Source organism: Argopecten irradians, chromosome 12, assembly GCF_041381155.1.
Source record: "Argopecten irradians isolate NY chromosome 12, Ai_NY, whole genome shotgun sequence".
Classification (NCBI taxonomy): Eukaryota; Metazoa; Mollusca; class Bivalvia; order Pectinida; family Pectinidae; genus Argopecten; species Argopecten irradians.
Window position 1 is genome coordinate 3783409 of NC_091145.1, and position 68136 is coordinate 3851544.

General features: G+C 36.9%; 1 protein-coding gene across 2 annotated transcripts; it reads right to left on the reverse strand.

Moving 5' to 3' along the window:
- Positions 1-10617: 10617 nt before the first annotated feature.
- On the reverse strand, positions 10618-54166 carry LOC138336284 (microphthalmia-associated transcription factor-like). 2 transcript variants are annotated; one of them, XM_069285713.1, is made up of 8 exons: positions 53948-54166; positions 23496-23706; positions 21106-21342; positions 20273-20377; positions 19706-19874; positions 18794-18869; positions 17436-17583; positions 10618-16061 (listed from the first exon to the last, which is right to left on the reverse strand). In XM_069285713.1, the coding sequence occupies exons 1-8, from the start codon at positions 54052-54054 to the stop codon at positions 15759-15761; spliced, it is 1356 nt and encodes a 451-aa protein (XP_069141814.1). In that variant the 5' UTR covers positions 54055-54166; the 3' UTR covers positions 10618-15758. The 2 variants fall into 2 exon arrangements, with proteins under 2 accessions (XP_069141814.1, XP_069141815.1); XM_069285714.1 differs by lacking the exon at positions 53948-54166 and adding an exon at positions 24530-24710.
- Positions 54167-68136: the final 13970 nt, after the last annotated feature.

Here is a 68136-nt window from a genome sequence, read left to right on the forward strand (position 1 = left end):
GGGGGGGGTGTTAAAATAACGTGACCCCCCATGGTAAAGTGACCCCCTCCCTCTTCTAAAAGTTATTACAACACTTAAACATGTTTGTTTTTCCTTTTATTTATTTTTGGTTGGGGGAGTGGTAAAATACCATGGCCATGATATACAAAATTTCTATTTCAGATAATATGGTATACAGTTAAGTGAAGATGGAAGACCAAAATCATTTTGAAATATCCTTAGACGAAAAAAAATTGTTTTGGGATAGGGTCTATTTTATCATGGCCATGGTATTTTGATTCCCCCTTCTCCACATCTAAACTAAATTACTCTTATAGTATTCTCTATCAATGAAACAAAAAATTATATTGTGCCATTATATATTTTGAATATTTAGGTGAACAACCATTCGATTTGATGTCTACATGCCAGATCAGCAAATTATCTTGGAAAAAACAGTAACGTAGAGTTGAATCCAAGTAATTATCTGTTTTGACGATTTTCAAATCCCGTAACAAATACAGATTGATTTTGACCAGTATCAAACCCATCTGAGATCTCATTTATATAAAGCCTAATACATATTTTGGTTGCAATCGGATAATAAATACTAAAGTTATTGAGTAGAAACCAAGTAATTATCTGTTTTGACGATTTTAAAGTTGCGTAACTCGTGTAAATATTGCCTGATTCTGATCTGTATCACATACATCATAGATTTCATTGATATAAAGCAATACAAAAAAGGTGGGTTTGCAATGAATTTTTCATATATTTTGCCTTTTTTAAAAATACATGAAGGGCCTGAAATGATGTTTTCTAAATACTCATGTAATGTGTCAGGGGACCCCTTGTGGCCACCTTTTGAACATATTTTTTATTTTATTTTTTTTTTATTTTATTTTTGTTAATGAAAGATACTTCACTCTGAATTGTATACCCATTTATAATGATATTTACTTTTTTTGACTACAAATTGAGTATTTCAGCAAAAAATGACATTTTTTTAAAATAAAAAAGGCATTGGGTTTGCACCAAATATTTTGCATGTTATCGATTTTGTCCACACTTTTAAGTCATTTTATAAAAATGCCATATTTAAAATCTTATAGCAGAAATTTTCAAAAAATTCTATTAAATCTATAGGAATTTTCCCTAACAGTTAAAAAAAAACCCTAACAACTAGATATGCTCTTGGGTGAAACAAATGATTTTTTCTTTAATATCAGAAATAAAATAATAATTGGAAAGAAAATTATTTTCGTCAGTAAATCAAAATCAAAAGCTACAAATTAAGACTATCCTTTCCTCTGAGGTAGGTAAAACAATTTGAAATTGAATTTATGGAGATTAAAAACACCACAAAGGCTACAATCTTAATTTTGACCAATCAGGGCCCTTTATTTTATTACCACGACAACAAAGTATTTCAAAACTGTTTCTATTGCATTTGTCAAACGATCTCGGGAAACAGTTCATCGTGTTGGTCCCAACGCCTCGGGAAAAGAGTTTTGACTGTTGACTGAAAAGGCATGAAACAACAGTATAATATTAACTTAAATAATGATACATATGATTTTATTGTATCTTAAGGCAGTTAAGTATCAGTTGAAAGGAGAAAAAAAAAGGCCCGGAGTATTATTGTGCAGTTCATAGTACTATTGTACCGTTACTAGTACTATTATACCGGTACTAGTAGTATTATACCGGTACTAGTACTATTATACCGGTACTAGTACTATTATCCGGTACTAGTACTATTATACCGGTACTAGTACTATTGTACTGTTACTAGTACCATTATGCCGGCACTAGTACTATTGTACCGGTACTAGTCTGGTACTAGTACTATAATACCGGTAGTAGTACTATTATACCGGTACTAGTACTATTATATCGGTACTACTACTATTGTACTGTTACTAGTACAATTATACCGGCACTAGTACTATTGTACCGGTACTAGTCTGGTACTAGTACTATTATATCGGTACTAGTACTATTGTACTGTTACTAGTACAATTATACCGGTACTTGTACTGTTATACTGGTACTTGTACTATTATACCGATACAAGTACTATTATATCGGTACTAGTACTATTGTACTGTTACAAGTACTATTATACCGATACTAGTACTATTTTACCAGTACTAGTACTATTATACCGGTACTAGTACTATTTTACCGGTACTAGTACTATTATACCGGTACTAGTACTATTATACCGGTACTAGTACTATTATACCGGTACTAGTACTATTATACCGGTACTAGTACTATTATACCGGTACTAGTACTATTATACCGGTACTAGTACTATTATACCGGTACTAGTACTATTATACCGGTACTAGTATTAATATACCGGTACTAGTACTATTATGCCGGTACTAGTATTAATATACCGGTACTAGTACTATTATACCGGCACTAGTACTATTGTACCGTTTCTAGTACTATTATTGTACTGGTTAGTACAAGTGTACAACTGTTTTGTGTAAATTTTGGATATTGATATCATGGTCACATTACACTGTTCCCTTTTGATAGCTATTGTACCTACTTAAGAAAAAGCTTCGCAGTCACCACCGCAGTAAAACGGTCAGAGTGACAAAATCCAAATCATCATATGTTTCCGTAGAATGATTTTATTTTGTTATTCCTAACCGGTGATGTGTATAATTCATGAGTATTGTGACAACTTGGTGATCTACACAAACTTTTGACTTACTTTTAATACCCTCCGTAAACTCATAAATTGCTGTGCTTTCGTAACGTACCTTTTTGCTTTTGATAGAATTTCCAATTCAAATATCTCTCTATTGCTTTTATAATTACCATAATGTGACTTCACAAGATATTTTTTTTTACTTATGACATTAAATGTTTGAAACTTTATCTAGAGATATTCATAATCTATCTAACAATACATCTGTGAAATCGCGTGTATATCATTTAAACTTTTAAATATATATCTGAGAGTTTCCAACCCATTAGCAACAAAGACATATTTGCAATTGTAATTCCTTATGATTACATAACCATTGTCATTTACCGAGCTCTTCAGCCGATTGATTTACGACGTCATTAAGATCCTATCAAATGCAGTTCACTATTAAATAAGGTTCTTCCCAGATTGAAAATGAAGATTGGATATGAAACCCTAGATTACTTTTTCCGCTGTTGACAAACTCCCCTCAATTTGTGCATATGGTCAAAGCATTTATAAAATGCTAATCTTGTTCATGGACCAAAATCTGGAGCACACGGATAATGCTTTGTAGCCATTGTCAGTATATATGACCGGGTGTGTGTGTGATTGTTGCATTGCGTCTCGGCGGCATGATTCAGTGATATAACACTATAAAAAGGATTAAAGTTCCACTATACAAGAAGACATAACATGAATATACCGCAGTCTCCCAAAATACGCATCACACTTCATACACAAGGGAGGACCACGGACGAAAGGCGATTTGAAAAACCCACCATCTGATGATGGTGGGCTAAAAACAAAACCAACAATCCTATATTAATGTTGAAATCATTATCAGTTGTTACGGATAACAGTTTTTCAACACTTGCACCAAAACCTTAAATTGGTGATTTTGGCCCATTGCATCGATTGAAATTCTTCAATTCCAGCATTTTCTTCCTTTAAATGACAGTTCCTACCCATCACAATAATTATAATCCTAATTTATGATGAAATCAATGTCAATTGTTATAGATAACAGTTTTTTAACACTTGCACCAAAATTTTAACATGATAATTTTGGCCGAATTGGTCTGTTGAAATTCTTAAAATCCAGCATTTTCTTCTTTAAAATGATAGATCATACCCATAACAACACTTGCACCAAAGCCTTAACTTAGGATTTCCAATGCTGACACCAGAGTGATTCCACAAGTCGCCCTCTCTTCGAGAGACTAGCTAAACAAGAGGCCTAGAGGGCCTGCTCACTTTTTTTTTTTTTTTTTAGAAATTATCACAAAGATTCTCACAATTAGAAAAATTATCAAAACTGACTCCAAAATTTGTTGAATTTTGAATCACAACCATATAATGATGCTATTGATACCATACAAAGATGCTATCCAATACATAGGTTCAGAGAGTAAGTAATTTATATGAAAAAAGTAGCCTAATTGACCTTTTTGGCCCTGGGGGCCAGCCCTATCATTTGTACAATTTCAAATCCCCACCCTATAAGGATGCTACCATTGCATTATGAGTGCTCTTCCATGCTTAGTTGCAGAGAAGAAGTCGTTTATATGATAACAGTCAAATTGATCGCTAAGGATTCCGATTGAAATTGCGGACGCTTTCGGAAAGTACTTCCAAAATGTATATTCGGCGAATGCCTCTCGAGTGTTCCCAATGAACATAGGGTTAACGGATGGTCCAAGCGATATTCTTGACGCTAATTGGATGAATAAAAAGCCGGCGTTTTCAGAAATAGAACATGCCATTCGGAGTCTTAAGGTAGGGAAAGCTCCAGGGATTGACGGAATCCAGAACGAACATTTAAGATATGGTGGTAGGACCCTGATATTGTGCCTACAAAAACTGTTTACTAAGTGCATAGAACTTGAACATGTTCCGTCTATATGGAAGAAAGGCATTATACTTAATATCTTCAAAGGTGGGAATAAGTCCCGCGGAGATCCTTCAAGTTACAGACCTATCACACTTTTATGTTGTATGTATAAACTTTTTGAAAAAATCATCAGTGTCCGAATACAAGACTCGTTAGACACTTCAGTTGTTACATTTCCTAGCGATCAGCAGAGCGGTTTCCAAAAATTCCTAGGATGTACGACACCCACGTTTTCCTTACAAGAGACTATCTTCCCCAATCTTGAACTAAACAGCAAGGTCTTCGTAGCATTTCGTGATATAAAAAAGGCTTTTGACACTGTCTGGCACGCTGGCCTCATGCGTAAAATTTTTGATCTCGGTATCACTGGAAATCTTTTTAACACGATTTGCGATTCCTACACGAATATGCTGAGCTCTGTGACTTGGCACGGAATGACGTCAAAGTGGTTCGCCGTTGAATCGGGAGTAAGGCAAGGTGGAGTATTGTCCACATTTTTATACCAAACATTTATCAACAATCTACATTTACGTTTAGGAAAAAGTAACCATGGTGCGAAAGTGGAAACACTAAATATTGGAAATCCAACGCTTGCAGATGACATAACGCTGATAAGCACGTCGCCTCGTTCCCTCCAAAGTCTGCTGAATATTTGCCATGATTACAGTGAAAAGTGGAAATTCTAATTCAATAGCACGAAATGCAAAATTATTGTTACCGGGAATAATACCGAACGTCAGCTCGACTTCAATCGGATGCTCGGTCCTGACGATATAGGTATAACTTGTTCTCAAGTTCATCTTGGAACTTTAGTATCAGCCGGAATATCCAACGTCGAATGTGTTCGCGAAGCGTGTGATAAAGGAAGAAGAACCACCCACTCGATCATTGGCATTGGCCCATCCAATTTCATTAATCCGCTCGTCAAGACCAATTTGTACAAAAAAGTGGTTTTGCCATCTGTTCTCTATGGATGCGAACATTAGGTGCAGTTGAGTGTGAACGATTACGCAGCTAAACTTATTCTTGGTGTACACCGGCGATCAAGATCGGACATGATCAAGCCCATACTTGGGTTATTTTGTATATCTGCAGAAGAAAGTTGCGTTTCCTTCAGAAACTGATATCCTTAGAACAGTCGTTTTTAGTCAAGCGAATCTTCACCGCACGATTGTATTCATATTTGAATGTACAAGTAGTAAAACCAGGATCTTCTTGTGGCAAAGGATACTTTCCAGATATCGTTGGAGTCATTCAAAGATACGAGCTACTCTCATACTTTGACACGTACTTCAGGACATATACATTCCCCTCTAAATGTAAATGGAAGTCAATAGTGAATACCGCAATATCATCTACTGAAAACACGGTCTTGAAAGTCCGTATGACAAATGATGTTTCGGCTGTGTCATTCATCCTACAAACTGTACGTCTTGTTGCAAGCAGCAACATCCTTATTGGATGTTCAGGTCATTTACTCCTTGTGTTCCATGATGACATTATCAGTCACCCATGATACTACAGTGTGTGTTTTGTGCCTTCAGCCCTGTCACGACGCCATAGTTCATTTCTGCGCTAGCTGTGATCATTTCAAAGCTCTCCGTGACAGGTTTCTGCAAGAAATCATGACTGAATTTGGGTCCTGTGTCTTCACCACTATCATAAGCAAAGATAACATTCCATTTGCCGGGACCCTTTTAGGCGAAACGGCAGGAGTCCCTTTCAAGGATGCTGCTGCTAGAAAGACATACCCGATGAAATCGACTCCCTTCATCTTGGACGCTATGCGTTTACTCCTTTCGTGAAAGTGACTTTGATAAAAATTCGCGCAAAAGAGTATCGGCTTGCCTATTACTTTTTGATTTATACTAATTGAACTTCTCTTTTTGTTCTCTTTTTATGTCGATTCATATTGTATCTCCACCTGGAGGAAATACAGTTTGATTATGATGATGATGTAACGTTACTAGTACTATTGTACCGTTACTAGTACTATTTTACTGGTACTAGTACTATTGTACCGTTACTAGTACTATTTTACCGGTACTAGTACTATTGTACCGTTACTAGTACTATTGTACCGTTACTAGTACTATTGTACCGTTACTAGTACTATTTTACCGGTACTAGTACTATTTTACCGGTACTAGTACTATTATACTGGTACTAGTATTATTGTACTGGTTAGTACAAGTGTACAACTGTTTTGTGTAAATTTTGGATATTGATATCATGATCACATTACACTGTTCCCTTTTGATAGCTATTGTACCTACTTAAGAAAAAGCTTCGCAGTCACCACCGCAGTAAAACGGTCAGAGTGACAAAATCCACATCATCATGTGTTTCCGTAGAATGATTTTATTTTGTTTTTCCTAACCGGTGATGTGTATAATTCATGAGTATTGTGACAACTTGGTGATCTACACAAACTTTTGACTTACTTTTAATACCCTCCGTAAACTCATAAATTGTTGTGCTTTCGTAACGTACCTTTTTGCTTTTGATAGAATTTCCAATTCAAATATCTCTCTATTGCTATTATAATTACCATAATGTGACTTCACAAGATATTTTTTTTACTTATGACATTAAATGTTTGAAACTTTATCTAGAGATATTCATAATCTATCTAACAATACATCTGTGAAATCGCGTGTATATCATTTAAACTTTTTAATATATATCTGAGAGCTTCCAACCCATTAGCAACAAAGACATATTTGCAATTGTAATTCCTTATGATGACATAACCATTGTCATTTACCGAGCTCTTCAGCCGATTGATTTACGACGTCATTAAGATCCTATCAAATGCAGTTCACTATTAAATAAGGTTCTTCCCAGATTGAAAATGAAGATTGGATATGAAACCCTAGATTACTTTTTCCGCTGTTGACAAACTCCCCTCAATTTGTGCATATGGTCAAAGCATTTATAAAATGCTAATCTTGTTCATGGACCAAAATCTGGAGCACACGGATAATGTTTTGTAGCCATTGTCAGTATATATGACCGGGTGTGTGTGTGATTGTTGCATTGCGTCTCGGCGGCATGATTCAGTGATATAACACTATAAAAAGGATTAGAGTTCCACTATACAAGAAGACATAACATGAATATACCGCAGTCTCCCAAAATACGCATCACACTTCAAAATGCTAAAATCTAAAATTCCAGAAGCAAGCTTTGCTTTCTCTCAAACAGCTCTTGTTATGTATTGTGTTGTTTCTGAACATAAAAATACCCCCCAAAAAGCAGAAGTAATCCTTAACATATTTGCCCTTACCAACAAGAGATCCCAGAGGAATCTTGGCGCCCACCAAAATATCAATGTCTGACAAATGACAGAGGATCTCCTCTCTGCTTTTCAAACTTTAACTATCAAAATCCAAGAAGGCAGCCGGTCGGCCATCTTGTTGACGGATCGGTCCCAAAATGCAATTTGCACATCTAAAGTCCTATGGGAACCTACAGATGAAATTTGGGACAGATCCCTTCAGTACTTCCTGAGAAATACCGGTAACCAACTTTAACTATCAAAATCAAAAACGGCGGCTGGTCGGCCATCTTGTTTACTGATCGGTCCCAAACTGCATTATGCAGAACTAGGGTCCTAGGGGAACCTACATATAAAATTTGAAAAAGATCCCTTTTCACTTTATGTGAAATAACGGTAACAAATCAATTTTAACCATCAAAATCCAAGATCGCGGCCAGTCGGCCATCTTGTTGATTGATCAGTCCCAAAATTCAATATACACATCTATGGTCATTGGGGAATCTACATCTGAAATTTTGGAAAGATCCTTTCTGCACTTTCTGAGAAATAGCAATAACAAACTTTAACTATCAAAATCCAAAACGGCGGCCAATCGGCCATCTTGTTGACGGATCGGTCCAAAAATGCAATATGCATAACTAAGGCCCTAGGGGAACCTACATATAAAATTTGAAAAAGATCCCTTCAGTACTTTCTGAGAAATAGCGGTTACAAGAATTTTTTAACACTTGCACCAAATCTTTAACAGGGTTAATTTTGGCCGAATTGGTCTGTTGAAATTCTTAAAATCCAGCATTTTCTTCTTAAAACGATAGATCATACCCATTACAACACTTGCACCAAAGCCTTAACCTAGGATTTCCAATGCTGACACTAGAGTGATTCCACAAGTCGCACTCTCTTTGAGAGCTTAGCTAAACAAGAGGCCTAGAGGGCCAGTATCGCTCACCCACCTGTTTTTTTTTTTAGAAATTATCACAAAGAGTCTTACAATTAGAAAAATTAGCAAAACTGACTCCAAAATTTGTTGAATTTTGAATCACAACCATATAATGATGCTATTGATACCATACAAATATGCTATCCAATACATAGGTTCAGAGAGTAAGCCCTGGAGGGCCAGCCGTTCATATGATAACAGCCAAATTGATCACTTTTGACCCCGCCCCTCAGCCCCGGGGGGTCAGCCCCATCATTTGCGCAATTGTTTAAGGATACTACCACTGCATTATAAGCATAATCTCATGTTTAATTGCAGAGAAGACGTCATTTATATGGTAATAGCCAAATTGACCCCACCCCTCAGGCCCATGATGGGTCAGCCCCATCATTTGTAGTTTTGAATCCCTAACCTATAAGGATGCTACCATTGCATTATGATTGCTATCCCATGCTTAGTTTCAGAGAAGTCGTTTACATGGAAATAACCAAATTGACCCCTTTTGACCCCGCCCCTCAGGCCCCCGGGGGGTCAGCCCAATCAATTGCACAATTTTGAATCCTCACCTTATAAGGATGCTACCATTGCATTATGAGCGTAATCTCATGTTTAGTTGCAGAGAAGAAGTCATTTATATGGAAATAGCCAAATTGACCCTGACCCTCAGGCCCATGGTGGGTCAGCCCCATCATTTGTACAGTTTTGAATCCCCAACCTATAAGGATGCTACCATTGCATTATGATTGCTATCCCATGCTTAGTTTCAGAGATGTCGTTTATATGGAAATAGCCAAATTGACCCCGACCCTCAGGCCCCCGGAGGGTCAGCCCAATCATTTGCATAATTTTGAATCCTCACACTATAAGGATGCTTGCTACCATTGCATTATGGGGGCTATCCGATTCCGATGCTTAGTTTCAGAGAAGAAGTCGTTTGTATAAAAATAGCCAAATTGACCCCTTTTGACCCAGCCCCTCAGGCCACCAGGGGGTCAGCCCCATCATTTGTACAATTTCAAATCCCCACCCTATAAGGATGCTACCATTGCATTATGAGCGTAATCTCATGTTTAGTTGCAAAGAAGAAAACATTTATATGGAAATAGCCAAATTGACCCCGCCCCTCAGGCCCATGGTGGGTCAGCCCCATCATTTGTACAGTTTTGAATCCCCAACCTATAAGGATGCTACCATTGCATTATGATTGCTATCCCATGCTTAGTTTCAGAGAAGTTGTTTATATGGAAATAGCCAAATTGGTCCCTTTTGACCCCGCCCCTCAGGCCCCCGGAGGGTCAGCCCAATCATTTGCACAATTTTGAATCCTCACCCTATAAGAATGCTTGCTACCATTGCATGATGGGTGATATTCAATGCTTAGTTTCAGAGAAGAAGTCGTTTATATGAAAATAGCCAAATTGACCCCTTTTGACCCAGCCCCTCAGGTCCCCTGGGGTGTCAGCCCCATCATTTGTACAATTTCAAATCCCCAACCTATAAGGATGCTTTCAATGCATTATGGGTGCTATCCCATGCTAAGTTTCAAAGAAGTCGTTTATATGGAAATAGCCAAATTGACTCCTTTTGGCCCCGCCCCTCAGGCCCCTGGGGGGTCAGCCCCATCATTTGTACAATTTTCTGTTAGTAGCCCATGAGGATGCTACCAGTCAAATTTTGTTGAAATTCGACCAGTGGTTATGGAGAAGAAGTTGATTATTGTTGGACGGACGGACGTTGGACGGACGGACGATGGACGCCAGGGTATGGCATAAGCTCACCTAGGTGAGTTAAAAAAGAACACATTTCATGGAGATTTTTCGTATTTTTTGTAATTTATTCAGCGATGGTTTAACATGGTATAATACAATGCGGTTCTGGCTATGAACTCTACAAAATGTACATGACAAATGTGATTAATTCCATGTAAAAATGTCTATACATGATGAATCTTAATTTTCGCTTTATTATAAAGGGAATCTTGATGCAAACAATGAAAACTTCTGAAGATGTTAGGGTTGCAAAATGTCATCATTTTACCTCAAAGTAAAACAATGTTATTCATAACAATATTGTTTGATTTGCACTACATATACAAAAACGTAATACAGATTTTCCAAACTAAAAACAATTTTGCGAGACATGTGTGTTGAATTCTTACATTGTACACACGCAAAGCGCTCACATTTAATACATACACTTTCATACATACACCTCTTAAGACCTTTGAAGACAAATATGTGAATTCTACATTAACACACTCACACCAGTGTAGGTTATCTCGGGCAATTGTAGTTTTTCAGTTCCAATTTTCTTTGAACACTTCAAGTTCCAATTTTCTTTGAACACTTCCTTTTTCCCAGAAATTTTTAAAATGGTGGGATATCTGTGATAATAAAATAAATCTGCGAGAGAAAATATTCTTTAAGCTGCACATATAAAGCCTACAGATAGTATCTTAACCTGGACATGTTCTATCCAGTAAAACCCTCGGCAAGCCTTGGACATAGAACTTCATTTTGTGACCCTTACACAGTACAAAATGTATCTCTATTCTTCAGATAGTCTTAAATCATGATCCATAATCAAACTCTTTCTCTCAAACTCAACCAAAGCATAAACTTTAATCAAATAAAACACCAGCATAAAAATTCAACCTATTTAAAACTTGAAACTTATAAAAAAAAAACTTGCCCCAATCAAATTTGATTTTTTCAAAACATTGTCTGTTTAAAAGACACTTTTCTTTATACATGTGTAACATTTTAATAAACCACTTATGCTTATAGCCAATAGCAGAGAAAAATGTATTATATGTCCTGTTTTACTATTTATTAAAATAACTTAAAAGTAATATTCAAAGTGTTCAATACATTGACACAGCATTCAAAAAATTGCACTTTCCCACTCTTAATCATTTTTTTCTCTTTCTCTATTGATTTAAAATCAATAAAACAAAAGCAAAGTCATAATTTAACAAAAAGAAATGTACTCTTATAGCAGAAGAACAAAAACTGGAATCCAATTGCAATCTGCAAAAACAGAATTCCTTCAAAAACAACCCCGTTTTTTTGGGATCTTATAGTATACACCCTTTAGGGTAGCTCAAGGATCAGATTACAAACAGTTGATGGAAATAATTGAGATTTTTAACAAATTAGCAGTTTCATAGGAAATGTATCAAATCTAGATAACAATTTGTTTGTTTGCCTATTTGCCTCCTTAGACTTTCAGTGAAGGTCAAAATCACCTTACAGTCAGGGTTATGTAAGGATGTGCAAGATTCCGAAAGTGGAGGAAGGGCAGAGTACTAGGAGAAAAACCAGCAAGCTATAGTTAGTACCTGGCAACTGTCCCTACATGGAGGACAAGTGTGGTTATATATTGGAATAGTATATATAACGAGTTGGCCACTGCAGCTTGTTTCTAGACAACAAAAAATAAGAGAAGTCCAGCTTCTTTAGAAATACACTAGCATTTTACTCTCAAACATATTTAATTATTTAAGTTAATCTTTTAAAAAAACATTAAAAGACTGGTTAAAAAAGAGTCTTAATTCTTAAAGAGTATTAAATTTGGGAGTGTTTTTATGTACTTTTTTGGTTAAAAAAATTGAAAAAAGTAAACAATAAAGATAGTGATCTTTTAATTTTAAGCTCATTTTAAGATTGAAGATTTTTTCCAAAAATGCTAAGTTTCTAGAATATAAAGCCAAATGTAATCATGGGATTACAATTCAGACCAAATCAAACAATTCCAAAATATTGGGTATCATTTCTTTTCTCTAATAAGACTAATTAATCAATATGGTTTCTTTATTTAAAGATTATAGCCTTTTTTGTCATAATGTTATAAAATTATTATAATTTACATACCAGTATACCTGATACAGGTGTTGAAAAATTAATTCATTAGAGTTAAAGATCCTCAAATGTAATCAACACACACACACAATCAACACACACACACACACACACACACACACACACACACACACACACACACATATATATATATATATATAAAGGACCTTAAATGAGTATTAATTTCATAGGAGATTTTATGAAACAGGACTGCAAAGTTTTTAATTTTTGTGAACCTTAGCAAGCAAAAATAAAAACTTCTGAGACAAATTTTATCAAATCTCACACGAAACGAATACAAATTTAAGATGTTTTTTATCACATTACTACAACAAATCACATGTGAAAGAATTTCACATCAAAATGTGTTTGCTAAAATCCAACAGAGGTTACTATTTTGTCACGATGTCCTAAAATCCTGATTTCACGTCATTGTTTGCTGACGTGAAGTCCTAATAATATATATTACAATAGATTCCCAGCAAATGAAAAGCGTTCCAGGTCATATTACGCTAGTGACGTATGAAAAAATATTACATGGGCGAAATCACTGGATATTAGGCAGATTATGTGATAAAATGGTAATTTCTTTGGTGACGGATGACTGTAATCAAGCCGATTGGCACCTATGCCAGCAAAAGAGACAGAGAACAGGGTGGTCAATTAGTGGTCTGTTAGTGGAATACTTGCTAATGGACGAAAATGTTTAAAATCCAGACATGTAGCAATCATAAAATGTGCTGTTCATGGCAGGAAATTAATATAAGCTACAATTAACTATGAACTAAAAGATAACTTATAATGCTACAGCTACAAGTATTCATAACAATTTTTTAATCATTAAAATTGTGTGAAGGTAATCATTGAATATATTGATATTTATTTTTAATCATCAAAAAAGTATGAAAATCAGTATCTTTCATTGGGTTTTTCAAGAAGAAAAAATACACTGAAAGGTAATGATTTTAAAACATCTTTTAATGATAACTTCTTTTATCAATTATTTTTTTTATATTTTTTTTTTCTTTTTTTTTATTATTTCTTTTTTAAAATATTTAAAGGGAATGGGGTAGGAAGGAGGGGCAGATTGGTCAGCACGCAAATTAGGGAGGGTCGGATTAGGGAGGGGTTGGAATGGGGAGAGGTGGTCAATGTCAGACACTGGTGCTTATTGATTTACAAGTCACTTTGTACATCCCCAGGGGTACGTCATCCCCTGGGCTAAGGGGAAGTCTTACACATGTCCACAAAATCACGATAAATAACTGGTAGTCGGATACAGAAGGTGCTTATCAACTTGGAAGCTGAATACATAAACCAACTTAATTATGTACAATTTAAATTTCACGTATTTCACAAGCAATAAGAAATCTCAAAATTAAAATTGCAGTGACAATGCTTCGAATACAACTACTTAAGTAGAACCTTAGAAGGCTAGATAATAAAAACAAATCACCTTGAAAAAGTCCTTAGGCATGAAAGTGCAAAATGAATTTGAAGTTGATGTAAAAATAAGTTGGCTTACATAGTGCTTACACAAAATCAACACTCATATTGATAAATATTTACAAGAAAATATCATACACTCATAATGATCACAGCACATATTTACAAGACATTTTAACAACAAACAGTAATATCATTGAAAGTGTTGGGTGAAAGAATATAAAAATAGAAATTTGTAATGAATATTTGACATAACAACATGGAGGAATTACACTATGTACAAGTCAAACAATGCAAAAACTTAACCTGATTCACCCCTGAAGATATAATTAAACTCTTCCAAAACTAAAGCTGGAACAGTTCATTATAGAATTTCAGGGGTGAATAGTTTAACATATCGTCAGTATCAGGTGTGTTCATCAAATACTTTATATGTGTATCAGACTTGCTAAAGCTATTTATTTGGATAAGCGATGTGCCTTAATCCAAGTTTACATATGTATGGTACTTATTTTCAGACATAGTCAGATAAATTGCCGTCAAATGAACTGACTATGAGAAATTAAAATTCTGTAAACCAATATCAGGGAAAAAACTCTGGAGGAAAAACAGAAGAATATCACTCAAAAGTTTGGAAATATATAAAATACATTTCAAAGCTATAAGCTATATGTTAAAAGAGTCCAATTACTGTAACTCAAAGTTAACAGTTCATTTACCTTTTTTGGAAAAAATTCAATTATTGTCAGAGAAATCAAGCTGCAGTTCATTAACCCACCTATTTTTAAGTGGATCTTATTTCATGGTCAGAGCATAATTATAAATTAATATCTGCTAATCTGAACACAAATGAAAGCAAGTAATTCTCGATACCTTTGAACAAAAGTGAAATGAAGCAGGAATATGTTGGACATATCAAAACCACAAAATTATGTTCCCGCTTAAATAAGTTTACAGTAAGCTAATAGTATGATACATTTTACCCCGTAACCTGCTTGTTATAAAATACATTATACAAGATGTTCAAATACATTTGCAGTTCAAAATTGGTAGATATGTTACTATAATCTTTTCTCTGAAAAATCCTTTAGAGATTAACTTTTTTCCTATCAACAAGTACTTACTAAAAAATTTTTTATAACTTTTCTTTATAGGCCCACTACCTTTCCCAAAAGGCTTTAATTTTCAAAGTGGAAATGTGAAATGAGATCGATAATTTTGTTGAGTTGCAAAAGTTATTAAAACACAGTTAATACTGTACTTATCATTGCCTAAGAACATTTTAATTTAAAAAAAAAAAAAAGTTAACTTTCAGAACGCGGGTCGTCTTACGTTTCCCGTCGTTTTCCTAATTACTGTGCATTAGTTGACTAACAGCGAAATGAATCTTCATTGTTAACACAGATTATGGAGGGAATTTTGGATTTATGTGGTGTTGTAACCTCATCTTAGTCCATCAATGTATATTTCCGTCTCTTATTGTTGTTTTTAAGAAACTAAAATTTTGGTTTCGGAAAGGTAGTTGGCCTTTAAAACAAACAAAAAATTGACTGCATTTTTTACTTTCTACACTCTTTTTCAGTTTGCTGCAGTGATTGAGAACTAATAACAAGAGAAGAATACAAAAATTCATTATGAACATTTTATCACAGTTCTTCTGAATCTTCCATGTGACTGGGACTGACAGGTTCTGAAGAAAGCATGGGGTCGATTCCCAATGGGGACGTGTCGTCCATAAGATCGTCCAATAGTTGATGATGTGTGTGACTAAGACTTTCAATTGGTTGCACCATTACCGCTGGCGACAAGTTCTGTGTGTTTGTCATAGTCATTGAAATGTTCTGTTGCTGTTGAACCTGATTGGCTGTGTTACTTTGCATGATGAAGTTTTCGATGTCGTCCTGCATGCCGCTGCTTAGACCATTTGCCTGCATGAGTAGCTCCAATTGCTGAAACACAATTAGATCATGATTGTTTTGGTTAAACTTAGCTTAATGTGGACAAAAAGATTGATCCTTCCAAATTTAAGCTCTCCAAAAAATATAAGATATATCACAAACTAATGAGATGCAAGAGATCCCAGTACTTTCTGAGAAATGGTAGTAACAAACTTCAATTATCAAAATCCAAGATGGTGGCCGGTCAGCCATCTTGTTGACTGATTAACCCCAAAATGCACTATGCACAACTAGGGCCCTAGGAAAACCTACATATGAAATTTGAGACAGATCCAATCAGAACTTTCTGAAAAATCCCGGTAACAAACTTTAACTCTCAAAATCCAAAATGGCGACCTGGTGGCCATCTTGTTGACCGATTGTTCTGAATATGCAATATGCACAATAAGGGCCCTAAGGGAACCTACATATGAAATTTGAGAAAGATCTCTTCTTCACTTTCTGAGAAATAGCGTAACAAGAAATGTTAATGAACGGAAGGACGGACGGAAGGACTGACCACGGACCTAGGACAAAAAGCGATTTGAATAGCCCAATATCTGATGATGTTGACCCAAAAAACATGAAAATGAGCCTTTAATTGTTAAGATTCAATTTATCTTGCATAAATATATCATTTCACTTTTGTTCATTATTAATCTTATTTCTCTAAAGTATCTCTTGTGAAAGGCCACTTCTAATCAAATTTAGGGCCTCGAATTTGTGATCCCTTAGTAATATTTGTTTGATGTTTAACATCCAATGGGACTCATTCACGTACCATGTGATACTCGATAACGTTTGTGCGGGACTATTGTTTCTATTGGTGATGGAATGACCTAAAAAGATGATATCCCACGCTAACATCATTTTTGCGTGAAGATTACAAAGAGTTATGTTACATCACCATTGGAGATACTAGTCCAACACCAATGTTATTGGGTATCACATGCTAGGTGAACTAGTCCCATTAACATCCAGAGTCATTTAAGGAGTGCCATGTTCAGGAGTTGAAGGAAAGCCAGAGTTACTGGCGGAAAACCACCAACCAGTACCTGGCAACTGTCCAAAATGGAATTCAAACTCATGACTCAGAGATGAATCAAGGGCTGGTGGTAACATGCCGAAACATCTTAACCACTTGGCCCTTGGCTTGTGGTAATAAGTCAAGACATCTTAACCACTTGGCCCCCAGCTTGTGCTAACATGCCTGAACATCTTAACAAATCTGCCCCGGCTTGTGGTAACAGGTTGGAACATCTTAACCACTCGGCCCCCAGCTTATGGTAAGGTATTGGAAAACTTTAACGACTCAGCAACCATGACCCTAATTGGAAGTGATTTGTTGCAGTGATTCTTTGACTGCTCAGGCTATGTATTTCATACCTGGATACGGAGAAGCATTTTCCTGTTGGTTTGTTCTAGTCCACGCTGTCTTTCCTCCAGTTGTCTGTTCCGTTCCTGGTCCTTCTTCAGTTTCCTTATGTAATCCACTGAGGCCTTCAGAATGGTGCCCTTGTTTTGTCGCAAGTCCCTATAGAGAAAAATTCAATTTTACTATAAACAGTATAATCTATTTATGTAATGTAAACCCACTTATTCTTGCAGCAACTTTATTTTATTGTTTTTCTGACAATTTTTACATGGCAATGCCAAGAAAGCCATGAAAGTTCTCACTGTATATATTCAACTGTAAGTTTGCTGTGAAAATAAGTTGTCTTACAATATCTTCTTTTAAGAATCTCGCAATAACGCCACATATCATAGTGGACATAATTAAAGATCATTATTTATAAAATACAGAATTGTCCCTGCCATCAATTATGACCAGCTGTATCACTGAATTCACTACTTAGCTAAGGTTACTGGTCTCTAAATCACATAATCATGGGATCGCCCAGAGAAAAATGGCAGACCAGCTGTTGTTGAGCTCCAGGTTAATTATTCGTCAGCTCAGGACAGCTAAGGTCATCCAAGGTCACTAAACTAGTAATTATTAATACAGGGTTATTGTAGCAGCTGAATTTGTGACCAAATGATTTTATTGCAGAACCCTCACATCAATTCGGATTTGAAATCTGGTCCAGTTTGAAAAAACGTTCCTTAACTTAAGAAAATTCCTTAACTTGAGGAAATTTCTTACCTCTGAATTTTCCAAAGGAAATCATTACGCAAGTTGAGGGACAAATCCTAATGTTAGGAGCTTTACTTCTGTAATTTTTTCCTATAGGGAATTTCAAGTAAAGGAATTTCCTCAAATTGAGGAATGTTTGGAAAACTAGGCTCAGCCATGTTTGTAAAACTAGGCTCAGCCATGTTTGTCTAGTAAATAGATGCCCCTGTCTGTAAATATCAATCTGAGATAGACAGACCATAGACAGGATGGATTTGGGTAATACCATAAACCCTATACTATAAATCATTTTAATGCAAGGACATGAAAAACTATGTCATCATAATGTTGTAATGCATATCAATACAGGGGATTAAGTTACCAAAACAATGTGGTTGGAGTACAATCACTTAGTCCCACTTTCCGTTTCTGTGACATCATATGTTGACATGAATTTTGTAATGTCACAACCATCAAATGGTGGGACTAATCAACAGTGAATTGTACTGTACCCACATCATTTTTGTAACTCAAAACCCTCGTATTGATTGGCATTGCGCATAAACCAAGAAGAGTTAAAAGTAAGCCGAGCAGCAGTTATTAGGTACATGTAAGGAAGAAGAAAACTCACGGATCTAAAGTCTTCGGCAGCAATGTTCCAAGTTCTTTGATTCTGTCATTTATGTTAAAGCGTCTCCTTCTTTCAACTGTCGAATAGAAATGATTTGATAACCTGATATAAATTGGGATCTTTTGAATCTTCAGGATGTTCAAGATGTAATTAATATATAATGTTTACAATTTAAATTGTATAGAAAGCTGATGATGTTCTGTGAAAAGATTGATTATGGGGTTAACAAAATTTGTCGTTTGTGTTACAAAGGGAACTAACTCATGTAACGATTACCAGAATTGTGTTTGATATTAACAAGGGAAATAACTCATGTAATGATTACCAGAATTGTCTTTGATGTTACCATTTGAACTAACTTATTACGATTATAAGAATTTGTCTTTGATGTTAACAAGGGAAATAACTCATTTACCAGTATCATAATTTACCGTTGATGTTATCAAACAAACTAATTCCTGTCACAATTTTAGATTTCGTCTTTGATGTTACCATTTGAACTAACTTATTACGATTATAAGAATTTGTCTTTGATGTTAACAAGGGAAATAACTCATTTACCAGTATCATAATCTATCGTTGATGTTATCAAACAAACTAATTCCTGTCACACTTTTATATTTTGTCTTTGATGCTACCATTTGAACTAACTCATGTTAAGATCATAAGAATTTGTCTTTGATGTTAGCAAGGGAAATAACTCATGTTTGTCTTTGATGTTAGCAAGGGAAATAACTCATGTAGCGATTTTTGATATTACATTTCCCGAGAGTACTAACTCAAGTTATAAGTATCAGAATTTGTCTTTTATGTTATCGATGATATTAACTCATGTTACAATTATAAGAATTTATCGTTTGATGTTACTAAGGGTTACGATGATCAGAATTTGTTGTTACCGAGACTACATACTCATGTTATGATTGTCTTTCTTTTGTCTATCTTTCTGCCACAGACGGGATTCTTCTTCGGTCATAAATGGCGGTGTTTCTGCCCTTCTGAACGCTGCTGGACACGAATTGGACGATTCTATTCCCTGTGCTACTTCATGTACAGTATTTACCATATTGGACTGTGGCAACTGTTGATGCAACAAGTTTGATGTCAAAACACAAACCAAATATTCCAGTAAGTAATATTATAAAAAAGAAATTATCTGCGGCGCGGAAATTTAGCTTTTTTCATTTTCATCAAACCTCCAAAAATATCTTCAAACATGTTAACCATTTTTTTTTTCTCCCCAAAGTGTGAAAATTAGTACAGAGTTTTCTGCCCTTGCAGATATGTATCAATTGCGATGTCATTAATTATTCCGTAAAATTACATATTTTTCTATGACAAAAAAGACAACATTTGCTTACAATTACATATGTTGCATAGCATTCAATACCTTTCCCCAAGGGCAGATAACTCTGTAACATATAAATGTAAGATTTTGGCTTAAGATGGTTAGAAGATTTTGAACTAAGAAATACTTACTGTAGATGACATTTGTGTGAGAGATGGTTCGATAAAATTGAGATCGTGATCAACGGTGGCATCAACTGACTCTAAACTGATAATGTCGCTGAGTAGGTTGTCCATCTGCAATAGTCAACCATCAAATGTTATACTGTAGAGTTGGAAATATTTGTGGAAATACTTTTTCGGTTTTTGGGGGATTTCACAATACATGTTTTGACCATGAAAGTCTAGTCCCCCAAATAATAAGCAAAAGGTAAACCATATATGATATTGAGGGATCCAAATTCAAATTAAATTCAAATCAATATCAACTGATTTAAATCAAGGAACTGTATATATTGAACTGATATGAATCCATTATAAATTTCAACTTATATTATCTGGCTATACAGTATCCACATTTTAATTATAAACAAAAACATAGGTATACATCGGAGTGTTATCATAGTATTACTTACAAGTATATCCTAAATATACATTTAATTTCAATATTGTCTGTAAAATTACATATATTCGTAATTCTATGATTTTGAGATGTACATGTATGTATCCACAGGGAGAGGGCTTATATAGGCATAGCCTGCTGCCCAATCCCTATTAAATCAAATGATTTAATAAAAATATTTTGAAATAAATGAAAGGTAAACCATATCTTCTATTCGATTCAGATTGTGAAAATTTAATTCCTTAAAATTTAATTGCTCATTTGATTTCTTTCTTATTCCTTTTATTAGATATTAAGCTTTGTTTTCTTTTACTTTTTAAATCATTATTATAATGAATCAAAAGGCATGTGTAAGTGAATCCAAACAAAATTTTCTCACTTTTTTATGTCACATTTTACTTACATCAGAGACACTAGTTGCAGAGCTGCCCAGCCCCATGGAGAGTGGGCTGTCGGGGTCAACAGGTGCACTTCCACTCTGGGCGCAGAGATCGTTGGAGTTAATAGTCATGGTTGAAATATTCGGGAGAGACTGAACTGCAGCCGAGCTGTCAAGTGACTTACTGAGGAACGCCTGAATCTGTCGCTTCTTACTTTCCTGGACATGGAACTGCGTTGGATTCTTTAGTTTAGTTTGAACCTAGAAAAAACAAAACAAAAAAAAACTTTCATTACTACTAAAATCATCAAAAATTGTGAAAGATTTTGGCTGTCAACCCGAGGCTTGCCGAGGGTTGACAAGTCAATATCTTGCACTCGGGTTGAGATATCCCTGTCCACTTGACAGACCCATGTAAGACTCTATTATTCTCCTAGTCCCTTTGTTGGTCTATTGAGTCAGGTTTGACTGTACTTAATTATATTTCTGCAATATGTAGGCAAAAGGTTGGAATGAAAAGTGAAAAAGAGTTTTAAATTAATTGCAAAATTAACTAATTTATCTCCAAGAAAATGCAATATTTGTGTACGACATCAGAATATCTAAACATGCGTTCCGTTTCTGAGTCTAAATATCCAGATAAAACGAATAATCAAAAACCCTGGATTGAAGCCCTAGTCTATTCCTCTTGTCTTTAAGCCTAATAAAGAAACTGAAACAGGCCTTGCTGTAGATTTATACTCTTTTTTTTTCCCTTGGGACTTTTAGTATACCACCTTTGTACCATCACCCAGCCATCAGTCTTCCTGATCTGAGCTGTGTTGCTAACCATATGTTTAAATAGCTAAATACCCCTAATTACAGACAAACTGAACGTCCTGACTGTCAGGGCAATGTCTTACTAGACGGGCAAGGACGGAGCTAAGATACAAATTCAGTGGTCAGGGGTGATTAATCGCTGTATCTGACTGGGAATGTAAGTGTTTATTTCCTCCAACAATTAAATGACAATAGTTTCGTCCGTCAACTTTGGTTGATTGTTTTCTCTGTCACAGCTAAGCGGATGATGTGGGGGTTGTTTTCTTGTGTCGTCTGCTGCAGGAAGTCATTATATCTATGTATAATAGATTAGAGACGGGTTGATGTATATACATGTAAGATTTAACTTGAACTTTTCACTTAAGTGTACTAGTGTGTAGGTACTTAAGGAAAACCTTTGCCAGCTAGTTTACCCCTAAAATGGTTTAATTTCTCTTTTATTAATGAGATCTTTATGTTTTTATGAGTCAATATGCTTCACATTAGGTCTTACACCTAGATTTACAGTACAAATATAATCTTTAAATATTAAAATATTCATTCACATTATAATCATTTATTTGTTATGCTTATGAAATCTTTCCTCTGGTATTCTATTTTTTTTTTTTTTTTGGTGAAAGGGCTATTTTGAATATGATATTTATCTTCACAAAATCCAGTATTCCGTCTTTGCATATCCTTGCGGGTAAGTATCGATTGTTACGTCATTATTTTGTGAGCACAATTCACATCGTTTTCTCTGAAAAGTATGACATTACACTCGCAAACAAATGACATCACAATCAATACCTACCTGCAAGGGCAGATAACTCTGTAATACTCAAATACAAAATAAGGGTTACAAAAGGATATGAGTAAAGTATGATTTTCCCATGATAAGTCCCACCTTCCGTCACAAAAATTGCGTCAAAATATGACACCACAATCACCGGAAGGTGGGACTGTAATCAACAGTAATTTGTACTTTACCCACATTGTTTTGGCCACCCACATTGTTTTGGAATCTCCAAATTAGCATATGATATCCGTTATTAATCATTAAAATTGAAGTTATGCAATCTATAACCTAAAACACTCCTCTCAATGCACAAAATTTACAATCTAAATTGATCCTGAAATATTTATCACCATTCTCATCTTCAGATAAACCCCTTTTCATCAAGACTGCAGTGGCTGTTCATGTGATTAAGATGTCCAAACACATTCCCACAAGCGGCTTGTGGGAAGCAGTTTGTGAGAATATGTTTGGACATCATAACCCTCCACCTCTGAGTCGCTAGTTTGAGTACCATGTAGTTACAGCGTTCTGACATATAACTATTAGCCTTCCACCTCTGGTTTTCAAGTTCAAATCCAAGGTGAGGCAATTGCCAGGTATACTGACTGTAGCCTGTTGGTTTTCTCCTGGTACTCTGGCTTTTCTCCTCATTCTAAATCTTGCACATCCTTACATAACCCTACATGTCGGTATGGCGACTTTGAACATCATGCTGTGATTTTTCAAGCTTTCTTTCACCTCCTAAACCTAGCATATCCTTAAATGACTCCGGCTGTTGATAATACATATGGAAAACAAACAAAAACCAAACACTCACCTTAAGGATTTGAACTGGAACTTCTGAGTTGAGGGACTGAGACAGTGGGACTTGGATGACCTGTGGCTTGGTGGAGGCGGGGCGGTGGGATTGTGATAGAATCGTAGTGTCCTTCTCTCGCTCCACTTCCTCTGCCAGCTGCGCCCTCTGCAACTGTAGCCTCAGGTTTGCCCGGAGTGGCATGTTCACATGCTTCAACTCGACCTTGGGGCTGAAAAAAAGAAAGAAGATACCTATCAAAATTTGCTTCAGATTTGTCCAAAGTGGCATGTTCACAAGCTTCAACACGACCTTGGATTTGAAAAATGAAAGAAGATATCAATATTTGCCTCAAAATTGCCTTAAGTGTCATGTTAATGTGCTTCAACTCGACCTTGGGGCTGAAAATGAAAGAAAAGAGGCGGGGTGTTTTCGAAGAAAATGCAGAAATATCTAATTTCTTTAACACATTCAAAATGATGATCCTTTAAGAAGAACATATCTTATACATAAATATTTCACTAGAATTTTGTTCCAATATATTCATCAATCAGAGACTCAATGACATTGTACAATAAACGGAGTAATTTTGGTGGATATGTTAGTTTTCAATTGAAAATATTTGATTTCTTTAACATATCCAAAATATCCTTTAAGAGAATTTTCATGCATAAACATTCCACTAGAATTTCACTCCCAATCAATTCATCAATGAGGAAATTAATTACTTTAAACAAAGAACTTTGATTGAATCCTATTTTAATGCATATAATTACCCAAGGATCAATAAATATGAGAGAACATGGCTGCTCGAGCCATGATCAAATAAAATAAAATCAAATTTTTATTTTCAATTTACGGGTGTTGAATCTCCCACTCTATAAATATGACACACAGACATCAAAAAGGGTGACTGGGTAAATGTGTATTGCGATCAAGCGTTATCACCAAATTTTTGCAAACTTTTATCAGTGCAAAGATCGCTAACATACGATAACACAAACACAAATACATTAAAAGTACAACAGAAAAAGGTATATATAATTGATATTCACCGAGTGAGGCGACGTACAGGGCGATATTTCAAACCTATTTCAGACATTGTGTATATTTCTCATCAAATCCATGGAAAAAAAAAACTCCAGCACAGATCGTCCCGTAATAGAGATAGATGATCAACTACGCCATCATAATAAGATGTAGACTACATGATAAATGTATCCCTGCCTATCTCCATTGACGGCTGATGATAACGCCTTGGCAGATTTGTATGGGCCGGGTTAAAGTTCACACGTAGATGGTGGGATCAATCGAGTCCTGGTATTACCACTTATCAGCTAACGATAATAATTTCCGAGCATGTCGACACAACAATAAGATACTGCCCTAGATTCTCACACATTTAAAACCCTCTACTTCAGCTTTCATTTCATATCCCTTGATAATGATCTTCCAAATCTTATAATTCAAAATAATTTAATGCAAATAACTTATATAGCGGATTTGCCTTTTTTCCTTTTTATGAATTTCTATACAAATACGAAGGTAAATTATGCAGTTTACAACTTAAAGGAAATTGTATATTTAATCTGAATCTTATCACCTAACCTTTTGGACTTCTGAGCAATAAAGCATTATCAATTGTTGTACATACATGTTGATACATATGTTTATTAGATTGGATCTGCACAATAATATATAAGGGAATGCTTACAATAACACTAAAATCCTTTTCGTGTAACAAAAAGTCTGTCACAATGTCAATAAACATCGATAAAATCAAGAATATTATTTTTTTTTTTTTTACATTTATCGCAGCATAAAAAGACAAAGGGTTTATATGCATGGTTTCTGTACACAAGTGACTTTGGACAAAAATGATATCAAAAGTGACATTTTTATGGAGACAAATCCGAATAAAATTTCTGAAGTCTACAGGAAATTTACAATTTTTATTACAAAACCATAGAATACTCTTTTGGCAGTATTTGTTAAGTAAAGTCATAAAACCTACTGGTACTGAACATAAGAAAAGAAACTTGAATAACACAATTGATATCCCCAGTTTTTATGTATCAGCAATGTTATTGTATAATTAACTCTTTCATCCCTGAAATTCATAATGAACTGTTCTAGCCTTGGAAGCAGAAGAGCTCAAACTGGTATACAGGGGTGAAGGATCGAGTTAAATATAGATGTAACATGGAGTGATTTTTTCAGGCTTTTTTGAATAATGCGAGTTAAAATCTATCTTCAGTGATGAATGTGTTTCTTAATTTTTATCATAAACAACGTATCTGTATTAAAATCTTTCTGTATCTGTGTAGGCGTTATTTCGCGATTCAGATGGTAATTTCCTTGTATGAATGCAGGTTCTATTCACTTTGAAAAAAGGCACCTCAATAAATTGAGAATTTCGTGTTGTAATATTGTAATTTCAATATTTCTCAAAGAAAATCATTTATATCGTAATGCATATGATTCTTTTGTCATATCTACCGTAATCATAATATATTTACACCTAAACTATTGATTCGGAAGTTTAGCCACGTGCACCTATTGAAGAAATATATGACCATTTAAAATTAGGAACCAGGCCCTATATTGATCTTAAAACGCAGAAGTGACTAGACACTAAAATATAACTTTTAATTAACATAAATGTATTCTTATACAAAAAATCTTTAATATGTGGTCATAAAACTGGAAATTATTATTGTTTTAAATACATGTATATATATATATATATGTGTGTCTAAAGTCATTCGGTTCCACTGAATCCCCTTGGTGAACACCTCTCAAATTTTAAAAGAAAAGCATATATTCACATGCAAATGATGAGAAAAACGTCTTCAATGACTGAAGTTTACAACAATAAAACAAACTAAATTTTAGTATGGCATATTATGATCAACCTTAACACATATGGTTTATCAGAACAGTGCGTATATATATAAGAAATAAAAACAATAACGACTGACTAGTGAGCGCTTTCGCCCCATTCAAGGGAGCTCTTCAGACTGTTTAAATTTATCATATATATATATATATATACAATGCAGACAGAAAACAATTCAATATGTACAGACACACAACACACTTACAGCGTACACGTATGTAGTGTAGAGAGACATCTCCCTCATTATGATGCAGTACATACATCACATTTGATAATAACTCTCACATTATATTTTAATCTGTTATTAACATATATTATCAATATGTCTAATGTCAAACACCACGTTTTAACATTCTCATATTAATTTATACGTTACTCGCAATAAGACTTAACTTTTCATTATTGTTCTCATATCATATCTATATTTAACTTACAATACATTCATTAATAATCATATACTACATCTAAATGTGTCTCGATTTACATTCAATAATGTTCTTACATTACATCTACACATCTCTCACCTTACATTCGTTACCCAACGCACAACATACACAGATACATTATATAATGTTCTGACATTACTTTAACCTTTCAACTAGAACCTTCATATATTTAATACAAACTCCGCTTCGATAGTTTAACATGTACATTTATGTACATTAATATTAATACAATATTATTTGACACTATTTTACAATAAACTCTCTCTCTTTCTTTTGTTGCTCAATCTGATATCTTTTGATAAATTAGGCAAATCTTTTATATCATCTGTTTTCATTTATTGAACAAATTTAATCATACTAGGGTTTTGACAATATCAGCTCTTAATACACTTACTTACAACTTACACTTGTGGGTGATCTGGTTGTGTAATGGTTAAGCTATTTGACTTTCACCTAGCCAGCCGGGGTTCGATCCCGGCATCGATGTGAAAAGATTAGGAGTCACCTGCCCGATCACGTGGGTTTTCTCCGGGCACTCCGGTTTCCTCCCACACGAATATCCCTCCCGTGCTCACATCCAGGCCATCGAGAGTGATTTGCATAAGTTGTATAACTTGTTTCGTAATCGATGTAAAATAAATAAAGTTTATAATTTAATACACTTATTTCTTATATCTTTAAAACTTTTGTATGTGACTCTCATACATAAATGCTATTTGACTCCTTTTTCCCCTTCCATTTGATGTCCTTGACGGTAACGAATTCATATGAAATCTTGATCAAACACAGAAAAAATACCATAGATAAACTATGCATATATATCTTTAATACCATTATAACCAAACTCTATGATGAATACGATCCACATTAATAATTTATGTGTGTAAGTAAAAGAAGAACTTTAAGCCTTAGAAGAATTTCTTTATATTTATCCAAACTAAATGACTTCGATAATGGACATTAGGGATGAAATTTTTTTAGAAGATTTCCTGACCACCCACGAAGTTTAACTCTCACATCTTATTCCATTTTACTTCTCCTAGATATATCTTAATGTAAAAATCTTGAATCCGCATTTTAAAAGAATAAAGATATGCCTTTTAATTGCCATTCCTGCACGGCAACCTTTCTTACTTTCATTGCCTCCTGTGTCCTTAAACGGCCTATATAAATGCACAAACTTTTGTGTGTATATTGTCTACAAAACTTCTGAACTTCAAGGGCTTAGACTCTATATCTGCATATTTTTCAGGTATTTTGCCCCTAGAGTGCCCCACTTGTTTTATTTCTAAAATCTTCAGGGGGTAGGGGGCAAGTGGTAAGATGTTAAGATGTCTCGACATTTTACCACAAGCCCACCTCTGGGTTGCAAGTTTGAATTCTATGGTGGGGCAGTTGCCAGGTTCTGACCACTGGTTGGTGGTTTTTCTCAGGGTACTCCGGCTTTCCTCTACCAACAAAACTTGCACGTCCTTACATGACTATGGCTGTTAATAGGACGTTAAACTAATAAAACCAACCTAAAATGCAAAATCTTCAAATGCTCTCGGAAAGTTATCTACCTTAACTCAGAAATGTATCATCATTAATTTAGCTAGATTTTGTTTAAATCTTCAAAACCCTGTTTATAAAATTACACCCTGTCTAGGATGTATTCATCCACTAACAGATCAGGATTGACAGAGGGGGAAGGGAAAAAATGAAGTGAAGAGGAGGAATCTTAGAGGAGAAAGGATGAAGACATGGAAGATAAAGAAAACCGAAGAAAATGGAAAGAAAAGATAAGAAGGATGGAAGAATGGAGAGAAGGGGAAGGATTAAGAAAAGATGGATGGAGAAAATGAGAATGGGGGATAATGGATAGAAGAAACATATGGATAAAAGAGAACAAATGAAGGAAAAGGACAGAATGGAGAAAAGGATGGAGAATAAAAGGCTAGAAGGAAAGAAGAAGGATGGAAGAAATGACAAGGATAATGGAAAGATTGGATGAAAGGGTGGAAGAAAGGAAAAGATGGGAAGGATAAACAGAAGGGCAAAGATGGAGGAAAAAGCCAAGGATTAAGGAAAGGAATAGAAAGAATTATACAGAAGAGGGTTGATTGAGAGATGAGGAAGGGTGGAAGGAAAGAAAAGGATAAAAAGAAAATGAAGGATGGAAGAAAAAAGAAGCCTGAAAGAAAGGGAAAGGATACAAAGCATGGTAATCATCAGTTTGCTGCATTAATCTTATATATAATCCACTGCTTAGTTCCAGTGATCTTCAACAATGGAGATTTAAATTTAGTGCACTGTAAACTATACAGACTTCTTTATGTATCATATCGTCATTGTATGTCTATAACTAGCCATCAAAAATATCTATTTTCCCAGTTTCAAAGCTTAATGCTTTTTTTACAACTTTAGATTTACATCTTCAATCGGTAACAACAAAAATAAAATCCCAATTTAATTTCTTTTAGGGATCACTACAAAGATAAAATTATAGTCTGTACCATTCAAATTGTATTTTTTAACACTTTACGATAGTGTAGAGTTGTATAGGGCGCTATTCATACCTACAATATACTGGACTCAGTATTCTCTTTCAATTTTTGTCTATCTTCAAAAGATTTTATGAACTGTTGCTATAACAACTGAAACAGCATCCAGTTACAAGTTGAGTCTGTCATCAAACCACTTCATACATTCATTTTCTTTCCACAACAAAGAGCCTTAGCCATCTCATTACAAATCCCTCAGCAAAACATACACATAGTATCAATTTACAATTCCATTCAGAAATTTTTAATCAGCTTTTTGAAGTTTACTCTATCCTTGAACCATGCTTTTAATCTCACAACAATAGATTTGTATTTGACTTGCATTTCGAGAAAAGTCGTAGTTGCACAATAATTTAAATTCTCATCCTGTCATGGAAATATAACAATCATTACCTCGTCATGAATACCTGGAAAACCGTGGATAAGTTATTATGTAAAACCTAATCTATTTTACATAGATTGTGAAACAAGTTATACAACTTATACAAATCATTTCCGATGGCCTGAATCTAAGCCCGCAAGGAGTCTTAGAATGGGAGTAAACTAAAAGTATATGGAGAAAACGTGTATGATCAGGTGAGGTAACCCTTGACCTTTTCATGTTTGTGCCTCAAATCGAACCCTGGTTGACTAGGTGAAAGATGAATGGCATGATTAACCACTACGCCACCCGATCTCCTTTAGGTAACAACCACCCAAACAAGTAAAAAAATTATGAACCAAAATTTCAAGTTCATCAAAGAGGAAAAAAAAAAAATTCTTAGAAAACAGAAACAATACGGAAGCAATTTACAATAAACCTTATTTTGCAGCAACTTAATTTTGTGTTCTCATGCATGTCTACCAACTTTTTAAAATGATAAACTTCACAATTTTCCAGTTGCTGAAATTTTCGCTGCAATTTATTTACACGAATTTTAACTACCCTTATTTGTTCAGAACATTGTAATATAAATAAATTAAAGATAAATGAGAGAACTGAACAATCTGATGTCTACAATTGTTAGATCCTTCTCTTGCAAATAAAATTTTCTTGAAATGAAATACTTACGGATAATTCATGAATTGACAATAGTCATTGGTCAGTTCGGCCAAATAAGCCAGGTGACGGAGCGGATTCTCCCACATAAGGTCTTGGTACCAAAATTGTTCCATTCCGCCATTCGTATCACTCTCAAGCATATTTAAGATTTTTCCTTTGCAAACTGACTTCATCGATTTTAGATTATTTCTATTGAAAGCCATACGATAATTAAGATCTTACCAAAAGAAAATCTATGAACTCATAATAGCATCACTTGATGAGTTAACTTCCAGATACAAATTTATCAATCAAATTTAAGAAACAAGTATTCCTAAATTGGTTTATCAATTTAGTACAAACAAGAAAAAGAAGTAAAAATAAATGCCATAAAAATGAAATTTCACTAATGTTAAAATTGAGAAAAAAATTGAAAATTTCAATTTAAAAACACAAATTAAACAGCTACACTAACACATTTAATAATTCTTTTCTCAAAAAGGTTCAGGAAATAAATGAAGTAAATTTTAAAATATTTCCAAAGTCCAAATTATTAATCTCTAATATCCAATCTACATGAAGACATAAAAGCCGTTCACTATATTTGCCAGGAACTTCTTTTGTAAATGTATCTTCATACGAGAAAGTCAAAATCTGCAGTATCCGCAGTCAGTATCCTTCAACAAATTGAGTAAACTACACTTTCTGAAGATTTCAAAGCATGTACGACCCACTTATGCTGAATGATCATTTCATACAACAATTCAAAACTATATATGTATAAAAGGTTCTACAAATCTACCCCTCTGGAGTACCCCAATTGTCCTACATCCATATATGGAGGCCCATTCAACATGCTACCCGACAGACCCTTTCTTTTCACATCTCGAACTTTTCCTGCCTATTGTTATTTAAATACATTTTTTTTTCTTTCCACTTTCCACAACTCTAGACTAACAAATCAAATTTGTTATGCTTCCAAGTCATCTGTCTGGTCTGTATAACAATTACTTTTGTATATCGGACAGTACTTGCTGAACTGTGGCAGAAATTAGCAAGATATCACTATAATCTTAAAGAGTAATCTTTTAAGATGCCGATATACTACAAGGCTTAAGGATATGTGAATAATACATTCAATGTTATTTTAATAGTCATCAAAATTCTACCTGAATACACTTATAAAACATTCAATGCTACTTTAAAAGTTATCAAAATGCTACGGAACTACAATTTCAAAATATTCAATGTTATTTTAATATTCATCAAAATACTACTATACTATTACATACATAAGTTCATATTGTATAGTGATCAATGAAATAACAGCAACGGTACGTTGACAAAATTAAATCTTTCACTGATGAGTGATCACTTTCTCCAGTTGGACTTCAGTCAATAATGGAAACGGACAATTCACTAGTGCACAAAGGTACCAGTATATATAATAATAGAATGCTTAAAATGCTACTGAAGTATATATTGCTATTTAAATGTCAATAGATGAAGCCAAATTGGCAAATGATTATATTTTTTTCATGAAAATCATTTCAGCAGAACTTTTTGAAATTATTTCTCCATGGATAAATAAAACAAGGTTTCAAAAGCAAAGAGAAATTATCAATATTAGTTTGTCAAAGTTTTGTTTCATGTTAACATTAAAAGGTCACTCAAGGACATCACAGATTGTAGTGTTTCAAGGAAAGTCCTGAGTTGTCCGAGAAAAATAACCAACCTACTGCCAGAGCCCTGCAAACAGTTGTTAGGACAATGTGACACATATTACATTAATCATTATTTAAACTGTAACATCTCAATTCTATCTTATACAGATCTGCATTGGTACACACGCATTACCATCATACAGGATATTTGTATTTAACAAGTTATACACCTGGCTGAGGCTTGTTATAAAGATCTGCTAAGAAAAGTAAAACATTATTTAAAGATGCTCCACCGCCGACAGAGCATAAATGATATTCATCATTTGAACAATGATTGGTGTTTAATGGTGTATATATATATATGCCTAATTAACACAAAAAATAAAATGAAATAATTTATTTCTTCTTTGGTGCATGCACAATCAGTACTTCAATTCATATAGAATATAGTGCCACAGAATTTTTTCTGGATGCAATTAATTATTTTTCATATTGTTAACTTGAAGTAAAATTAGAAGCTGAAACTTTTCAATGGTGGTAATGGTGTAAAGTAAGTAACTTTTGTAACTGAAAAAAATACTAAATTGTCTGTTCCTGTTTTTGATAGTGAAAAAATACCATTTGTCAGCGGTGGAGCATCTTTAAGTCTTTTTTAAAAGTAAACACATATTTTCAATCATGAAGTCGGTTCAGTACACACATTTTTGCAACTTTTTAACCATTGTTATTAATTGAGTTTTGCTATCCGCTAATTGCGTTTATATTATCTATACTTAAAATCTTTGGCTGTCACCATTGGTAAGTCAACTTTCTGTAACTGTATAGTCACATGTATTTTATTGTAATTAGTATCACATTTTTGTACTGATGATCAGCAATAATGTATTAACTATCTAACTAATCTGATCATCATTTCAAATATTTCATAATTTATTACTGGGGTATAAATCCTTTTCAGAGTATGCAAATGGTAGTATAATAGAGATCGAAGTATGTTCCCAAAGAAACTCATAACCAAATATTTTTTTTTTAAGAGTCAAGATATTTGTAGCATAATATGGATCAAAGAATATTCGCAAAAGAAATTCATAACCAAATATATCTTATTAAGACTTAAGATACAGGTAGCATAATATGGATCAAAGTGTGTTCCCAAAAGAAACGTATCATAACCCGATATGCATCCTATTACATAACCAAATATGTATCTTGTAATTATAATATGGATCAAAGGATATTATCCAATGAAACTCATTACCAGATATATATTACCATATTCGACTTAATAAGCGCCCAGGGCGTTTAAAAAATTGAAAAAAAGAAAAGGTGCTAATAAGACAAAACTATTGCAAATCTAGACGTTTTTGTGTAGTTCTGGTCTTTATTTATGCGTGAACAATTGAAATCAAGGCCTCAAAAAAGTAAGAATATGTGTATAATATACTTCAGACCAAAATGGAAAACTCGCAAGTCAGCAACTCGTAACCCAACAGTACCAAACTTTCTTCAATGTCAAACAACGTACAAAAAATGAACTTTTTGCACTCATTTTCAATTTTGCACTCATTTTCAACATTTTCTTATAGAACTTTATATTAATGCATGAATCAGCATGTAAAACTATTAACCAAGCTATTTTATATATCCGATGAAATATCATCTTTTAATGCATATGAAATTGACAAATTTGTAAAAGGATATTTTTTTGTAAAACGAATAAATTTAACGTCTTTTCAAACAAATGCTACACAGTCTAATTCAGTTACCAGATATCTGATTATAATACTGGATGAAATTAAATCAAATTGTCATGTTAAAGTCTGTAATTTCACACATTTAATATGGCAACTGGGAGATGACTAAAGGAATGAGAAATATTTCGAAGGTAATATATAATATAATATCATTAATTCCCACATTTATCTAAAGAAAGATGCTAAATAAAACACTTTATTTGGAAATAGAAAAAAAGTAAAAGAAGCAGAATCAAAAAGAAAAAAAAATGAATAAAACATTCTTGCTTATTTATTTTATAATGATGAAGTATTACTATTTAAGTGATAAACAAAATTCCTCTCCAGTCATTCACCCCAGGTTACATATATGGACAATAAATTTGAAAGACCATAGCACAGGACACAACATATTCAAATTCAACAATATAGAATTGAAACATAAAACCAGTAGACATTTCATAACAGATTTAGTGAGGAACGCCTTCACTATGTTGTATTACTGGAAATGTCTCCAATTGCGGCAAAACGAACACGGGGTAAATTAACTGTCATTTCTTGATGAATCAGTAAAATATCCCGTAGGAGTGTTACCTAAAGAAACTTGTTTTTATTGCTTGTAATTTCAATAGCTACCGAGTGTCAATGTTTTTCATTTGGAGTCCACATGCACCTGGGAATGAACTCTAAAATTGTTCTTTACATAAGTTTTAAATGAACTATACTAATACCTAAAAGAGTATAATATACTGAAATATACTTATTTGACAACAATGTCTGATATATGAATGTACATGTACATGTAAAAGAGAAAGCGCTGGGGAGGAACTGAAGCTGTCGTTTAGAGCAGACGGTCGCTTCATAGATATTGTTGTTAGTAGATACAACTTGGTATTCAGCGAGAGCTTTATATACTATCCAGCAAGGCACTTTATACATCATCATAATTCTATACACTTACATCATTAGCTTTGTGCTGCTCAACTTTGTTTTGGATATAAAGTACATTTATTAGCTATACACTATGTGTTTTGAAAAGGATAATTATCATACAAAATAAAATTTCCCGCCACTTCAACAAGAAAAAGTTCCAATGTCCACCATATATATATATATATGCAGTGCAGGTGTTTCTCTTTTGTAAGCAAACAGATTTTCACAGTCGGCAATGTTGCCTTTTTGTCAAATCTGGATAAAAATTGTGTTTCTGACATTGGGTTTCTGAAGATGGCACATGTCAAAAACACATCTTATCTTAATGCAATTTTCAATTATTTAATTAAACCATAGTATTTTAATGAAAAGGAGAAGTGAAATAACGTAGTCTTCCCTTTATTGAAACAGATAGGAAATGGTCTTTATGAAGTTATTTTGAACATCATATCTATACTTTCAGGTTTTTTGGAGATCAGGAAGCAGAGAAGGGAAAGAGAACGTTTCCATAGAATCTAAATAAGCTAGCATATACATAGACAAGGATGTATCACAAGTGAAGGTCAACTTTACATCGACAAAAGTTACATAAATAGTAGGCGGAGCTATAACTACCTAAAATCGACCCACTTACCTCTTTACCCTGACATACGCAGACAAACTCATCCATGGTTTATCTCCCTTAAGTAATAACTCTTTTGTTTTCTTTTTTCACAGCTTTAAAAATTCATACATCATGGTGAAGCTAAACTGACTCTGTCACTGAACAGTAAAACTTCCCTAGCTATCTTAGACATGCTCCGTAAATTTTTAAATCACACCAATCGCCTGTCAACGTCTATAGCTTTCCACATGGGTAGTTGTAGATATCGTATAGATACCTATCACCATGGTTACTTGTAGTATCACACCACCCCAAAAATCCATGATAACCTTAGCTTTATCTGATGTACTAACAAAAAAGATACTTAAGAACAGTTCACTCCTGTTCATTGAAGCGTGAAAGATCTCCTGAAATCAGGTAGGAACGCTACTGGTCTTTTACCCTGATCATCGTTATGTGCATCTAGAGTTATTCATTATACTTATCAAATTTTGAAAGGTCAGCGCATTTTTCACTTAATTTGGGAGGGGCCTTTTTACCTTATTTTGGGAAAGAAATTGAGAAAGAAATTGGGAAAGAAATTTCCAGGAGTGAACTGCATTTTTGAGAATTTGGTATAGATTTGAAATAATTTCCATTGAATGAGGCCCCTTATTGGCCCCAAAAAGCTCCTATAAAAAGTCCACAAAATACCATAGAATATACAGAAAAGGCCAAAAGGGTCGTTTTATTACTTTATAACCGAGCATTTTTAGCAATATAGATTAAAAGGACCTGAAATAAATATCAGCAGATAGATCAGTCAGGTCTTTATGACCTATTTAACAGCCAGGGTCATTTAAGGACGGCTTTCTATGTATGCAGTGTGTTTCGTGTGTGAATGTCTGAATGTTTTCAGGTTTCTTTGCAATAATGGAAACTTTTGCCCATTTTAAGTTTTTGTAAAGCATTTTTTTATAATTTGCATCCAATTAACAGTCAGAGTCATTATTTTAAAAATAATTAGTATTTAATCGTGTGTGTATATGTCTAATTAACACAAAAAATTAATATAAAATCACTTATTTTGCTTTCGGTGCATGCACAATCAGTACTTGATTCCATATAGGACATAGTGCCAGGGAATTTTTTCGGGATGCAATTAATTTTTTTTATTTTATTATTTTTATCTTGAAGTAAAATTAGAAGTTCAAACTTTTCAATGGTGGTCTATCAATTCATTATTTATCTATCGCGGTACGGAAGATTTCTAACCACCGATCACTGTGTGATGGCCGACACAATAGGGACCTATTTTCGTCAGGGGGACTGTTTCGCTTATTACGAAAATTGAGATCATTCCAAATAAATGATGAGCAGCAGGCACTTGTGAGATCGTGTTTAAGCTGAAAATTTTCTGTAGTTACATCGATTTTAAATCTTTAAACCTATTGGTCATGGAAAGTGGCGAAAACCTCTGTTTACATAGAATAATGTTATGTTTTATGTTTACAATAGTGCCGCACAAAAAAATTTCGGGTTAGTTGAATCGCCAAAATAATTTGTAATAACCCAAAGTCTTGGCTATGAATCACATGACCAGACACATGACTTCCGGTACTTTGTTGACATACTGCTGATCAGTGCACACGGACAGTCAAACGCTGACGGTATTGTTTTGAAGTTTTATTTAAAATGGACTTAAGAAAATACCTTCATTTTGGGGTATATTGCTACATCGTATTTATAAAATCACTTGGTTATAACAAACACTCACTTTTAAGCAAGACCAATCTTCCTTGATCACATCTGCTTTGGCAGACGACACTCTTAAAGAAATCACGCGATAGTTCATGAGATATTAGCAAAATTGTAAACATGACGAAAACAGGTAAGTGACGAATTTAGGGCACTTTACCATATTGTAATAAATAATTTCCTTTAAGTTACGTCATCAGAACTATAAATGTGAAATTACTTTGAACTTTGTTAATTGTGTTCTTTGTTACTTAGAAGTTTATTTGTTATCTTATTGACATTGATACGATAGACTTGTTTCACTTTTCAAAATAGTCGTCTGCTACAGCACTGTCCAGTCTCTGGTGACTTACCCGTGTCATGCTTGAATGCCTTTCTGGGTATATTAGATCTAGAGCTCAGGCACCCGGACAGATATTGTGTAATGTTTTTTTTTTAACATACTGTTTTTCTAACGCAAGGCTGGATGATTCTATAAATATTCATTAGAACCGTAGCAAATGCGGTCTATGGTCACTGGGGTTAGTAAGCGATAGTACAACGTATATATGCTATATGTATACCTAGGACATAGGATGATGTGAAATAAATTAACTATAATCTGCTGAGTAACACTGTAAACGTCTTTTGCCAGTAATAAAAGTTATCCGTTTCGCCACTTTCTTTTATTGACTACCTAAACCTGATTCGCATTATATTGTTCTGGAGGTTTCCAAAGTCGATCAGATGCTTAGAATATGGTGATCGATGCAAGAGTTTGTATGATACGCTGCTTTAAGATTACACAAAACAAATGTGTTTAGCACTGTTTAATGTCACTGACATTGTTAATTTACAGAATAACATTGCTGACAGGTATCTCTTATTTTTGAAAGGTTGGTGTCACTGAATCACGGCAAAATCTATTAAATGGTATAAGAAAGTGACTTCCGGTATCACGTGCCTGTGCATAGCGGATGTTACACAGACTCTACACCCAACAAGGAAAACAATAGGGCAAGAGTATGCTTGCCCTAAAAATATTTTCTTTTACTCATAAAAATTACCTGCTAATTGAAACATCATTTTTTAAAAACATTAGTCATGGCACTTTTATGCATATACATAATTTAGGAAGTAGCCATTAATGGTCTATCTAAGTTAAATATTGGGCGAAAGATAATTTACATAAAGATAAAAAGAAATTTGCTATTTCAAGCACAAAAGCTTTAGAAAATAAAATCATACTGTCACATTTGTTCAACATCTATCGTCATTTTAATTTCTGTGAATGTTTTAACAACTCGATCTTGACATTTTAAGATGCAAATGCTCCAACTCTGACAAATGGCAGTTTTTCTTTATCAAAAACAGGAACAGAAAAATCAGTGTTTTTCTATAGTTACAAAAGTTACTTACTTTATACCATTTACCACCAGAAAAATTTCAGCTGATTAAATAATTAATTGTGTCCCAAAATAAATCCATGGCACTATATCCTATATAGGATGAAGAACTGACTACATATGCACCAAGAGCAGAATAAATAATATGTTCTTTTGTGTTAAAGGGACAATTCACTCAAGATAATTCTTTTTATATAACCATGAAGCAAAATATGCTATAAATGTATTGTTCTACATTACTTATGAAAATATAATATTAAATATTGAAAAATTCCACATCATTGTTTAGTATTTTAATTGATACTGTTGTAATTACAAATCGATGATCAATACGATTAAGCAGGTACAATATGTACGCTGTACCCATATCCAAGCCAAAGTCACGCATGTTAAACAAATGAACTACATAACCACTGTGGAGGTGATAAAATGATTTTTTAGTCAAGACATTTCACCTAATAAGGTAAACACACTACTGTCAGGGCGATTTGAGCAGTTTTAAACAAAAGTAGCATTAATCTAAGAGCAAGGGACAGGATTTGGCATACAAGATGTTCGACCACAATGTGTAATGGGGGCCAGCGAGCGAGTTTGAACATTTCATAGGCATTTCACCACCATGTACTTTTCTGGCATATCACAGTAAAACCGACTGATCTAATTTGGTATTGAACTGGGTATTTTCCGATATATGTACAAATTTTAATGTTCTCTTCGACTGAATTGTCCCTTTAATTATAGACATATATATATATACACAATTAAACCTAAGTTATTGTTCAAATTATAAGTATCGTTTATGCTCTGTCAGCGGTGGAGCATCTTTAATCGAAGTATTGAAATTTTTAACAAACTTTATCAATTTTTATCTTTAGATAATTTCAAAAAACACAGCATTCAATTATCTCGATTCTTGAACAAATCTTATATTGAGAAGATGCCTAAATTTTTACTAAACTGTCATTGCTTTTAGTGTCTAATGGAAAGTCATTCAGGCGAACAGTGAACAATTGTTGTATTACTGTAATATAATACTGCTTTGTGTACAGCAAAAATGTTCAGTCAGACGAATTCTCCTAAATCACCATTACATCAAATACAAAACACTTCCTCTGGCTTAGCAGACTCAGGAGGTCATAGGTTATTCACAAGAAGAAAGCAGGCCTTTAATGAACTCTTTTAGTGAAATTCTAAGAATTCTGGTAAATTTTGCATACTAGTGGGTACATATGGGTTGATGGGTCACCAGAAAGTAGGGGACATTTTAGATGACACAGCAAAAAGGTTATGAAAGAATCAGGTGGGTGCACAAATATGGGTCGATGTGTCAACAGAAACAGGAAGAAGGGGATGACCTTGATTATTAAACAGACACAGCAATAAGTTAATGAAAGAAACGGCCTTGGATTTAAATGATGCAAATTTGTTAAAGGTCTAACTCTGACCAATACACTGATCCTAGAGCCACACTGACCAATACACTGATCCTAGGGCCACACTGACCAATACACTGATCCTAGGGCCACACTGACCAATACACTGATCCTAGGGCCACACTGACCAATACACTGATCCTAGGACCACACTGACCAATACACTGATCCTAGGGCCACACTGACCAATACACTGATCCTAGGACCACACTGACCAATACACTGATCCTAGGGCCACACTGACCAATACACTGATCCTAGGACCACACTGACCAATACACTGATCCTAGGGCCACACTGACCAATACACTGATCCTAGGGCCACACACTGACCAATACACTGATCCTAGGGACCACACTGACCAATACACTGATCCTGGGACCACACTGACCAATACACTGATCCTGTGACCACACTGACCAATACACTGATCCTAGGACCACACTGACCAATACACTGATCCTAGGGCCACACTGACCAATACACTGATCCTGTGACCACACTGACCAATACACTGATCCTGTGACCACACTGACCAATACACTGATCCTAGGGCCACACTGACCAATACACTGATCCTAGGGACCACACTGACCAATACACTGATCCTGTGACCACACTGACCAATACACTGATCCTGTGACCACACTGACCAACACACTGATCCTGTGACCACACTGACTAAAACACTGATCCTAGGCCACACTGACCAATACACTGATCCTAGGACCACACTGACCAATACACTGATCCTAGGACCACACTGACCAATACACTGATCCTGTGACCACACTGACCAATACACTGATCCTAGTGACCACACTGACCAATACACTGATCCTGTGACCACACTGACCAATACACTGATCCTGTGACCACACTGACCAATACACTGATCCTAGGGACCACACTGACCAATACACTGATCCTAGGACCACACTGACCAATACACTGATCCTAGGACCACACTGACCAATACACTGATCCTAGGACCACACTGACCAATACACTGATCCTGTGACCACACTGACCAATACACTGATCCTAGGACCACACTGACCAATACACTGATCCTAGGACCACACTGACCAATACACTGATCCTGTGACCACACTGACCAATACACTGATCCTAGGCCACACTGACCAATACACTGATCCTAGGACCACACTGACCAATACACTGATCCTAGTGACCACACTGACCAATACACTGATCCTAGGACCACACTGACCAATACACTGATCCTAGGACCACACTGACCAATACACTGATCCTAGGGCCACACTGACCAATACACTGATCCTAGGACCACACTGACCAATACACTGATCCTAGGACCACACTGACCAATACACTGATCCTAGGACCACACTGACCAATACACTGATCCTGTGACCACACTGACCAATACACTGATCCTAGGACCACACTGACCAATACACTGATCCTGTGACCACACTGACCAATACACTGATCCTGTGACCACACTGACCAATACACTGATCCTAGGACCACACTGACCAATACACTGATCCTAGGACCACACTGACCAATACACTGATCCTAGGACCACACTGACCAATACACTGATCCTAGGACCACACTGACCAATACAATACACTGATCCTAGGACCACACTGACCAATACACTGATCCTGTGACCACACTGACCAATACACTGATCCTGTGACCACACTGACCAATACACTGATCCTAGGGCCACACTGACCAATACACTGATCCTGTGACCACACTGACCAATACACTGATCCTAGGACCACACTGACCAATACACTGATCCTAGGACCACACTGACCAATACACTGATCCTAGGACCACACTGACCAATACACTGATCCTAGGACCACACTGACCAATACACTGATCCTGTGACCACACTGACCAATACACTGATCCTGTGACCACACTGACCAATACACTGATCCTAGGACCACACTGACCAATACACTGATCCTGTGACCACACTGACCAATACACTGATCCTAGGACCACACTGACCAATACACTGATTCTAGGACCACACTGACCAATACACTGATCCTGTGACCACACTGACCAATACACTGATCCTAGGACCACACTGACCAATACACTGATCCTAGGACCACACTGACCAATACACTGATCCTAGGTGACCACACTGACCAATACACTGATCCTAGGGCCACACTGACCAATACACTGATCCTAGGACCACACTGACCAATACACTGATCCTAGGACACACTGACCAATACACTGATCCTAGGACCACACTGACCAATACACTGATCCTAGGGACCACACTGACCAATACACTGATCCTAGGGCCACACTGACCAATACACTGATCCTAGGACCACACTGACCAATACACTGATCCTAGGACCACACTGACCAATACACTGATCCTAGGACCACACTGACCAATCACACTGATCCTAGGCCACACTGACCAATACACTGATCCTAGGGACCACTGACCAATACACTGATCCTGACCACACTGACACAATACACTGATCCTAGGACCACACTGACCAATACACTGATCCTAGGACCACACTGACCAATACACTGATCCTAGGGCCCACACTGACCCAATACACTGATCCTAGGGCCACACTGACCAATACACTGATCCTAGGACCACACTGACCAATACACTGATCCTGGACCACACTGACCAATACACTGATCCTAGGACCACACTGAACTCAATACACTGATCCTAGGACCACACTGACCAATACACTGATCCTAGGCCACACTGACCAATACACTGATCCTAGGACCACACTGACCAATACACTGATCCTAGGACCACACTGACCAATACACTGATCCTAGGACCACACTGACCAATACACTGACCTAGGACCACACTGACCAATACACTGATCCTAGGACCACACTGACCAATACACTGATCCTAGGACCACACTGACCAATACACTGATCCTAGGGACCACACTGACCAATACACTGATCCTAGGGACCACACTGACCAATACACTGATCCTAGGACCACACTGACCAATACACTGATCCTAGGCCACACTGACCAATACACTGATCCTAGGACCACTGACCTACACTGATCCTAGACCACACTGACCAATACACTGATCCTAGGACCACACTGACCAATACACTGATCCTAGGACCACACTGACCAATACACTGATCCTAGGACCACACTGACCAATACACTGATCCTGTGACCACACTGACCAATACACTGATCCTAGGACCACACTGACCATGATACACTGATCTAGGACCACACTGACCAATACACTGATCCTGGACCACACTGACCAATACAATCCTGAGACCACACTGCCTACACTGATCCTTGACCACACTGACCAATACACTGATCCTAGGACCACACTGACCAATACACTGATCCTGTAGGACCACACTGACCACATACACTGATCCTAGGACCACACTGACCAATACACTGATCCTAGGACCACACTGACCAATACATTGATCCTGTGACCACACTGACCAATACAATACACTGATCCTAGGGTCACACTGACCAATACACTGATCCTAGGGCCACACTGACCAATACACTGATCCTAGGACCACACTGACCAATACACTGATCCTAGGACCACACTGACCAATACACTGATCCTAGGACCACACTGACCAATACACTGATCCTGTGACCACACTGACCAATACACTGATCCTAGGACCACACTGACCAATACACTGATCCTAGGACCACACTGACCAATACACTGATCCTAGGGCCACACTGACCAATACACTGATCCTAGGACCACACTGACCAATACAATACACTGATCCTAGGGTCACACTGACCAATACACTGATCCTAGGACCACACTGACCAATACACTGATCCTAGGACCACACTGACCAATACACTGATCCTAGGACCACACTGACCAATACACTGATCCTAGGACCACACTGACCAATACACTGATCCTAGGACCACACTGACCAATACACTGATCCTAGGGCCACACTGACCAATACACTGATCCTAGGACCACACTGACCAATACACTGATCCTAGGACCACACTGACCAATATACACTGATCCTAGTGACCACACTGACCAATACACTGATCCTAGGACCACACTGACCACAATACACTGATCCTAAGGACCACACTGACCAATACACTGATCCTAGGACCACACTGACCAATACACTGATCCTAGGACCCACACTGACCAATACACTGATCACTAGGACCACACTGACCAATACACTGATCCTAGGGCCACACTGACCAATACACTGATCCTAGGGACCACACTGACCAATACACTGATCCTAGGACCACACTGACCAATACACTGATCCTAGGACCACACTGACCAATACACTGACCCTAGGACCACACTGACCAATACACTGATCCTAGGGCCACACTGACCAATACACTGATCCTGGACCACACTGACCAATACACTGATCCTGGGACCACACTGACCAATACACTGATCCTAGGGACCACACTGACCAATACACTGATCCTAGGACCACACTGACCAATACACTGATCCTAGGACCACACTGACCAATACACTGATCCTAGGGACCACACTGACCAATACACTGATCCTAGGACCACACTGACCAATACACTGATCCTAGGACCACACTGACCAATACACTGATCCTTGGGACACACTGACCAATACACTGATCCTAGGACCACACTGACCAATACACTGATCCTAGGACCACACTGACCAATACACTGATCCTAGGACCACACTGACCAATACACTGATCCTAGGACCACACTGACCAATTCACTGATCCTATGACCACACTGACCAACACACTGATTCTAGGACCACACTGACCAATATACTGATCCTAGGGCCACACTGACCAATACACTGATCCTAGGACCACACTGACCAATACACTGATCCTAGGACCACACTGACCAATACACTGATCCTGTGACCACACTGACCAATACACTGATCCTAGGACCACACTGACCAATACACTGATCCTAGGACCACACTGACCAATACACTGATCCTAGGACCACACTGACCAATACACTGATCCTAGGACCACACTGACCAATACACTGATCCTAGGACCACACTGACCAATACACTGATCCTAGGGACCACACTGACCAATACACTGATCCTAGGACCACACTGACCATACACTGATCCTAGGGCCACACTGACCAATACACTGATCCTAGGACCACACTGACCAATACACTGATCCTAGGACCACACTGACCAATACACTGATCCTAGGGACACACTGACCAATACACTGATCCTAGGACCACACTGACCAATACACTGATCCTAGGACCACACTGACCAATACACTGATCTCCTAGGAACACACTGACCAATACACTGATCCTAGGACCACACTGACCAATACACTGATCTAGGGCCACACTGACCAATACACTGATCCTGTGACCACACTGACCAATACATTGATCCTAGGACCACACTGACCAATACACTGATCCTAGGACCACAATGACCAATACACTGATCCTAGGACCACACTGACCAATACAATACACTGATCGTAGGACCACACTGACCAATACACTGATCCTAGACACACTGGCCACATCCTGACCACACTGACCAATACACTGATCCTAGGACCACACTGACCAATACACTGATCCTAGGACCACACTGACCAATACACTGATCCTAGGACCACACTGACCAATACACTGATCCTAGGGACCACACTGACCAATACACACTGATCCTAGGGCCACACTGACCAATACACTGATCCTAGGACCACACTGACCAATACACTGATCCTAGGACCACACTGACCAATACACTGATCCTAGGACCACACTGACCAATACACTGATCCTAGGACCACACTGACCAATACACTGATCCTAGGACCACACTGACCAATACACTGATCCTAGGACCACACTGACCAATACACTGATCCTAGGGCCCACACTGACCAATACACTGATCCTAGGGCCACACTGACCAATACACTGATCCTAGGACCACACTGACCAATACACTGATCCTAGGACCACACTGACCAATACACTGATCCTAGGGACCACACTGACCAATACACTGATCCTAGGGCCACACTGACCAATACACTGATCCTAGGGACCACACTGACCAATACACTGATCCTAGGACCACACTGACCAATACACTGATCCTAGGACCACACTGACCAATACACTGATCCTAGGACCACACTGACCAATACACTGATCCTAGGACCACACTGACCAATACACTGATCCCTAGGACCACACTGACCAATACACTGATCCTAGGGACCACACACTGACCAATACACTGATCCTAGGACCACACTGACCAATACACTGATCCTAGGACCACACTGACCAATACACTGATCCTAGGACCACACTGACCAATACAATACACTGATCCTAGGACCACACTGACCAATACACTGATCCTAGGACCACACTGACCAATACACTGATCCTAGGACCACACTGACCAATACACTGATTCTAGGACCACACTGACCAATACACTGATCCTAGGACCACACTGACCAATACACTGATCCTAGGACCACACTGACCAATACACTGATCCTAGGACCACACTGACCAATACACTGATCCTAGGACCACACTGACCAATACACTGATCCTAGGACCACACTGACCAATACACTGATCCTAGGACCACACTGACCAATACACTGATCCTAGGACCACACTGACCAATACACTGATCCTAGGACCACACTGACCAATACACTGATCTAGGACCACACTGACCAATACACTGATCCTGTGACCACACTGATGGATACACTGATCCTGGGACCACACTGACCAATACACTGATCCTAGGGCCACACTGACCAATACACTGATCCTAGGGCCACACTGACCAATACACTGATCCTAGGACCACACTGACCAATACACTGATCCTAGGACCACACTGACCAATACACTGATCCTAGGGCCACACTGACCAATACACTGATCCTAGGACCACACTGACCAATACACTGATCCTGGGCCACACTGACCAATACACTGATCCTAGGACCACACTGACCAAATACACTGATCCTAGGACCACACTGACCAATACACTGATCCTAGGACCACACTGACCAATACACTGATCCTAGGGCCACACTGACCAATACACTGATCCTAGGACCACACTGACCAATACACTGATCCTAGGACCACACTGACCAATACACTGATCCTAGGACCACACTGACCAATACACTGATCCTAGGACCACACTGACCAATACACTGATCCTAGGGCCACACTGACCAATACACTGATCTAGGGCCACACTGACCAATACACTGATCCTAGGACCACACTGACCAATACACTGATCCTAGGGCCACACTGACCAATACACTGATCCTAGGGCCACACTGACCAATACACTGATCTAGGACCACACTGACCAATACACTGATCCTAGGACCACACTGACCAATACACTGATCCTGGACCACACTGACCAATACACTGATCCTAGGACCACACTGACCAATACACTGATCCTAGGACCACACTGACCAATACACTGATCCTAGGACCACACTGACCAATACACTGATCCTAGGACCACACTGACCAATACACTGATCCTAGGACCACACTGACCAATACACTGATCCTAGGCCACACTGACCAATACACTGATCCTAGGACCACACTGACCAATACACTGATCCTAGGACCACACTGACCAATACACTGATCCTAGGACCACACTGACCAATACACTGATCCTAGGACCACACTGACCAATACACTGATCCTAGGACCACACTGACCAATACACTGATCCTAGGACCACACTGACCAATACACTGATCCTAGGGCCACACTGACCAATACACTGATCCTAGGACCACACTGACCAATACACTGATCCTAGGGCCACACTGACCAATACACTGATCCTAGGACCACACTGACCAATACACTGATCCTAGGACCACACTGACCAATACACTGATCCTAGGACCACACTGACCAATACACTGATCCTAGGACCACACTGACCAATACACTGATCCTAGGACCACACTGACCAATACACTGATCCTAGGACCACACTGACCAATACACTGATCCTGGACACACACTGACCAATACACTGATCCTAGGACCACACTGACCAATACACTGATCCTAGGGCCACACTGACCAATACACTGATCCTAGGGCCACACTGACCAATACACAATAATCCTAGGACCACACTGACCAATACACTGATCCTAGGACCACACTGACCAATACACTGATCCTAGGGCCACACTGTCTAATACACTGATCCTTGGGCCACACTGACCAATACACTGATCCTAGGACCACACTGACCAATACACTGATCCTAGGACCACACTGACCAATACACTGATCCTAGGGCCACACTGACCAATACACTGATCCTAGGACCACACTGACCAATACACTGATCCTGTGACCACACTGACCAATACTGACCAATACATTAACCCTAGGACCACACTGACCAATACACTGATCCTAGGGCCACACTGACCAATACACTGATCCTAGGGACCACACTGACCAATACACTGACCCTAGGACCACACTGACCAATACACTGACCCTAGGGCCACACTGTCCAATACACTGATCCTTGGGCCACACTGACCAATACACTGATCCTAGGACCACACTGACCAATACACTGATCCTAGGACCACACTGACCAATACACTGATCCTAGGGCCACACTGACCAATACACTGATCCTAGGGCCACACTGACCAATACACTGATCCTAGGACCACACTGACCAATACACTGATCCTAGGACCACACTGACCAATACACTGATCCTAGGACCACACTGACCAATACACTGATCCTAGGACCACACTGACCAATACACTGATCCTAGGGCCACTCTGACCAATACACTGATCCTAGGATCACACTGACCAATACACTGATCCTGTGACCACACTGACCAATATACTGATATAATTAACCCTAGGACCACACTGACCAATACACTGATTCTAGGGCCACACTGACCAATACACTGATCTTAGGGCCACATTGACCCAATACAATAACCCTAGGACCACACTGACCAATACACTGACCCTAGGGCCACACTGACCAATACACTGATCCTAGGGCCACACTGTCTAATACACTGATCCTTGGGCCACACTGACCAATACACTGATCCTAGGACCACACTGACCAATACAATACACTGATCCTAGGGTCACACTGACCAATACACTGATCCTAGGGCCACACTGACCAATACACTGATCCTAGGACCACACTGACCAATACACTGATCCTAGGACCACACTGACCAATACACTGATCCTAGGGCCACACTGACCAATACACTGATCCTAGGGCCACACTGACCAATACACTGATCCTGGGACCACACTGACCAATACACTGATCCTAGGACCACACTGACCAATACACTGATCCTAGGGCCACACTGTCTAATACACTGATCCTTGGGCCACACTGACCAATACACTGATCTAAGGACCACACTGACCAATACACTGATCCTTTGACCACACTGACCAATACATTAACCCTAGGGCCACACTGACCAATACACTGATCTTAGGGCCACATTGACCAATACAATAACCCAATACAATAACCCTAGGACCACACTGACCAATACACTGATCCTAGGGTCATGCTGACCGATACACTGATCCAAGGACCACACTGACCAATACACTATTCCTAGGACCACACTGGCCAATACACTGATCCTAGGGTCATGCTGACCAATACACTGATTCTAGGACCACACTGACCAATACATTGATCCTGGGACCACAATGGCCAATACACAGATCCTAGGGTCATACTAACCAATACACTGATCCTGGGACCACACTGACCAATACATTGATCCTGGGACCACAATGGCCAATACACTGATCCTAGGGCCACACTGACCAATACATTAACCCTACGGCCACACTGACTAATACACTGATCCTTGGACCACACTGACCAATACATGGATGACCTAGCTATTGGCTACACTAACCAAAACACTTATCCAGTTGTGTTTCTGAATTGTGTTTCAAGCAGTGAAAACTAGAATGTTCGTTCATAAGGCCATTTTACCTATCTTGTATTTGACCTAATAAGAGCGTGGGTAATTGACAAGGGGGGTGAAACAGACTATACTTTTAAAATGAAGAAGCTTACAGTTTAAATGAATCAATAAATGCATACTTTAAAGATAACATCAGGATTTTGTCTAAAATTAACCGAAAGTCTATGTAATCAGCTTAATGGGCACACTGCCTTTCCATAAAAATTTTTAAAGTTTCTTAAAGATAATAATAACATAAAACAAGAATTCCACGGAAGTGGATGTGTCGACAGCACAGCATCACAAAAAGTAGTTATTTACAGTTGAAAATATTGTTAATAATGAGGTGAAGTTATCAAGTCCCTTAAGTTTACTCTTGCAAATATAGATGGATTTTGACCAGTATGAAACCATTACGAGATCTCATTAATATAAAGCAAGGACGTATATGAGAAGGATAAGTCACACTGGGTTTTGGGGAAGTCCAAGGCAGGCGCTTTTGTGTTTGTGCACTGACCGTGACGTTGGGCGACGACTGATTTTCCTTTGATATCCGCCTGCGCAGCCTTTGATGTAGCTTGCGGGTGCGAGGGTTACCGTCTTACTTTCTGAAGCGGTGCTGTCATTTCATGAGCTGTCGATTTTTTAACGAAAATTTAAGACATATCCCCTAAACATTCCGTCTTTAAAGCAAGTTATAAACGTCGTGAAATTTAATAAACTTTACAATGGTGTTTCGTTTGACTCGATAAGACAAGTATTTGTTGAGAAAAACGGTTTTTATTCCCGGTTCATAGGCGTCTCGCTTGGTGTTTAGTAATGTAAAGAGACAGACACGAATCCTGTTTTGACGATTTTTAAGCCCTGTAACTCTTGCAAATATTGACAGATTTTGACCATTATCAAACGCATCGGAGATCTCTTTGATATAAATCAATATACAAAATTTGGTTGAAATCGGACAATAAATAGAAAAGTTTGGTGGCTCTAAAAATTTATAAACCTTGTTTTACATTCCCATTTTAAAAATTAAAAGTCCTAAGTTTGGAAAGGTAGTGGGTCTTTAAATATTTCTTGCAAAATGATAAAATATCTCGCCACTTCAATTTTCTTGAAAGTCATTACAAAGTTGCCATATATCACAATATATGTATCACGTCTTTAAACTCACGAGCCAATCAGACTTACTAATTGTTACACAGCGGGTCTAATACATACCATTCGGTGAAGTCATTTAGATCACCACTTCCGTACCTTGTATAGACAAACATCACATCTGATGGGGTAAGTGATGAAGACATACTCAACTTCCTGCCTAAGGTCAACTGTCATTAAAAACACGACAGCTGGTGTTGTGTGTATCAGCGGTCAGTGGCCATGTATGGGCATATTAGGATATTTTTTTTATTTGTTGATGTGACACACAACCCTACCCCCTCTTATCTATCTCCCCCTCCCCCATCAATCCCAACCACATTTTATCTATCCCCACCTATCCCCACCCCATCCATCCCCACATCATTGTATCCATCCCCACCCCATCCATCCCCACATCATTGTATCCATCCCCACCCCATCAATCCCAACCACATCGTATCTATCCCCACCCCATCCATCCCCACCACATTGTATCTATCACCACCCCATCCAACCCCACCAAATTGTATCCATCCCCACCACATTGTATCCATCCCCACCCCATCAATCCCAACCATATTTTATCTATCCCCACCCCATGCATCCCCACCACATTGTATCTATCCCCACCCCATCCATCCCCACCACATTGTATCCATCCCCACCCCATCCATCCCCACCACATTGTATCCATCCCCACCCCATCTATCCCCACCACATTGTATCTATCCCCACCCCATCCATCCCCACATCATTTTATCTATCCCCACCCCATCCATCCCCACATCATTTTATCTATCCCCACCCCATCCATCCCCACCACATTGTATCTATCCCCACCCCATCCATCCCCACCACATTGTATCTATCCCCATCCCATCCATCCCCACCACATTTTATCTATCCCCACCCCATCCATCCCCACCACATTTTATCTATCCCCACCCCATCCATCCCCACCACATTTTATCTATCCCCACCCCATCCATCCCCACATCATTGTATCTATCCCCACCCCATCCATCCCCACATCATTTTATCTATCCCCACCCCATCCATCCCCACCACATTTTATCTATCCCCACCCCATCCATCCCCACCACATTTTATCTATCCCCACCCCATCCATCCCCACCACATTTTATCTATCCCCACCCCATCCATCCCCACATCATTTTATCTATCCCCACCCCATCTATCCCCACCACATCTTATTTATCCCCACCCAATCAATCCCTATCCCCACCCCATCCATCCCCACCACATCATATCCATCCCCACCCAATCAATCCCCATCCCATCATATCCATCCCCACGTCATCGGCTCCTTGTAATCTGAATGCCAATAAATATCAGGGAAGAGAACTGATTATGGACTGGTATGTAATTCAGCAATGTGAAATCCTCACAATTATTCCAGTAGTCGTCTATCAAGTTGCCTTTAAATAATACTCTTTAAGCCAAAAACTGTTTAGTTAAATCAAAAGAAGCGGAAGATACATATTGATTTAGGTCAATTCTTGGATAACTCTACCACCGCCTCCCTCGCCCCCCCCCCCCCTTCCCCCCCCCCCCCCCCCTTCTTACGCACAAGTAGGGTTAGAAACAGCTTACTCCTCTTTATTTTTTGTGTACCATTTTGAGAGTTTTACCTTAGCATACTCCCAATGCTTTAAACATGTTTTTGCAATTTGCAAGCTTGCACAATTTTGTATCAAGATAGGAGAAAACATAGCGACCAGACTATGGTTCGAACCTGGGACCTCCAAATACTAGATATTCTATATGTATACTGACAGATGAATCTACCATCATTCACTGATTAATCACCGGTTTTAGCTGTGAGAGATTTCTTTGTCAACCCCTAGGATATGATAAATTGCACTCGCTAACATTTTGAACCGGAAGACAATTACAAGACATCATGACATGTAAGCGTTAGTTTGTGATGTGCATTGTCGTTGACATCATCAATACTGACATTCATTTGACAAAACAATGTTCATGTTGCCATGCTTCTTTTAAAGCCATTATCTTTCTTTGGTCTATGGGAGAAAAAGAATCCTTCCCTACCTATGAGTATGTAAAAAAATCACAACCCGAGGGGGAGTTCATGAATGTCCAACCATCACCAATTCTCGGATCTGACATTCATGAATTACACTTTTACGTACCCCTCATGTTGTCATTTCGTTGTCAAACCCCTCTAGGTAAGGAATGAATAAATTCTCTATATAATCATATATCTATATATCACCTATAATCATAACTCAAAACATGACAGAACAGGCCAGGATTTCTTTTGTTAACTGACCTATTGTGCTGGTTCAGTGTGTTAACGGTATAATAATGTTACCTGACGCTTGGGTCACAATCTGGGACGTGTACCTTGACGATTGTTTGAGTGAAAATATTGTCATATTGGTTGTTGTAAACGTAATACAGATCGGTAATTATCACATAAGAATTGTTTCTGATTATAAAACTGAAATCTGATCATGTCAATTAAGTGATCGTGTCGTTTCTTACCTGCTTTTCATACGTATAAACAAAATGGAAGGCCATGTTTGATAATAAAAACGCCCCCTACCCGAGTACCGGGTACTCTACGTTATAATTAAGAATTTCACGTAAGATCGGTCAAAAGTCTTATCAATTTATGTTAAAATGCGTATGTATTTCATAGACTTGCGTCTTTCACTTAAACATTGTTGGTTAACCCATGATATGATGAAGTGGTCGGTGGAAATGCTTTGTTTACTTACCTCCCAACGATAACTTTACTCTTCAATGCGTAGAAATTACCATCTTCGATAAGTGATTCTGCCTCTAATTGACTATTCAGGTCGAATTCGATCCCGGAATCTTGCATTTCTTGGTGATTTTCGGTCGAATCTTTGTTTTTTTTCTTAATACACAACTTCAACGATATGGTATTTTCTATTTCCTCCAAAATGGCTTCACTTCCGTATCAACCAATCAGAATACTGCTTTCTGCTAGTGCATTTATAAATAGAAATATCGTCATCATTTGGGGAAATCCCTCTACGTCACTGAGCTAGCTGACCTCGATTTACTTTCGGTTTGTCAGAAAGACACACAACCTTTATTTGACACTGCAAAAACATTTAAAAAATGTTGTGATATTTTTTTCCATTAAAACAATCGTCAAATATTTTGTTCACCCTTGCAGAGAAAGCATGGATAGATAAATAGATAGATAGATAGATAGATAGATAGATAGATAGATAGATAGATAGATAGATAGATAGATAGATAGATAGATAGATATTCTTTATTTCCTCATTTTTATGAGATTACAACAGCAAGGAACATAGAAAAAAAAATTGCAGTAGAATCAGTTCATGTGAAATACTTTCACGTTAATATTTACAAGTTCGAGCAACGTTGCTACGTTATGTCTGGTTTACTTATTGTTCATATTCTAGTTGTTTCTTAGATTCGTCACTGTCTTTTATAAATATTCATCAATTTTTGCATACATTTTTGGTATCAATTTTGAGATGTATTTCATCATTTCTGTCCAGTTTTCGTCTGACAAATCTATATCTTGCGATCGCCTGCCAAGGATAAATTTTGTTTGATCAGTTTCACTCATGTTCGTAAATGTAACATAGTCATTAACATGAAGAAAATTAACAATAGTGTCCAGGATAAGATCCCTCTCAGCAAACAGAATATGGCATTCTATCAGAAAATGTACTACTATATCAGTTACCGTTTTACCACATAATTTGCAAATAACAGGAACAACTTCCCAGACGAAATACAAAAGTAGAGTACATGTTCATAGTAGCGGAAAAGATATATCACCTTATGACTGACTTTTCCGGCAGAAGGTGAAATATTTTCCGCTACAACAGAAGCTAATAGTCTATTTATAAGTGGTTTCCATGCCATGCAATAGGTAAATATTAGTTAAAACAGTAAAAGTAGAATATATATTTAACGAACTTAGTAATTAATTAAAACGAATATTCATTTTAATTAACATTGAACATTTTTCAGTTGGCATTCACATAGCCCATAACTAAGAATGCCAACTGGAGAGAGGCAATTCCATGAAGCGCGGTACGTATTATGAAACGTATACATGTGTATAACAAAATGAAACAAATATTAGTAATATGGTAATGTTACGAATTCACCTACTGGGCAAATATTCTTCTTAAAATGATATTAATATTGCGGGGTCGACACTTGATTTGGCAAAAAAGCTCATTTTCTAATACAAAAATTAAGGACCTTCGATTCCGTTACTAGAATAAACATTCTTAGAATGTATATGATTTAAAAAAAATGATTAAATCGATTTTTTGAACTCAATAAAACAATTACCGACAATGATGCAATGGATGTACACATTGTTCGGATTGTCGGCCAAAAGAAGTAAAGACCGATATCGTACTTACCTAGATATTGCAGGGATAATGACAATTTTTACATTGGAATTAAAGAAGAGATACGAATCGATTTTCTAGATATTTATTTCCTTAATTTCAATGAAACAAGCAAGGGCAACGATGAAAGAGACTATTTACTGTTAATTGCCATGCTTGGCTAAGTTGATAAAGGCAATTATCAGGAGACGACATGCTTGTTTGGCTAAGTTGGTAAAGACAATAGTTATCAGGAGACGGGCATGCTTGTTTGACTAAGTTGGTGAAGACAATAGTTATCAGGAGACGGGCATGCTTGTTTGACTAAGTTGGTAAAGGCAATATTTATCGGTAGACGGGGCATGCTTGTTTGACTAAGTTGGTAAAGACAATAGTTATCAGGAGACGGACATGCTTGTTTGACTAAGTTGGTGAAGACAATCGTTATCAGGGGACTGGCATGCTTGTTTGACAAGGTTGATAAAGACAATAGTTATCAGGAGACTGGCATGCTTGTTTGACTAAGTTGGTAAAGACAATAGTTATCAGGAGACGGACATGATTGTTTGACTAAGTTGGTGAAGACAATCGTTATCAGGAGACTGGCATGCTTGTTTGACTGTTTGACTAAGTTGGTAAAGACAATAGTTATCAGGAGACGGACATGCTTGTTTGACTAAGTTGGTAAAGACAATAGTTACCGGGAGACGGGGCATGCTTGTTTGGCAAAGTTGGTAAAGACAATAGTTATCAGGAGACTGGACATGCTTGTTTGGCTAAGTTGGTAAAGACAATAGTTATCGAGAGACGGGGCATGCTTGTTTGACTAAGTTGGTGAAGACAATAGTTATCAGGAGACGGGCATGCTTGTTTGACTAAGTTGGTAAAGACAATAGTTTTCAGGAGACGGGCATGCTTGTTTGACTCAGTTGGTAAAGGCAATAGTTATCAGGAGACGGGCATGCTTGTTTGACTAAGTTGGTAAAGACAATAGTTATCAGGAGACGGGGCATGCTTGTTTGACTAAGTTGGTAAAGACAATAGTTATCAGGAGACGGGGCATGCTTGTTTGACTAAGTTGGTGAAGACAATCGTTATCAGGAGACTGGCATGCTTGTTTGACTAAGTTGGTAAAGATAATAGTTATCAGGAGACGGACATGATTGTTTGACTAAGTTGGTGAAGACAATCGTTATCAGGAGACTGGCATGCTTGTTTGACTAAGTTGGTAAAGGCAACAGTTATCAGGAGACGGGCATGCTTGTTTGGCTAAGTTGGTAAAGACAATAGTTACCGGGAGACGGGGCATGCTTGTTTGGCAAAGTTGGTAAAGACAATAGTTATCAGGAGACTGGACATGCTTGTTTGGCTAAGTTGGTAAAGACAATAGTTATCGAGAGACGGGGCATGCTTGTTTGACTAAGTTGGTGAAGACAATAGTTATCAGGAGACGGGCATGCTTGTTTGACTAAGTTGGTAAAGACAATAGTTTTCAGGAGACGGGCATGCTTGTTTGCCTAAGTTGGTAAAGGCAATAGTTATCAGGAGACGGGCATGCTTGTTTGACTAAGTTGGTAAAGACAATCGTTATCAGGAGACGGGCATGCTTGTTTGACTAAGTTGGTAAAGAGAATAGTTATCAGGAGACGGGCATGCTTGTTTGGCTAAGTTGGTAAAGACAATAGTTACCGGGAGATGGGGCATGCTTGTTTGGCAATGTAAAGAAATGTTACGGGAGATGGGCATGCTTGTTTGGCAAAGTTGGTAAAGACAATAGTTATCAGGAGACTGGACATGCTTGTTTGGCTAAGTTGGTAAAGACAATAGTTATCGAGAGACGGGGCATGCTTGTTTGACTAAGTTGGTGAAGACAATAGTTATCAGGAGACGGGCATGCTTGTTTGACTAAGTTGGTAAAGACAATAGTTTTCAGGAGACGGACATGCTTGTTTGGCTAAGTTGGTAAAGACAATAGTTATCAGGAGACGGGCATGCTTGTTTGGCTAAGTTGGTAAAGACAATAGTTATCGGGAGACGGACATGCTTGTTTGACTAAGTTGGTAAAGGCAATAGTTACCGGGAGACGGGGCATGCTTGTTTGACTAAGTTGATAAAGAAAATAGTTATCAGGAGACGGACATGTATTTTTGGCTAAGTTGATAAAGACGATAGTTATCAGGAGACAGGCATGCTTGTTTGGCTAAGTTGGTAAAGACAATCGTTATCGGGAGACGGGGCATGCTTGTTTGACTAAGTTGGTGAAGACAATAGTTATCAGGAGACGGACATGCTTGTTTTGCTAAGTTGGTAAAGACAATAGTTATCAGGAGACGGACATGCTTGTTTTGCTAGGTTGGTAAAGACAATCGTTATCAGGAGACGGGACATGCTTGTTTGACTAAGTTGGTAAAGGCAATAGTTATCGGGAGACGGACATGATTGTTTGACTAAGTTGGTAAAAAGACAATAATTATCAGGAGACGGGCATGCTTGTTTGCCTAAGTTGGTAAAGACAAAAGTTATCGAGAGATGGGACATGCTTGTTTGACTAAGTTGGTAAAGACAATAGTTATCGAGAGACGGGACATGCTTGTTTGGCAAAGTTGGTAAAGACAAAAGTTATCGAGAGACGAGGCATGCTTGTTTGACTAAGTTGGTAAAGACAATAGTTATCGAGAGACGGGACATGCTTGTTTGACTAAGTTGGTGAAGACAATCGTTATCGGGAGACGGACATGCTTGTTTGACTAAGTTGGTAAAGACAATAGTTATCAGGAGACGGACATGCTTGTTTGCCTAAGTTGGTAAAGACAAAAGTTATCGAGAGATGGGACATGCTTGTTTGACTAAGTTGGTTAAGACAATCGTTATCGGGAGATGGGACATGCTTGTTTGGCTAAGTTGGTTAAGACAATGTTATCGGAGAGGGACATGCTTGTTTGGCTAAGTTGGTGAAGACAATAGTTATCAGGAGACGGGACATGCTTGTTTGACTAAGTTGGTGAAGACAATCGTTATCGGGAGATGGGACATGCTTGTTTGACTAAGTTGGTAAAGACAATCGTTATCGGGAGATGGGACATGCTTGTTTGACTAAGTTGGTGAAGACAATCGTTATCGGGAAATGGGACATGCTTGTTTGGCTAAGTTGGTGAAGACAATCGTTATCGGGAGACGGGCATGCTTGTTTGGCTAAGTTGGTAAAGACAATAGTTATCAGGAGACGGACATGTATTTTTGGCTAAGTTGATAAAGACGATAGTTATCAGGAGACAGGCATGCTTGTTTGGCTAAGTTGGTAAAGACAATCGTTATCGGGAGACGGGGCATGCTTGTTTTGCTAGGTTGGTAAAGACAATCGTTATCAGGAGACGGACATGCTTGTTTTACTAAGTTGGTAAAGGCAATAGTTATCGGGAGACGGACATGATTGTTTGACTAAGTTGGTAAAGACAATAATTATCAGGAGACGGGCATGCTTGTTTGCCTAAGTTGGTAAAGACAAAAGTTATCGAGAGATGGGACATGCTTGTTTGACTAAGTTGGTAAAGACAATAGTTATCAGGAGACGGGACATGCTTGTTTTACTAAGTTGGTAAAGACAATCGTTATCGGGAGACGGACATGCTTGTTTGACTAAGTTGGTAAAGACAATAGTTATCAGGAGACGGACATGCTTGTTTGCCTAAGTTGGTAAAGACAAAAGTTATCGAGAGATGGGACATGCTTGTTTGACTAAGTTGGTGAAGACAATAGTTATCAGGAGACGGGACATGCTTGTTTGACTAAGTTGGTGAAGACAATCGTTATCGGGAGATGGGACATGCTTGTTTGACTAAGTTGGTGAAGACAATCGTTATCGGGAGATGGGACATGCTTGTTTGGCTAAGTTGGTGAAGACAATAGTTATCAGGAGACGGGACATGCTTGTTTGACTAAGTTGGTGAAGACAATCGTTATCGGGAGATGGGACATGCTTGTTTGACTAAGTTGGTAAAGACAATCGTTATCGGGAGATGGGACATGCTTGTTTGACTAAGTTGGTGAAGACAATAGTTACCGGGAGACGGGAATGCTTGTTTCGCTAATGTGTTTTAGTTATCTGAAGAAGGGACAGGATTTTTATGCTAAAATGGTAAGATAATACTCATCAGGAGACGGGCATAAAGGACAACTGTAGGGAGAAAAGGACACCTCTGTGTAAAGTTCACTTTTCTATAAAGAACACGTCTGTACAAAGTGCACCTGGCTATACAGGACACCTCTGTATAAAGTATACATGTCTAGGAAGGACACTTCTGTATAAAGTGCATTTTGTCTATAATGGACACCTCTGTATAAAGTGCACCTGTCTATAAAGGACGAATTGATATAAAATACACATGTCTATAACAGACACTATATAAGTGCATCTATCTATAAAGGACAAGTATGTACAAAGTGCATCTGTCTATAAACGATACCTCTGTATAAAGAACACCTGTCTATAAAAGACACCTCTATATAAAGTACACCTATATGTACAGGACACATCTATATAAAGTACACCTGTATATAAAGGACACATGTCTATAAAAGACACCTCTGTACGAAGTGCACCTGTCTATATAATGGACACATCTATATAAGGTATACACGTCTAGAAAGGACACCTCTGTATAAAGTGTATTTTGTCTATAAAGGGCACCTTTTTTACAAAGTACACCTGTCTGTATAAACTACCTCTAAATAAAGTGCAACTGTCTGTAAAAAACACCTCTGTATGTAGTGTACCAGTCTAGAAAGGACGCCTCTATATAAAGTATACCTTCCTATAAAGGACACATCTATATAAAGAACATCTGTCTATAAAGGACACCCTTGTATAAAATGAACCTGTATATAAAGGATACCTCTATATAAAGTGCACGTGTCTATGGGCACCTCTGTATAAAATGTACCTATCTATAAAAGACACCCCTATTTAAAATGTACCTATCTATAAAAGATACCCCTATTTAAAATGTACCTATCTATAAAGGACCCCTATATATAAAGTGCACCTATATATAAAACAACTTTGTATAAAAGCCATATGTCTATAAAAAGACCTCTGTATAAAGTGCACCTATCCATAAATGACACATCTATATTAAGTACACCTGTCTCTAAAGGACACATCTATATACAGTACAACTGTCTGTAAAAGGACACATCTATATAAAGTACAAATGTCTGTAAAGGACACATCTATATAAATTACAAATGTCTGTAAAGGACACATCTATATAAAGTACAAATGTCTGTAAAGGACACATCTATATAAAGTACAAATGTCTGTAAAGGACGCATCTATATAAAGTACAAAGTCTGTAAAGGACACATCTATATAAAGTACAAATGTCTGTAAAGGACACATCTATATAAATTACAAATGTCTGTAAAGGACACATCTATATAAAGTACAAATGTCTGTAAAGGACACATCTATATAAAGTAAAAATGTCTGTAAAGGACGCATCTATATAAAGTACAAAGTCTGTAAAGGACACATCTATATAAAGTACAAATGTCTGTAAAGGACACATCTATATAAAGTACAAATGTCTGTAAAGGAAACATCTATGTAAAGTACAAATGTCTGTAAAGGACGCATCTATATAAAGTACAAAGTCTGTAAAGGACACATCTATATAAAGTACAAATGTCTGTAAAGGATACTTCTATATAAAGTGCACCTGTCTATATAAAGGACACATCTATATGAAGTGCACCTGTCTATAAGGAAACATCTTTATGAAGTGCACCTGTCTATATAAAGGACACATCTATATGAAGTGCACCTGTCTATAAGGAAACATCTTTATGAAGTGCACCTGTCTGTAAAGGAAACATCTTTATGAAGTGCACCTGTCTATAAAGGAAACATCTTTATGAAGTCACCTGTCTGTAAAGGAAACATCTATATGAAGTGCACCTGTCTATATAAAGGACACATCTATATGAAGTGCACCTGTCTATAAGGAAACATCTTTATGAAGTGCACCTGTCTGTAAAGTAAACATCTTTATGAAGTGCACCTGTCTATAAAGGAAACATCTTTATGAAGTCACCTGTCTGTAAAGGAAACATCTTTATGAAGTGCACCTGTCCGTAAAGGTAACATCTATATAAAGTGCACCTGTCTATATAAAGGACACATCTATATGAAGTGCACCTGTCTATAAGGAAACATCTTTATGAAGTGCACCTGTCTATAAAGGAAACATCTTTATGAAGTCACCTGTCTGTAAAGGAAACATCTTTATGAAGTGCACCTGTCTGTAAAGGAAATATCTTTATGAAGTCACCTGTCTGTAAAGGACACATCTATATGAAGTGCACCTGTCTATAAGGAAACATCTTTATGAAGTGCACCTGTCTATAAAGGTAACATCTATATCAAGTGCACCTGTCTATAAAGTACACAATTATATGAAGTGCACCTGTCTATCAAGGAAACATCTATATGAATTTAAGTGCACCTGTATGTAAAGGACACATCTTTATGAAGTGCACCTGTCTGTAAAGGAAACATCTATATAAAGTGCACCTGTCTATAAAGGACACATCTTTATGATGTGCACCTGTCTGTAAAGGAAACATCTTTATGAAGTGCACCTGTCTGTAAAGGACACATCTTTATGAAGTGCACCTGTCTGTAAAGGACACATCTTTATGAAGTGCACCTGTCTGTAAAGGACACATCTTTATGAAGTGCACCTGTCTGTAAAGGAAACATCTATATGAAGTGCACCTGTCTATAAAGGATACTTCTATATAAAATGCACCTGTCTATGAAGGACACCTTTATATAAATTGCACCTGTCTATAAAGGACACCTGTCTATAAAGTACACCTGTCTATAAAGGATATATCTGTATAAAATACACATGGCTATAAAGGACACCTCTGTATAAAGTATACCCGTCTATAAAGGACGCATCTATATAAAGTACACCTGTCTATAAAAGACACCACTGTATTAAATGCATCTGTCTATGAAGGACGCCTTTATATAAATTACACCTGTCTGTAAAGGACACCTGTCTATAAAGTACACCTGTCTATAAAGGATATATCTGTATTAAGTACACATGGCTATAAAGGACACCTCTGTATAAAGTATACCCGTCTATAAAGGACGCATCTGTAAAAAGTACACCTGTCTATAAAAGACACCACTGTATTAAATGCATCTGTCTATGAAGGACGCCTTTATATAAATTGCACCTGTCTATAAAGGACACCTGTCTATAAAGTACACCTGTCTATAAAGGCTATATCTGTATAAAGTACACATGGCTATAAAGGACACCTCTGTATAAAGTATACCCGTCTATAAAGGACGCATCTATATAAAGTACACCTGTCTATAAAAGACAACACTGTTTTAAATGCATCTGTCTATGAAGAACGCCTTTATATAAATTACACCTGTCTGTAAAGGACACCTGTCTATAAAGTACACATGTCTATAAAGGACGTGTTTGTTATTTGTCTTAGTTATGCTTTATAGACTGATTTGACTGTACACTCACCGAAATATATTGTTACACTAAATTGCAGGGATTCCTTTACGTTTTCTAATTTGCATCTCTTTACATTGTCTAAAATGCATGCTTGATTAAATTTCAAATGTCCAGTTGTTGTTTTTTTACAAACCAAATTTGCATGGCCGGGGATATTTATAATCGATATTTAACACCACTCAAAGGCTTGGCTTATAAGATTGTACGAATTAATGCTCATCATACAATCCTTGATATTTTAGTCTTAATGTGTTAAATTTATAGGACATACTTACCATACAAATGGGTGGAATCAAATTCTTATAAAAATAAACATGAATTTTAATTTTGGATTATAAGAAATGACTCTGAGATACGACCGAAGCTGACATTTGGCTTACATACATAATCCCCTACCATAAAATTTGTTTAACATTCCGTATAACTCTAGTTTCATTCTCACGATTATAAAAAGACGCATCAAGGCGCATCAATGCCCATTAAATGATGACGTCAAAACACATAACGTGCTTTACGACACAGTACATAAACGTCAAAGTTTTAGATATAAAATGATAGTAATGAAGGAAAAAATATAAAATATATACTAAATCATGGTAACAACGTCTCTTCACTGATTTTAATATGTCGTTAAACACTTTGATTAAAAAATAGTACCTTTTGATCGACGCCATTGATAGCATTTCCAAAATGGTTTCAGTGAATGGGGTTAACATTGCTTCGTAAAAATATTATTCTATTGTCGTTTGTGCACAGGAATAAATACTCATAATGAAGGTAGAGACACTCCCCTGCGATACCGATGTTATTTATTTCCTTAATCCTATCTTAATACAATGTAAGATCATGTGCAAAACATTTGCTTAAAGTAAATATAGATTGCACTATTGAAAGTGTTGGTTTCCAATTACTTATTACATGTACATTAGTTTTTTACAAAAATTGTCTTACTGAAGTCAATAATATCCAACTTCAATCCTTTAAAAATGCACCACAGCCGACAGAGCATAAATGATGTTCATTATATGAACAATAATTGGTGTTTAATCGGGTATATATGTCTAATTAACACAAAAACTAATATAAAATAATGTATTCTGTCTTTGGTGTATGCACGATCAGTACTTCATTCCATATAGGATATAGTGCCACGGTATATTTTCGGAATGCAATTAATTATTTTTCATATTTTTAACGTGAAATAAAATTAGAAGCTCAAACTTTTCAATAGTGATAATGGTGTAAGGTAAGTAACATTTTTAACTAAAGAAAAATAGTAAATCGTCTAATTCTGTTTTTGATAGTGAAAAAATACCAAATGTCAGCGGTGGAGCACATTTAAAGTGGAATTGTTATCAGCATTTTTTTCCTCTCAGAGTTGAGAATATTAAATTTTGTGAGCATTTTCTTTTATTCTTTTTATTTTCATAAAAATACCGATTCAGTTTCCATTATCAGCATTATTTATCTTATATTATAGTCATGATGAAAAAAACAGCTGACTGATTCAAATGTCCACGGATTCATCAAAACTATATTCAAGTTCTATCAACTCTGTTTAAAGTTAATAACTACAAAATCACATAATATACCTTAATACGACAGTCTAGTCATCACTGTCTCTTTATTATCATTTCAAGAACGATAAATTGATTTAAAGATGCTCCACTGCTGACATATGGTATTTTTTTCATTATCAAAAACAGGAGCAGACGATTTAGTATTTTTGTTCAGTTACAAAAGTTACTTACTTTACACCATTACCACCATTGAAAAGTTTGCGCTTCTAATTTTATTTCTTTTTAAAAATACGAGAAAAAAATTGCATTCCGAATAAAATCCGTGGCAGTATATTCTGTATGGAATGAAGTACTGATTGCGCATACAAAATAAAAAAATACATCATTTTATATTGTTTTTATGTTAATTAGACACATATATATTAACGATTAAACACCAATTATTGTTCAAATGATGAATATCATTTATGCTCTATCGGCGGTGGAGCATCTTTAAGTAATAATCTTGGTAGTGTGTAGGTCGTGAAATATCTTTCCTTTTACCGGGTTAACGACCATCTTTTGATCCCCTGAGAATGGTGAACGGTTTGCTTGAGGATATGCACGTAGATTAGTTTCTTTGCAATGTTTGACATGAATGGTATGCTTGAATGCTTAAAAAGAAGAAGCTCAAACTTTTCAATAGTGGAAATGATATGAAATAAGAAACTTTTGTAGCTTAAAAGATAAATACTGATTCGTCTGTTGCTGTTTACGATAGCAAGAAATATATCATTCGTCATCGGCGTAGCATCTTTACACAACAAACGTTTAGTTATTACAAAAGTACATGTGTACTGATGAAAACATATGGTAGTGGTTATTCAATATCATTGTCATTTTGTAGTGCTGAATCATCACATTCTCTCATCGAATCTTCTTTCGCTCTATTATCTAGGTCATCACATGCGATGACATAATAAGGAAAAAATATCTTTGTGCTTATGAAGGTTCACGGCTTGTTTCAATGCCTCTTATATCTTCATGTCGTGTGAAAAAGTGATATCCATTACTTTTCTCTTGACATGGTGGTCTAGTTTTTTCTACACTGACTAGAAAATCGACATATCGTTTACGGGAATCTTTCCTACTGTGTTGTAATCTGCGGTAGGTAGTGGTGGTGTAAAACAGCGCTAATATTTCATTTCTAGTAACTTTGTACCTTTTCTCAAATTCTTTTTGGCAAATTTTCCTAAATCTGATGCCAAATGAGTTCTGAACAACTCATCGCATGCTTCATAATAGGTTTCACCTTCAGTTTTATTTTTTTATTTACATGTATTTACTTATAATATATATATATATATATATATTAATGACTTTCAAACCAGCAGTTCGTTCATTTCTGATACATATTTTAGAAGTTACCTCAATGGAACTTATTGATATTTACTGTTGAATGTATCTATTACTGTAATTTGATCAAAGGTTAATTACCGATTTTTGACATTTTATTCATTTAATGATGGATTAAGAGTTACATGTATTTACAAATTTATTGTGTACTTTTCAGTAATTACATGTTATACAGACATGCGAATACATAGAAATTACATCATGCTTGAAATACATTGTGAATTTTATCTTTAAGCTGGTTTTCATACTATAAACAATCATCATTTTGACTGATATTTGCGGTCATATATAAATATCATCACATTTTTTTACGAGAGATGACGGGTTATAAGTTTACAAGTTGTGTCAAATCCCATTTGAATATAATATGCAAATAGAATATGTTCAAATTCAATTACAGTCAAACTTGCCTTAGCGACCTTATGTCTTAAAAGACCTGAAATTATTCCTTCCAACGGAAATTACTATAAAATGGTAGTGGCTATTCAATATCACTGTCATTCGGAATCGTTGAATCCTCACATTCTTTCATCGAATCTTCTTTCGTTCTATCATCTAGATCATCACATGCGATGACATGGTTAGAAGTTTTTTCTTTATGCTTGTGAAGATTCACGGCACGTTTCAATGCTTCTTCTTCCATCTCCATGTCCAGTCAATTGCATGATTGTATTTATTTCTTTTCTATTGACATGGTCGTCTAGTTTTTTTCTCCACTGACTAGAAGATTTAATAACTACATAATTACATAATATACCCAAATACGACAAGCTAGTCGTCAGTATTTCTTTATAACAATTTCAAGAATCATAATTTGATTTAAACAAGACCCCGTAAGCATCTTGGTAATGCATTTTGTAGGTCGTGAAGCCTCTTTCTTGCTTAAAGATGCTCCACCGGTGACAAACGTTATTTTTTCACTATCAAAAATATGAGCAGTCGATTTAGTATTTTTCTTCATTTAAAAAGGTTACTTACTTTTACATCATTACCACCATTGAAAAGTTTGAGCTTCTAATTTTACTTTAAGTTAAAAATATATAAAAAAATAATTAATTGCATCCCGAAAAAATTCCATGTCACTATATCCTATATGGAATGAAATACTGATTGCGTATGTACCAAAGGCAAAATAAATTATTTAATTACATTTTTTGTGTCAATTATACATAATATATATAACACGATTAAACACCAATTACTGTTCAAGTTATATCCACCCGTGGACTATCTCATAGTTAAACTGGATGAAATTGGTAATTTGATTCTTTGTGGTGTACATCAAAGGAATTGTATAACGGTACATTGTGGTTAAATGTGTTGCTTTGGTGTTGGGGTCGCTCTATATCACTCTCTAATCTCCAAAGGAAGTCTCTGTAGCCAAGTGATTGGTCAGTGTTCTTCTCCTGTACTGCCTCCAGATTTACTAGGAGATAATCCTGGGGTAAATATGACCTTAGTGATAGTATAACCCATGGAGTATGATAAACGATCTGCCCGAGGACATCGTCTCGTTCCCTCAATTCCTTAAACGTAGATTAGTTTCTTTGCAATATTTGAATGGAACCATTTATCATGAGTTGTATTCTTGAATGCATCCACCTCTTTAATATCAATGCTTCGTATGATGTATTTTCTATATAGTACTTTGATATTTCTCTGGTCTCTTAGGAAGCAAATCTGTACTAGTCTATAGACCAGGAATGTTCCATTCTCCCGATATATCGAAAACGGCCAGTACTAATTAATATTAATGTCGCCACTGCATTATATCTATTAATTACAATTGTCAATCCTGATTAAATGAAAATTTAAAAATGCTCCACCGCCGACCGATCACAAACGATACTCGTCATTTGAACTATAACTTATGTTTAATCGTGTATATATTATGTCTAATTGACACAAATGTACATATTAAATAATTCATTTTATACAGGGCAAACACCATGGCAAAGCTTAGTACAAATTAAGTAACAACAAAGACAGAATATTTGAGTTAAAAAATGGCCGTTTATTTCATTAAACGACGGTAGTAACAAAATATAATATTTATTATATTTTTACCTCAAAAGTCTTAGATGGGGGT

Excerpts from the sequence above, each read along its gene's own strand:
- LOC138336284 (XM_069285713.1), bottom strand. The coding sequence starts at position 54,054 with ATGCAAGATTCCGGGATCGAATTCGACCTGAATAGTCAATTAGAGGCA. Across the intron at positions 19,875-20,272 it reads TCACACAAATGTCATCTACA|TTGCCACAGTCCAATATGGT; the intron begins GTAAGTATTTCT and ends TTGCATCAACAG. Across the intron at positions 16,062-17,435 it reads AAATGCTTCTCCGTATCCAG|CAATTGGAGCTACTCATGCA; the intron begins GTATGAAATACA and ends ATTGTGTTTCAG.